The sequence below is a fragment of the Caloenas nicobarica genome, chromosome 3 (genome assembly GCF_036013445.1).
Source record: "Caloenas nicobarica isolate bCalNic1 chromosome 3, bCalNic1.hap1, whole genome shotgun sequence".
Lineage (NCBI taxonomy): Eukaryota > Metazoa > Chordata > Aves > Columbiformes > Columbidae > Caloenas > Caloenas nicobarica.
In genome coordinates this window covers 13,682-83,987 of record NC_088247.1, presented here as the reverse complement: position 1 = coordinate 83,987, position 70,306 = coordinate 13,682, and positions in this window count along the sequence as shown.

Below are 70,306 nucleotides of genomic sequence, written 5' to 3'. Positions count from 1 at the left end.
TGAGCATGCGCCTTTGTTTTAGCAGGCGCTACAGGCAAGCTCGGAGGGGCGAAGCCGCACGCCGACCAGCAGCCAAGAAGGTGAGGAGGTGGCTGGTGTTCAGGAGCACAGTATTGCCTGGTGACTCGGTTCAGCGTTTCTTTCTTGTTTTGCAGGGGCTTTGTGGACCCCTTTGGACTCAGAGGACCGTTTGCAGTGAGCAGGGGTAGGGGTGAGGAGGAGTGTGGGGCTGGGGACTTGTCCCAAGCACTAGAGCTGTTTTGTTTCCTGCTGTCCTAGGTGCCACGAGTGATGAGGGTTTCTGCCTGCGCCCATGGCACGAGAGGCTGAATGGAACGCCTGGGAACTTCGGGGGAGGTGGGTGCTGTGGATGTTGTCGGTGCTGATGCACATGATATTTAGTGCTGGCACTGCTTAGTGAGTGTGTGTTGTGTTGTTGCAGATGTTGAAGAGGAACCCAGCAATGGACGAAGATCCCCGTGAGCCCGTGTGGTGTTTTCCTCCGTGGATGGATTCAGTCCCTTGGCCCTCTGAAAGCTAAGTGGAGGCATGGGGGCTGGGGAGGGGCTGGGAACTGCAGGGGTGGGGGGCTAAAGGTCTCAGAGGGGAAAGGGCCGTCCAGGAACAGTCCCCTTTGGGTGGGTAAAGGGCGCAGGGAACCTCACAGTGCGATGCCAGCTTGGGCAGGGCAGCTCCAGCCTGTGTCTGCGTCGTTGTGCACTTCGGGAAGCCTGCCTTGCGCCGTTCAGACGATCCTGGGGTCTCGTCGTGCCCGAGGGGCACGACAGGCATCTCAGGCGCCGTCCCGGGGTCTGGAATGCCGGTGCCGATTGGCCTGTTGCCAATTGGGTGCCGGTTTTCTTGTATCAGCAGCTGAAAGCGTGGATGGTTTCTGCATCTCGGACATTTCTGGTCAGTTGTGTTTTATAGTGTAGTTCTGGGCTGTGTGGGCAGCTCTGCTCTCTACCCATCCAGTCTAAGGGACTGGCACTTCTTCCCAGCATCCTGAAGTCTCTAGGTTTTGCAGGAGTTACTTGCACTTGCGCCGTCTCTGTTTGTTTGTTGTGCCAGTGGCGCCGTCTCTGTTTGTTTGTTGTGCCAGTGGCGCCGTCTTGTAAGGAGCCGTGATGTTCGGCTCCTTTTTGTTTTGGGGTTGCAGTAGAGGCTCCTCGCCTCACCACTGCCTCCCTGTAGTTTGTTTTGGTGCCGTCTCTGTTGTTGTTCGCATTGTTGAACGTTTTTGGTGCTGTTGGAGTGGTGGTGTTTGTAGCGTTCTGTGGAGCGTCAGTCTGCACATGTGTGTGTTTGTCTTGGAGCTGCTCTGCCCGGAGGCACGGGGAGTCAGGTGTGGGTGGACCGAGCCCCAGGCGTCCATGGTTAATCTATTGACATATTCAAGTCTGTAGGCAAAATCTGTACCATCATCCAGGATAGAGTATCCATGGGCAGGGGGAGTGGACAGTCCCTTCACTTGTGTTTTACAGTTGATACCAAAGATCATTGTTGACTAGCGTGCTGTTATTTCACAGACAGTGTCTTAAATAATTTTTTTTCTTTGTAGGTGACCACGTTGTCAATATGAGTCTTTTTAGCTAAAGAAAATGCCTCTTAAGAGTATATCACTTGTCATTATGACCTTTGCTTCACAGCAACAAAAGCAGCTACAGACTACGATCGCCACGTGTGAGATCAGGCCCGCATCGCACTTCTTTGAACAAACGGGATTCATTCACAGAAAACACTACATTCAAGGCAGCATGAAGTGCCTATGGACCGTAAACCGTATCTACAGCTGCACAAAGCAAAGGCCTGTCTGAGGTCAGTGCAAAGGATCCACTAAGAAGCAAGAAGACTCCAGACTCAACTGTTGCTATTGGATTGAATCATGGTGTGAGGGGTGGGTAAATAGTGTGTAAGGGTATAAATACCCAGGAATTTCTACACTCGGGTGGGACTTCAGCAAAGGCAGCAGTTCGAGTCAGCCCTCCCGCCATACCACTTTGTTCGGCTACTTGTTTTCATGGACTTTGCCTGAGAGTTTGCCTCAAGAGACCAAGGATGCAGACGGCAATCCACCAGACCCCAGGCCCCTGGAGGGGAGGTAAGGACGTCGAGGTGCAGAATGATGAAACTCTGAAATCCCAGCTAAGTGATATAAGGGGTTGAGGGAGCACGCAATCCTTTGGCCACATATAAATATAATCCCTTAGGTGTTTCCCCTACGCTTTGTGTCTCTTAGACATGAGCTGTAGATCCATCTGGGGCTAAGTTTGGATCCAGCCGCACCTAGACTCTTCTCCGAGGAAGAGTTTAGAAAGCAAGGGGGTCCATTCCGAACCTCACGACAGACACAAAGTGTAGATCCAGCCTGGGGCTGTTTGGACCCTGCCGCACTTAGACTCCTCTCTGAGCAGGAGTTTAGTAAGCGAGGGGGTCCCATCTGAACTTCGACTCAACAGGAGCGCCCCCCTTTAGCTTTCGGCATTTCCCGTCCAGGTACAGATCACTCTGAATCGAATCTCACCTGAATATGCCCGGCATATTTTGTCAAAGCAGTAATAGTCCCTCTTGCCATCACTCTAACGTCGCACGGTAAGCGATCTAAAACTGCTCTCGGCCAGCGGCACCCCGAGTCACTCACCCAACACCAACCGATGGCGGCAGGATGGCAGGCGCCGTCCCCGATTACTGATGGAGGCACAGGGCGAGTTAGAGGTCCAGATTCTCGGAGGAATGAGCCTGTGGTAATTGCCACGATTGGAAAGCTGTGGAAGAAAAGCTCACTATGCTTAAGAGCCATAGGAATGATGGAAAGGGAATTAATAGCAAAGTGTACCTTGGGGAACCAAGACACGTTTTGGGGAGCCCTGCGGAGGAATGGGGAGCCCTGGGGAGGAATGGGGAACCCCGAGAAACCAAGACACGTTGTGGGGAGCCCTAGGGGAACTAAGACACGTATTGAGGAGCCCTGGGGAGGAATGGGGAGCCCCGAGGAACTAAGACACGTTTTGGGGAGCCCTGGGGAGGAATGCGGAGCTCTGAGGAAGCAAGACATGTTTTGGGGAACCCTGAGGAACCAAGACACGTTTTGGTGAGCCCTGGGGAGTAATGGGGATCCCGGAGGAAGCAAGACAGGTGTTGGGGAGCCCTGGGGAGGAATGGGGAGCCCTGGGGAACCAAGACACGTTTTGGGGAGCCCCGGGGAGGAATGGGGAGCTCTGAGGATCCAAGACAGGTGTTGGGGAGCTGTGGGGGGGGAATGGGGAGCCCTGAGGAACCAAGACACGTTTTGGGGAGCCCTGGGGAGGAATGGGGAGCCCTGAGGAACCAAGACACGTTTTGGGGAGCCCTGGGTAACCAAGATACGTTTTGGGGAGCCCTGGGGAGGAATGGGGAGGCCTGGGAAACCAAGACACGTTTTGGGGAGCCCTGGGTAACCAAGATACGTTTTGGGGAGCCCTGGGGAGGAATGGGGAGTCCTGAGGCAGCAAGACACGTTTTGGGGAGCCCTGAGGAACCAAGAAACGTCTTGGGGAGCCCTGGGGAGGAATGGGGAGCCCTGGGGAACCAAGACACGTTTTGGGGAGCCCCGGGGAGGAATGGGGAGCTCTGGGGAACCAAGACACGTTTTGGGGAGCCCTGGGGAGGAATGGGGAGCCCTGAGGCACCAAGACACGTTTTGGGGAGTCCCGAGGAACCAAGACACATTTCGGGGAGCTCTGGGGAGGAATGGGGAGCCCTCAGGAACGAAGACATGTTTTGGAGAGCCCTCGGGAGCAATGGGGAGCTCTGGGGAACCAAGACACGTTTTGGGGAGCCCTGGGGAGGAATGGGGAGCCCTGGGGAACCAAGACACATTTTGGGGAGCATGGGGGAACGAAGACATGTTTTGGGGAGCCCTGGGAACCAAGACCTGTTTTGGGGAGCCCTGGGGAGGAATATGAGCTCTGGGGAACCAAGACACGTTTTGGGGAGACCTGGGGAACCAAGACACATTTTGGGGAGCCCTGGGGAGGAATGGGGAGACCCGAGGAACCAAGACACGTTTTGAGGAGCCCTGGGGAACCAAGACACGTTTTGGGGAGCCCTGGGGAGGAATGGGGAGACCTGAGGAACCAAGACACGTTTTGGGGAGCCCTGGGGAGGAATGGGGAGCCCCGAGAAACCAAGACACGTTTTGGGGAGCCCTGGGGAACCAAGACACGTTTTGGGGAGCCCTGAGGAAGAATGGGGCACCCTGAACATGCAAGGCACATTTTGGGGAGCCCTGGGGAACCAAGACACGTTTTGGGGAGCCCTGAGGCGGAATGGGGAGCCCCAAGAAACCAAGACACGTTTTGGGGAGCCCTGGGGAACCAAGACACGTTTTGGGGAGCCCTGGGGAGGAATGAGGAGCCCTAAGGATCCAAGACACGTTTTTGGGAGCCCTGGGGAGGAATGGGGAGCCCCGAGATACCAAGACACGTTTTGGGGAGCCCTGAGGAACCAAGACACGTTCTGGGGAGCCCTGGGGAGGAATGGGGAGACCTGAGGAACCAAGACACGATTTGGGGAGCCCTGGGGAGGAATGGGGAGCCTTGGGGAACCAAGACACGTTTTGGGGAGCCCTGGGGAGGAATGGGGAGCCCCGAGAATCAAAGGCATGTTTTGGGGAGCCCTGGGGAGGAATGGGGAGCTCTGGGGAACCAAGACACGTTTTGGGGAGCCCTGAGGAATCAAGGCACGTTTTGGGGAGCCCTGGGGAGGAATGGGGAGCCCTGAGGAACCAAGACACGTTTTGGGGAGCCCTGAGGAATCAAGGCACGTTTTGGGGAGCCCTGGGGAGGAATGGGGAGACCCGAGGAACCAAGACACGTTTTGGGGAGCCCTGGGGAGGAATGGGGAGCCTTCAGGAAGCAAGACACGTTTTGGGGAGCCCTGGGGAGGAATGGGGAGTCCTGAGGCAGCAAGACACGTTTTGGGGAGCCCTGAGGAACCAAGAAACGTCTTGGGGAGCCCTGGGGAGGAATGGGGAGCCCTGGGGAACCAAGACACATTTTGGGGAGCCCCAGGGAGGAATGGGGAGCTCTGGGGAACCAAGACACGTTTTGAGGAGCCCTGGGGAGGAATGGGGAGCCCTGAGGCACCAAGACACGTTTTGGGGAGTCCCGAGGAACCAAGACACATTTCGGGGAGCTCTGGGGAGGAATGGGGAGCCCTCAGGAACGAAGACATGTTTTGGAGAGCCCTCGGGAGCAATGGGGAGCTCTGGGGAACCAAGACACGTTTTGGGGAGCCCTGGGTAGGAATGGGGAGCCCTGGGGAACCAAGACACGTTTTGGGGAGCCCTGAGGAACCAAGACACATTTTGGGGAGCATGGGGGAACGAAGACATGTTTTGGGGAGCCCTGGGAACCAAGACCTGTTTTGGGGAGCCCTGGGGAGGAATATGAGCTCTGGGGAACCAAGACACGTTTTGGGGAGACCTGGGGAACCAAGACACATTTTGGGGAGCCCTGGGGAGGAATGGGGAGACCCGAGGAACCAAGACACGTTTTGAGGAGCCCTGGGGAACCAAGACACGTTTTGGGGAGCCCTGGGGAGGAATGGGGAGACCTGAGGAACCAAGACACGTTTTGGGGAGCCCTGGGGAGGAATGGGGAGCCCTGGGGAACCAAGACACGTTTTGGGGAGCCCTGGGGAGGAATGGGGAGCCTTGGGGAACCAAGACACCTTTTGGGGAGCCCTGGGGAGGAATGGGGAGCCCTGAGGAAGAATGGGGCACCCTGAACATGCAAGGCACATTTTGGGGAGCCCTGGGGAACCAAGACACGTTTTGGGGAGCCCTGAGGCGGAATGGGGAGCCCCGAGAAACCAAGACACGTTTTGGGGAGCCCTGGGGAACCAAGACACGTTTTGGGGAGCCCTGGGGAGGAATGAGGAGCCCTAAGGATCCAAGACACGTTTTTGGGAGCCCTGGGGAGGAATGGGGAGCCCCGAGATACCAAGACACGTTTTGGGGAGCCCTGAGGAACCAAGACACGTTCTGGGGAGCCCTGGGGAGGAATGGGGAGACCTGAGGAACCAAGACACGTTTTGGGGAGGCCTGGGGAGGAATGGGGAGCCTTGGGGAACCAAGACACGTTTTGGGGAGCCCTGGGGAGGAATGGGGAGCCTTGGGGAACCAAGACACGTTTTGGGGAGACCTGGGGAACCAAGACACATTTTGGGGAGCCCTGGGGAGGAATGGGGAGACCCGAGGAACCAAGACACGTTTTGAGGAGTCCCGAGGAACCAAGACACGTTTTGGGGAGCCCTGGGGAACCAAGACACGTTCTGGGGAGCCCTGGGGAGGAATGGGGAGCCTTCAGGAAGTAAAACACGTTTTGGGGAGCCCTGGGGAGGAATGGGGAGCCCTGGGGAACCAAGACACGTTTTGGGGAGCCCTGGGGAGGAATGGGGAGCCCCGAGGAACCAAGACACGTTTTGGGGAGCCCTTGGGAACCAAGACACGTTCTGGGGAGCCCTGGGGAGGAATGGGGAGCCTTCAGGAAGTAAAACACTTTTTGGGGAGCCCTGGGGAGGAATGGGGAGCCCTGGGGAACCAAGACACGTTTTGGGGAGCCCTGGGGAGGAATGGGGAGCCCCGAGAATCAAAGGCACGTTTTGGGGAGCCCTGGGGAGGAATGAGGAGCTCTGGGGAACCAAGACACGTTTCGGGGAGCTCTGGGGAGAAATGGGGAGCCCCGAGAAACCAAGACACGTTTTGGGGAGCCCTGAGGAACCAAGACACATTTTGGGGAGCCCTGGGGAGGAATGGGGAGCCCTGAGGAACCAAGACACGTTTTGGGGAGCCCTGAGGAATCAAGACACGTTTTGGGGAGCCCTGGGGAGAAATGGGGAGCCCCAAGAAACCAAGACACATTTTGGGGAGCCCTGAGGAATCAAGGCACGTTTTGGGGAGCCCTGGGGAGGAATGGGGAGACCCGAGGAACCAAGACACGTTTTGGGGAGCCCTGGAGAGGAATGGGGAGCCTTCAGGAAGCAAGACACGTTTTGGGGAGCCCTGGGGAGGAATGGGGAGCCCTGAGGAACCAAGACACGTTTTGGGGAGCCCTGAGGAATCAAGACACATTTTGGGGAGCCCTGGGGAGGAATGGGGAGACCCGAGGAACCAAGACACGTTCTGGGGAGCCCTGGGGAGGAATGGGGAGCCTTCAGGAAGTAAAACACGTTTTGGGGAGCCCTGGGGAGGAATCGGGAGCTCTGGGGAACCAAGACATGTTTTGGGGAGCCCTGGGGAGGAATCGGGAGCCCTGAGGAACCAAGTCACGTTTTGGGGAGCCCTGGGGAGGAATGGGGAGCCCCAAGAAACAAAGACACGTTTTGGGGAGCCCTGGGGAGCAATGGGGAACCCCGAGAAAGCAAGACAAGTTTTGGGGAGCTCTGGGGAATCAAGATACGTTTTGAGGAGCCCTGGGGAGGAATGGGGAGCCCTGAGGAACCAAGGCACGTTTTGGGGAGCCCTGGGGAGGAATGGGGAGCCCTGAGGAAGGATGGGGCACCCTGAATATGCAAGGCACGTTTTGGGGAGCCCTGGGGAACCAAGACACGTTTTGGGGAGCCCTGAGGCGGAATGGGGAGCCCCGAGAAACCAAGACACGTTTTGGGGAGCCCTGGGGAACCAAGACATGTTTTGGGGAGCCCTGGGGAGGAATGAGGAGCCCTAAGGATCCAAGACACGTTTTGGGGAGCCCTGGGGAGGAATGGGGAGCCCTGGGGAACCAAGACACGTTTTGGGGAGCCCTGGGGAGGAATGGGGAGCCTTGGGGAACCAAGACACGTTTTGGGGAGCCCTGGGGAGGAATGGGGAGCCTCGAGAATCAAAGGCACGTTTTGGGGAGCCCTGGGGAGGAATGGGGAGCTCTGGGGAACCAAGACACGTTTTGGGGAGCCCTGAGGAATCAAGGCACGTTTTGGGGAGCCCTGAGGAATCAAGGCACATTTCGGGGAGCCCTGGGGAGGAATGGGGAGACCCGAGGAACCAAGACACGTTTTGGGGAGCCCTGGGTAGGAATGGGGAGCCCTGGGGAACCAAGACACGTTTTGGGGAGCCCCGAGGAACCAAGACACATTTTGGGGAGCCTGGGGGAACGAAGACATGTTTTGGGGAGCCCTGGGAACCAAGACCTGTTTTGGGGAACCCTGGGGAGGAATATGAGCTCTGGGGAACCAAGACACGTTTTGGGGAGACCTGGGGAACCAAGACACATTTTGGGGAGCCCTGGGGAGGAATGGGGAGACCCGAGGAACCAAGACACGTTTTGAGGAGCCCTGGGGAACCAAGACACGTTTTGGGGAGCCCTGGGGAGGAATGGGGAGACCTGAGGAACCAAGACACGTTTTGGGGAGCCCTGGGGAGGAATGGGGAGCCCTGGGGAACCAAGACACGTTTTGGGGAGCCCTGGGGAGGAATGGGGAGCCTTGGGGAACCAAGACACGTTTTGGGGAGCCCTGGGGAGGAATGGGGAGCCCTGAGGAAGAATGGGGCACCCTGAACATGCAAGGCACATTTTGGGGAGCCCTGGGGAACCAAGACACGTTTTGGGGAGCCCTGAGGCGGGATGGGTAGCCCCGAGAAACCAAGACACGTTTTGGGGAGCCCTGGGGAACCAAGACACGTTTTGGGGAGCCCTGGGGAGGAATGAGGAGCCCTAAGGATCCAAGACACGTTTTTGGGAGCCCTGGGGAGGAATGGGGAGCCCCGAGATACCAAGACACGTTTTGGGGAGCCCTGAGGAACCAAGACACGTTCTGGGGAGCCCTGGGGAGGAATGGGGAGACCTGAGGAACCAAGACATGTTTTGGGGAGCCCTGGGGAGGAATGGGGAGCCCTGGGGAACCAAGACACGTTTTGGGGAGCCCTGGGGAGGAATGGGGAGCCTTGGGGAACCAAGACACGTTTTGGGGAGCCCTGGGGAGGAATGGGGAGCCCCGAGAATCAAAGGCATCTTTTGGGGAGCCCTGGGGAGGAATGGGGAGCTCTGGGGAACCAAGACACGTTTTGGGGAGCCCTGAGGAATCAAGGCACGTTTTGGGGAGCCCTGGGGAGGAATGGGGAGCCCTGAGGAACCAAGACACGTTTTGGGGAGCCCTGAGGAATCAAGGCACGTTTTGGGGAGCCCTGGGGAGGAATGGGGAGACCCGAGGAACCAAGACACGTTTTGGGGAGCCCTGGAGAGGAATGGGGAGCCTTCAGGAAGCAAGACACGTTTTGGGGAGCCCTGGGGAGGAATGGGGAGCTCTGGGGAACCAAGACATGTTTTGGGGAGCCCTGGGGAGGAATGGGGAGTCCTGAGGAACCAAGACGCGTTTTGGGGAGCCCTGGGGAGGAATGGGGAGCTTTCAGGAACCAAGACACGTTTCGGGGAGCCCTGGGGAGGAATGGGGAGCTCTGGGGAACCAAGACACGTTTTGGGGAGACCTGGGGAGGAATGGGGAGCCTTCAGGAACCAAGACACGTTTTGAGGACCCCTGGGGAGGAATGGGGAGCTCTGGGGAACCAAGACACGTTTTGGGGAGACCTGGGGAACCAAGACACATTTTGGGGAGCCCTGAGGAGGAATGGGGAGACCCGAGGAACCAAGACACGTTTTGAGGAGCCCTGGGGAACCAAGACACGTTTTGGGGAGCCCTGGGGAGGAATGGGGAGACCTGAGGAACCAAGACACGTTTTGGGGAGCCCTGGGGAGGAATGGGGAGCCCTGGGGAACCAAGACACGTTTTGGGGAGCCCTGGGGAGGAATGGGGAGCCTTGGGGAACCAGACACGTTTTGGGGAGCCCTGGGGAGGAATGGGGAGCCTCGAGAATCAAAGGCACGTTTTGGGGAGCCCTGGGGAGGAATGGGGAGCTCTGGGGAACCAAGACACGTTTCGGGGAGCTCTGGGGAGAAATGGAGAGCCCCGAGAAACCAAGACACGTTTTGGGGAGCCCTGGGGAGGAACGGGGAGCCCCGAGGAACCAAGACACGTTTTGGGGAGCCCTGAGGAACCAAGACACGTTTTGGGGAGCCCTGGGGAGGTATGGGGAGCCCTGAGGAACCAAGACACGTTTTTGGGAGCCCTGAGGAATCAAGACACGTTTTGGGGAGCCTTGGGGAGGAATGGGGAGCTCTGGGGAACCAAGACACGTTTTGGGGAGACCTGGGGAACCAAGACACATTTTGGGGAGCCCTGGGGAGGAATGGGGAGACCCGAGGAACCAAGACACGTTTTGAGGAGCCCTGGGGAACCAAGACACGTTTTGGGGAGCCCTGGGGAGGAATGGGGAGACCTGAGGAACCAAGACACGTTTTGGGGAGCCCTGGGGAGGAATGGGGAGCCCTGGGGAACCAAGACACGTTTTGGGGAGCCCTGGGGAGGAATGGGGAGCCTTGGGGAACCATGACACGTTTTGGGGAGCCCTGGGGAGGAATGGGGAGCCCTGAGGAAGAATGGGGCACCCTGAACATGCAAGGCACATTTTGGGGAGCCCTGGGGAACGAAGACACGTTTTGGGGAGCCCTGAGGCAGGATGGGGAGCCCCGAGAAACCAAGACACGTTTTGGGGAGCCCTGGGGAACCAAGACACGTTTTGGGGAGCCCTGGGGAGGAATGAGGAGCCCTAAGGATCCAAGACACGTTTTTGGGAGCCCTGGGGAGGAATGGGGAGCCCCGAGATACCAAGACACGTTTTGAGGAGCCCTGAGGAACCAAGACACGTTCTGGGGAGCCCTGGGGAGGAATGGGGAGACCTGAGGAACCAAGACACGTTTTGGGGAGCCCTGGGGAGGAATGGGGAGCCCTGGGGAACCAAGACACGTTTTGGGGAGCCCTGGGGAGGAATGGGGAGCCTTGGGGAACCATGACACGTTTTGGGGAGCCCTGGGGAGGAATGGGGAGCCCTGAGGAAGAATGGGGCACCCTGAAAATGCAAGGCACATTTTGGGGAGCCCTGGGGAACCAAGACACGTTTTGGGGAGCCCTGAGGCAGGATGGGGAGCCCCGAGAAACCAAGACACGTTTTGGGGAGCCCTGGGGAACCAAGACACGTTTTGGGGAGCCCTGGGGAGGAATGAGGAGCCCTAAGGATCCAAGACACGTTTTTGGGAGCCCTGGGGAGGAATGGGGAGCCCCGAGATACCAAGACACGTTTTGAGGAGCCCTGAGGAACCAAGACACGTTCTGGGGAGCCCTGGGGAGGAATGGGGAGACCTGAGGAACCAAGACATGTTTTGGGGAGCCCTGGGGAGGAATGGGGAGCCCTGGGGAACCAAGACACGTTTTGGGGAGCCCTGGGGAGGAATGGGGAGCCTTGGGGAACCAAGACACGTTTTGGGGAGCCCTGGGGAGGAATGGGGAGCCCCGAGAATCAAAGGCATGTTTTGGGGAGCCCTGGGGAGGAATGGGGAGCTCTGGGGAACCAAGACACGTTTTGGGGAGCCCTGAGGAATCAAGGCACGTTTTGGGGAGCCCTGGGGAGGAATGGGGAGCCCTGAGGAACCAAGACACGTTTTGGGGAGCCCTGAGGAATCAAGGCACGTTTTGGGGAGCCCTGGGGAGGAATGGGGAGACCCGAGGAACCAAGACACGTTTTGGGGAGCCCTGGGGAGGAATGGGGAGCCTTCAGGAAGCAAGACACGTTTTGGGGAGCCCTGGGGAGGAATGGGGAGCTCTGGGGAACCAAGACATGTTTTGGGGAGCCCTGGGGAGGAATGGGGAGCCCTGAGGAACCAAGACACGTTTTGGGGAGCCCTGGGGAGGAATGGGGAGCTTTCAGGAACCAAGACACGTTTCGGGGAGCCCTGGGGAGGAATGGGGAGCTCTGGGGAACCAAGACACGTTTTGGGGAGACCTGGGGAGGAATGGGGAGCCTTCAGGAACCAAGACACGTTTTGAGGACCCCTGGGGAGGAATGGGGAGCTCTGGGGAACCAAGACACGTTTTGGGGAGACCTGGGGAACCAAGACACATTTTGGGGAGCCCTGGGGAGGAATGGGGAGACCCGAGGAACCAAGACACGTTTTGAGGAGCCCTGGGGAACCAAGACACGTTTTGGGGAGCCCTGGGGAGGAATGGGGAGACCTGAGGAACCAAGACACGTTTTGGGGAGCCCTGGGGAGGAATGGGGAGCCCTGGGGTACCAAGACACGTTTTGGGGAGCCCTGGGGAGGAATGGGGAGCCTTGGGGAACCAAGACACGTTTTGGGGAGCCCTGGGGAGGAATGGGAAGCCTTGGGGAACCATGACACGTTTTGGGGAGCCCTGGGGAGGAATGGGGAGCCCTGAGGAAGAATGGGGCACCCTGAACATGCAAGGCACATTTTGGGGAGCCCTGGGGAACCAAGACACGTTTTGGGGAGCCCTGAGGCGGGATGGGGAGCCCGGAGAAACCAAGACACGTTTTGGGGAGCCCTGGGGAGGAATGGGGAGCTCTGGGGAACCAAGACACGTTTTGGGGAGCCCTGAGGAATCAAGGCACATTTCGGGGAGCCCTGGGGAGGAATGGGGAGACCCGAGGAACCAAGACACGTTTTGGGGAGCCCTGGGTAGGAATGGGGAGCCCTGGGGAACCAAGACACGTTTTGGGGAGCCCCGAGGAACCAAGACACATTTTGGGGAGCCTGGGGGAACGAAGACATGTTTTGGGGAGCCCTGGGAACCAAGACCTGTTTTGGGGAACCCTGGGGAGGAATATGAGCTCTGGGGAACCAAGACACGTTTTGGGGAGACCTGGGGAACCAAGACACATTTTGGGGAGCCCTGGGGAGGAATGGGGAGACCCGAGGAACCAAGACACGTTTTGGGGAGCCCTGGGGAGGAATGGGGAGCCCTGGGGAACCAAGACACGTTTTGGGGAGCCCTGGGGAGGAATCGGGAGCCCTGAGGAAGAATGGGGCACCCTGAACATGCAAGGCACATTTTGGGGAGCCCTGGGGAACCAAGACACGTTTTGGGGAGCCCTGAGGCGGGATGGGGAGCCCCGAGAAACCAAGACACGTTTTGGGGAGCCCTGGGGAACCAAGACACGTTTTGGGGAGCCCTGGGGAGGAATGAGGAGCCCTAAGGATCCAAGACACGTTTTTGGGAGCCCTGGGGAGGAAATGGGAGCCCCGAGATACCAAGACACGTTTTGAGGAGCCCTGAGGAACCAAGACACGTTCTGGGGAGCCCTGGGGAGGAATGGGGAGACCTGAGGAACCAAGACACGTTTTGGGGAGCCCTGGGGAGGAATGGGGAGCCCTGGGGAACCAAGACACGTTTTGGGGAGCCCTGGGGAGGAATCGGGAGCCCTGAGGAAGAATGGGGCACCCTGAACATGCAAGGCACATTTTGGGGAGCCCTGGGGAACCAAGACACGTTTTGGGGAGCCCTGAGGCGGGATGGGGAGCCCCGAGAAACCAAGACACGTTTTGGGGAGCCCTGGGGAACCAAGACACGTTTTGGGGAGCCCTGGGGAGGAATGAGGAGCCCTAAGGATCCAAGACACGTTTTTGGGAGCCCTGGGGAGGAAATGGGAGCCCCGAGATACCAAGACACGTTTTGAGGAGCCCTGAGGAACCAAGACACGTTCTGGGGAGCCCTGGGGAGGAATGGGGAGACCTGAGGAACCAAGACATGTTTTGGGGAGCCCTGGGGAGGAATGGGGAGCCCTGGGGAACCAAGACACGTTTTGGGGAGCCCTGGGGAGGAATGGGGAGCCTTGGGGAACCAAGACACGTTTTGGGGAGCCCTGGGGAGGAATGGGGAGCCCCGAGAATCAAAGGCATGTTTTGGGGAGCCCTGGGGAGGAATGGGGAGCTCTGGGGAACCAAGACACGTTTTGGGGAGCCCTGAGGAATCAAGGCACGTTTTGGGGAGCCCTGGGGAGGAATGGGGAGCCCTGAGGAACCAAGACACGTTTTGGGGAGCCCTGAGGAATCAAGGCACGTTTTGGGGAGCCCTGGGGAGGAATGGGGAGACCCGAGGAACCAAGACACGTTTTGGGGAGCCCTGGGGAGGAATGGGGAGCTCTGGGGAACCAAGACACGTTTTGGGGAGCCCTGGGGAGGAATGGGGAGCTCTGGGGAACCAAGACATGTTTTGGGGAGCCCTGGGGAGGAATGGGGAGCCCTGAGGAACCAAGACACGTTTTGGGGAGCCCTGGGGAGGAATGGGGAGCTTTCAGGAACCAAGACACGTTTCGGGGAGCCCTGGGGAGGAATGGGGAGCTCTGGGGAACCAAGACACGTTTTGGGGAGACCTGGGGAGGAATGGGGAGCCTTCAGGAACCAAGACACGTTTTGAGGACCCCTGGGGAGGAATGGGGAGCTCTGGGGAACCAAGACACGTTTTGGGGAGACCTGGGGAACCAAGACACATTTTGGGGAGCCCTGGGGAGGAATGGGGAGACCCGAGGAACCAAGACACGTTTTGAGGAGCCCTGGGGAACCAAGACACGTTTTGGGGAGCCCTGAGGAATCAAGGCACATTTCGGGGAGCCCTGGGGAGGAATGGGGAGACCCGAGGAACCAAGACACGTTTTGGGGAGCCCTGGGTAGGAATGGGGAGCCCTGGGGAACCAAGACACGTTTTGGGGAGCCCCGAGGAACCAAGACACATTTTGGGGAGCCTGGGGGAACGAAGACATGTTTTGGGGAGCCCTGGGAACCAAGACCTGTTTTGGGGAACCCTGGGGAGGAATATGAGCTCTGGGGAACCAAGACACGTTTTGGGGAGACCTGGGGAACCAAGACACATTTTGGGGAGCCCTGGGGAGGAATGGGGAGACCCGAGGAACCAAGACACGTTTTGGGGAGCCCTGGGGAGGAATCGGGAGCCCTGAGGAAGAATGGGGCACCCTGAACATGCAAGGCACATTTTGGGGAGCCCTGGGGAACCAAGACACGTTTTGGGGAGCCCTGAGGCGGGATGGGGAGCCCCGAGAAACCAAGACACGTTTTGGGGAGCCCTGGGGAACCAAGACACGTTTTGGGGAGCCCTGGGGAGGAATGAGGAGCCCTAAGGATCCAAGACACGTTTTTGGGAGCCCTGGGGAGGAAATGGGAGCCCCGAGATACCAAGACACGTTTTGAGGAGCCCTGAGGAACCAAGACACGTTCTGGGGAGCCCTGGGGAGGAATGGGGAGACCTGAGGAACCAAGACATGTTTTGGGGAGCCCTGGGGAGGAATGGGGAGCCCTGGGGAACCAAGACACGTTTTGGGGAGCCCTGGGGAGGAATGGGGAGCCTTGGGGAACCAAGACACGTTTTGGGGAGCCCTGGGGAGGAATGGGGAGCCCCGAGAATCAAAGGCATGTTTTGGGGAGCCCTGGGGAGGAATGGGGAGCTCTGGGGAACCAAGACACGTTTTGGGGAGCCCTGAGGAATCAAGGCACGTTTTGGGGAGCCCTGGGGAGGAATGGGGAGCCCTGAGGAACCAAGACACGTTTTGGGGAGCCCTGAGGAATCAAGGCACGTTTTGGGGAGCCCTGGGGAGGAATGGGGAGACCCGAGGAACCAAGACACGTTTTGGGGAGCCCTGGGGAGGAATGGGGAGCTCTGGGGAACCAAGACACGTTTTGGGGAGCCCTGGGGAGGAATGGGGAGCTCTGGGGAACCAAGACATGTTTTGGGGAGCCCTGGGGAGGAATGGGGAGCCCTGAGGAACCAAGACACGTTTTGGGGAGCCCTGGGGAGGAATGGGGAGCTTTCAGGAACCAAGACACGTTTCGGGGAGCCCTGGGGAGGAATGGGGAGCTCTGGGGAACCAAGACACGTTTTGGGGAGACCTGGGGAGGAATGGGGAGCCTTCAGGAACCAAGACACGTTTTGAGGACCCCTGGGGAGGAATGGGGAGCTCTGGGGAACCAAGACACGTTTTGGGGAGACCTGGGGAACCAAGACACATTTTGGGGAGCCCTGGGGAGGAATGGGGAGACCCGAGGAACCAAGACACGTTTTGAGGAGCCCTGGGGAACCAAGACACGTTTTGGGGAGCCCTGGGGAGGAATGGGGAGACCTGAGGAACCAAGACACGTTTTGGGGAGCCCTGGGGAGGAATGGGGAGCCCTGGGGAACCAAGACACGTTTTGGGGAGCCCTGGGGAGGAATGGGGAGCCTTGGGGAACCAAGACACGTTTTGGGGAGCCCTGGGGAGGAATGGGGAGCCTCGAGAATCAAAGGCACGTTTTGGGGAGCCCTGGGGAGGAATGGGGAGCCCTGGGGAACCAAGTCACGTTTTGGGGAGCCCTGGGGAGAAATGGAGAGCCCCGAGAAACCAGACACGTTTTGGGGAGCCCTGGGGAGGAACGGGGAGCCCCGAGGAACCAAGACACGTTTTGGGGAGCCCTGAGGAACCAAGACACGTTTTGGGGAGCCCTGGGGAGGAATGGGGAGCCCTGAGGAACCAAGACACGTTTTGGGGAGCCCTGAGGAATCAAGACACGTTTTGGGGAGCCCTGGGGAGGAATGGGGAGCTCTGGGGAACCAAGACACGTTTTCGGGAGCCCTGAGGAATCAAGGCACGTTTTGGGGAGCCCTGGGGAGGAATGGGGAGCCCTGGGGAACCAAGACACGTTTTGGGGAGCCCTGGGGAGGAATGGGAAGCCTTGGGGAACCAAGACACGTTTTGGGGAGCCCTGGGGAGGAATGGGGAGCCTCGAGAATAAAAGGCACGTTTTGGGGAGCCCTGGGGAGGAATGGGGAGCTCTGGGGAACCAAGACACGTTTTGGGGAGCCCTGAGGAATCAAGGCACGTTTTGGGGAGCCCTGGGGAGGAATGGGGAGCCCTGAGGAACCAAGACACGTTTTGGGGAGCCCTGAGGAATCAAGGCACATTTCGGGGAGCCCTGGGGAGGAATGGGGAGCCCTGGGGAACCAAGACACGTTTTGGGGAGCCCTGGGGAGGAATGGGAAGCCTTGGGGAACCAAGACACGTTTTGGGGAGCCCTGGGGAGGAATGGAGAGCCTCGAGAATCAAAGGCACGTTTTGGGGAGCCCTGGGGAGGAATGGGGAGCTCTGGGGAACAAGACACGTTTTGGGGAGCCCTGAGGAATCAAGGCACGTTTTGGGGAGCCCTGGGGAGGAATGGGGAGCCCTGAGGAACCAAGACACGTTTTGGGGAGCCCTGAGGAATCAAGGCACATTTCGGGGAGCCCTGGGGAGGAATGGGGAGACCCGAGGAACCAAGACACGTTTTGGGGAGCCCTGGGTAGGAATGGGGAGCCCTGGGGAACCAAGACACGTTTTGGGGAGCCCCGAGGAACCAAGACACATTTTGGGGAGCCTGGGGGAACGAAGACATGTTTTGGGGAGCCCTGGGAACCAAGACCTGTTTTGGGGAGCCCTGGGGAGGAATATGAGCTCTGGGGAACCAAGACACGTTTTGGGGAGACCTGGGGAACCAAGACACATTTTGGGGAGCCCTGGGGAGGAATGGGGAGACCCGAGGAACCAAGACACGTTTTGAGGAGCCCTGGGGAACCAAGACACGTTTTGGGGAGCCCTGGGGAGGAATGGGGAGACCTGAGGAACCAAGACACGTTTTGGGGAGCCCTGGGGAGGAATGGGGAGCCCTGGGGAACCAAGACACGTTTTGGGGAGCCCTGGGGAGGAATGGGGAGCCTTGGGGAGCCCTGGGGAGGAATGGGGAGCCCTGAGGAAGAATGGGGCACCCTGAACATGCAAGGCACATTTTGGGGAGCCCTGGGGAACCAAGACACGTTTTGGGGAGCCCTGAGGCGGAATGGGGAGCCCCAAGAAACCAAGACACGTTTTGGGGAGCCCTGGGGAACCAAGACACGTTTTGGGGAGCCCTGGGGAGGAATGAGGAGCCCTAAGGATCCAGGACACGTTTTTGGGAGCCCTGGGGAGGAATGGGGAGCCCCGAGATACCAAGACACGTTTTGGGGAGCCCTGAGGAACCAAGACACGTTCTGGGGAGCCCTGGGGAGGAATGGGGAGACCTGAGGAACCAAGACACGTTTTGGGGAGCCCTGGGGAGGAATGGGGAGCCTTGGGGAACCAAGACACGTTTTGGGGAGCCCTGGGGAGGAATGGGGAGCCCCGAGAATCAAAGGCATGTTTTGGGGAGCCCTGGGGAGGAATGGGGAGCTCTGGGGAACCAAGACACGTTTTGGGGAGCCCTGAGGAATCAAGGCACGTTTTGGGGAGCCCTGGGGAGGAATGGGGAGCCCTGAGGAACCAAGACACGTTTTGGGGAGCCCTGAGGAATCAAGGCACGTTTTGGGGAGCCCTGGGGAGGAATGGGGAGACCCGAGGAACCAAGACACGTTTTGGGGAGCCCTGGGGAGGAATGGGGAGCCTTGGGGAACCAAGGCACGTTTTGGGGAGCCCTGGGGAGGAATGGGAAGTCCTGAGGCAGCAAGACACGTTTTGGGGAGCCCTGGGGAACCAAGACACGTTTTGGGGAGACCTGGGGAACCAAGACACATTTTGGGGAGCCCTGGGGAGGAATGGGGAGACCCGAGGAACCAAGACACGTTTTGAGGAGCCCTGGGGAACCAAGACACGTTTTGGGGAGCCCTGGGGAGGAATGGGGAGACCTGAGGAACCAAGACACGTTTTGGGGAGCCCTGGGGAGGAATGGGGAGCCCTGGGGAACCAAGACACGTTTTGGGGAGCCCTGGGGAGGAATGGGGAGCCTTGGGGAACCATGACACGTTTTGGGGAGCCCTGGGGAGGAATGGGGAGCCCTGAGGAAGAATGGGGCACCCTGAACATGCAAGGCACATTTTGGGGAGCCCTGGGGAACCAAGACACGTTTTGGGGAGCCCTGAGGCGGGATGGGGAGCCCCGAGAAACCAAGACACGTTTTGGGGAGCCCTGGGGAACCAAGACACGTTTTGGGGAGCCCTGGGGAGGAATGAGGAGCCCTAAGGATCCAAGACACGTTTTTGGGAGCCCTGGGGAGGAATGGGGAGCCCCGAGATACCAAGACACGTTTTGGGGAGCCCTGAGGAACCAAGACACGTTCTGGGGAGCCCTGGGGAGGAATGGGGAGACCTGAGGAACCAAGACATGTTTTGGGGGACCCTGGGGAGGAATGGGGAGCCCTGGGGAACCAAGACACGTTTTGGGGAGCCCTGGGGAGGAATGGGGAGCCTTGGGGAACCAAGACACGTTTTGGGGAGCCCTGGGGAGGAATGGGGAGCCCCGAGAATCAAAGGCATGTTTTGGGGAGCCCTGGGGAGGAATGGGGAGCTCTGGGGAACCAAGACACGTTTTGGGGAGCCCTGAGGAATCAAGGCACGTTTTGGGGAGCCCTGGGGAGGAATGGGGAGCCCTGAGGAACCAAGACACGTTTTGGGGAGCCCTGGGGAGGAATGGGGAGCTTTCAGGAACCAAGACACGTTTCGGGGAGCCCTGGGGAGGAATGGGGAGCCTTGGGGAACCAAGACACGTTTTGGGGAGACCTGGGGAGGAATGGGGAGCCTTCAGGAACCAAGACACGTTTTGAGGACCCCTGGGGAGGAATGGGGAGCTCTGGGGAACCAAGACACGTTTTGGGGAGACCTGGGGAACCAAGACACATTTTGGGGAACCCTGGGGAGGAATGGGGAGACCCGAGGAACCAAGACACGTTTTGAGGAGCCCTGGGGAACCAAGACACGTTTTGGGGAGCCCTGGGGAGGAATGGGGAGACCTGAGGAACCAAGACACGTTTCGGGGAGCCCTGGGGAGGAATGGGGAGCCCTGGGGAACCAAGACACGTTTTGGGGAGCCCTGGGGAGGAATGGGGAGCCTTGGGGAACCAAGACACGTTTTGGGGAGCCCTGGGGAGGAATGGGGAGCCTCGAGAATCAAAGGCACGTTTTGGGGAGCCCTGGGGAGGAATGGGGAGCTCTGGGGAACCAAGACACGTTTCGGGGAGCTCTGGGGAGAAATGGAGAGCCCCGAGAAACCAAGACACGTTTTGGGGAGCCCTGAGGAGGAACGGGGAGCCCCGAGGAACCAAGACACGTTTTGGGGAGCCCTGAGGAACCAAGACACGTTTTGGGGAGCCCTGGGGAGGAATGGGGAGCCCTGAGGAAACAAGACACGTTTTGGGGAGCCCTGAGGAATCAAGACACGTTTTGGGGAGCCCTGGGGAGGAATGGGGAGCTCTGGGGAACCAAGACACGTTTTGGGGAGCCCTGAGGAATCAAGGCACGTTTTGGGGAGCCCTGGGGAGGAATGGGGAGACCCGAGGAACCAAGACACGTTTTGGGGAGCCCTGGGGAACCAAGACACGTTCTGGGGAGCCCTGGGGAGGAATGGGGAGCCTTCAGGAAGTAAAACACGTTTTGGGGAGCCCTGGGGAGGAATGGGGAGCTCTGGGGAACCAAGACATGTTTTGGGGAGCCCTGGGGAGGAATCGGGAGCCCTGAGGAACCAAGACACGTTTTGGGGAGCCCTGGGGAGGAATGGGGAGCTTTCAGGAACCAAGACACGTTTCGGGGAGCCCTGGGGAGGAATGGGGAGCTCTGGGGAACCAAGACACGTTTTGGGGAGACCTGGGGAACCAAGACACATTTTGGGGAGCCCTGGGGAGGAATGGGGAGCCTTCAGGAACCAAGACACGTTTTGAGGACCCCTGGGGAGGAATGGGGAGACCCGAGGAACCAAGACACATTTTGAGGAGCCCTGGGGAACCAAGACACGTTTTGGCGAGCCCTGGGGAGGAATGGGGAGTCCTGGAGAACCAAGTCACGTTTTGGGGAGACCTGGGGAGGAATGGGGAGCCCCAAGAAACAAAGACACATTTTGGGGAGCCCTGGGGAGCAATGGGGAACCCCGAGAAAGCAAGACAAGTTTTGGGGAGCTCTGGGGAATCAAGGCACGTTTTGAGGAGCCCTGGGGAGGAATGGGGAGCCCTGAGGAACCAAGGCACGTTTTGGGGAGCCCTGGGGAGGAATGGGGAGCCCTGAGGAAGAATGGGGCACCCTGAACATGCAAGGCACGTTTTGGGGAGCCCTGGGGAACCAAGACACGTTTTGGGGAGCCCTGAGGCGGAATGGGGAGCCCCGAGAAACCAAGACACGTTTTGGGGAGCCCTGGGGAACCAAGACACGTTTTGGGGAGCCCTGGGGAGGAATGAGGAGCCCTAAGGATCCAAGACACGTTTTTGGGAGCCCTGGGGAGGAATGGGGAGCCCTGAGGAACCAAGACACGTTTTGGGGAGCCCTGAGGAATCAAGGCACATTTCGGGGAGCCCTGGGGAGGAATGGGGAGCCCTGGGGAACCAAGACACGTTTTGGGGAGCCCTGGGGAGGAATGGGAAGCCTTGGGGAACCAAGACACGTTTTGGGGAGCCCTGGGGAGGAATGGAGAGCCTCGAGAATCAAAGGCACGTTTTGGGGAGCCCTGGGGAGGAATGGGGAGCTCTGGGGAACAAGACACGTTTTGGGGAGCCCTGAGGAATCAAGGCACGTTTTGGGGAGCCCTGGGGAGGAATGGGGAGCCCTGAGGAACCAAGACACGTTTTGGGGAGCCCTGAGGAATCAAGGCACATTTCGGGGAGCCCTGGGGAGGAATGGGGAGACCCGAGGAACCAAGACACGTTTTGGGGAGCCCTGGGTAGGAATGGGGAGCCCTGGGGAACCAAGACACGTTTTGGGGAGCCCCGAGGAACCAAGACACATTTTGGGGAGCCTGGGGGAACGAAGACATGTTTTGGGGAGCCCTGGGAACCAAGACCTGTTTTGGGGAGCCCTGGGGAGGAATATGAGCTCTGGGGAACCAAGACACGTTTTGGGGAGACCTGGGGAACCAAGACACATTTTGGGGAGCCCTGGGGAGGAATGGGGAGACCCGAGGAACCAAGACACGTTTTGAGGAGCCCTGGGGAACCAAGACACGTTTTGGGGAGCCCTGGGGAGGAATGGGGAGACCTGAGGAACCAAGACACGTTTTGGGGAGCCCTGGGGAGGAATGGGGAGCCCTGGGGAACCAAGACACGTTTTGGGGAGCCCTGGGGAGGAATGGGGAGCCTTGGGGAACCATGACACGTTTTGGGGAGCCCTGGGGAGGAATGGGGAGCCCTGAGGAAGAATGGGGCACCCTGAACATGCAAGGCACATTTTGGGGAGCCCTGGGGAACCAAGACACGTTTTGGGGAGCCCTGAGGCGGGATGGGGAGCCCCGAGAAACCAAGACACGTTTTGGGGAGCCCTGGGGAACCAAGACACGTTTTGGGGAGCCCTGGGGAGGAATGAGGAGCCCTAAGGATCCAAGACACGTTTTTGGGAGCCCTGGGGAGGAATGGGGAGCCCCGAGATACCAAGACACGTTTTGGGGAGCCCTGAGGAACCAAGACACGTTCTGGGGAGCCCTGGGGAGGAATGGGGAGACCTGAGGAACCAAGACATGTTTTGGGGGACCCTGGGGAGGAATGGGGAGCCCTGGGGAACCAAGACACGTTTTGGGGAGCCCTGGGGAGGAATGGGGAGCCTTGGGGAACCAAGACACGTTTTGGGGAGCCCTGGGGAGGAATGGGGAGCCCCGAGAATCAAAGGCATGTTTTGGGGAGCCCTGGGGAGGAATGGGGAGCTCTGGGGAACCAAGACACGTTTTGGGGAGCCCTGAGGAATCAAGGCACGTTTTGGGGAGCCCTGGGGAGGAATGGGGAGCCCTGAGGAACCAAGACACGTTTTGGGGAGCCCTGGGGAGGAATGGGGAGCTTTCAGGAACCAAGACACGTTTCGGGGAGCCCTGGGGAGGAATGGGGAGCCTTGGGGAACCAAGACACGTTTTGGGGAGACCTGGGGAGGAATGGGGAGCCTTCAGGAACCAAGACACGTTTTGAGGACCCCTGGGGAGGAATGGGGAGCTCTGGGGAACCAAGACACGTTTTGGGGAGACCTGGGGAACCAAGACACATTTTGGGGAACCCTGGGGAGGAATGGGGAGACCCGAGGAACCAAGACACGTTTTGAGGAGCCCTGGGGAACCAAGACACGTTTTGGGGAGCCCTGGGGAGGAATGGGGAGACCTGAGGAACCAAGACACGTTTCGGGGAGCCCTGGGGAGGAATGGGGAGCCCTGGGGAACCAAGACACGTTTTGGGGAGCCCTGGGGAGGAATGGGGAGCCTTGGGGAACCAAGACACGTTTTGGGGAGCCCTGGGGAGGAATGGGGAGCCTCGAGAATCAAAGGCACGTTTTGGGGAGCCCTGGGGAGGAATGGGGAGCTCTGGGGAACCAAGACACGTTTCGGGGAGCTCTGGGGAGAAATGGAGAGCCCCGAGAAACCAAGACACGTTTTGGGGAGCCCTGAGGAGGAACGGGGAGCCCCGAGGAACCAAGACACGTTTTGGGGAGCCCTGAGGAACCAAGACACGTTTTGGGGAGCCCTGGGGAGGAATGGGGAGCCCTGAGGAAACAAGACACGTTTTGGGGAGCCCTGAGGAATCAAGACACGTTTTGGGGAGCCCTGGGGAGGAATGGGGAGCTCTGGGGAACCAAGACACGTTTTGGGGAGCCCTGAGGAATCAAGGCACGTTTTGGGGAGCCCTGGGGAGGAATGGGGAGACCCGAGGAACCAAGACACGTTTTGGGGAGCCCTGGGGAACCAAGACACGTTCTGGGGAGCCCTGGGGAGGAATGGGGAGCCTTCAGGAAGTAAAACACGTTTTGGGGAGCCCTGGGGAGGAATGGGGAGCTTTCAGGAACCAAGACACGTTTCGGGGAGCCCTGGGGAGGAATGGGGAGCTCTGGGGAACCAAGACACGTTTTGGGGAGACCTGGGGAACCAAGACACATTTTGGGGAGCCCTGGGGAGGAATGGGGAGCCTTCAGGAACCAAGACACGTTTTGAGGACCCCTGGGGAGGAATGGGGAGACCCGAGGAACCAAGACACATTTTGAGGAGCCCTGGGGAACCAAGACACGTTTTGGCGAGGCCTGGGGAGGAATGGGGAGCCCTGGAGAACCAAGTCACGTTTTGGGGAGACCTGGGGAGCAATGGGGAGCCCCAAGAAACAAAGACACATTTTGGGGAGTCCTGGGGAGCAATGGGGAACCCCGAGAAAGCAAGACAAGTTTTGGGGAGCTCTGGGGAATCAAGACACGTTTTGAGGAGCCCTGGGGAGGAATGGGGAGCCCTGAGGAACCAAGGCACGTTTTGGGGAGCCCTGGGGAGGAATGGGGAGCCCTGAGGAAGAATGGGGCACCCTGAACATGCAAGGCACGTTTTGGGGAGCCCTGGGGAACCAAGACACGTTTTGGGGAGCCCTGAGGCGGAATGGGGAGCCCCGAGAAACCAAGACACGTTTTGGGGAGCCCTGGGGAACCAAGACACGTTTTGGGGAGCCCTGGGGAGGAATGAGGAGCCCTAAGGATCCAAGACACGTTTTTGGGAGCCCTGGGGAGGAATGGGGAGCCCCGAGATACCAAGACACGTTTTGGGGAGCCCTGAGGAATCCAGGCACATTTCGGGGAGCCCTGGGGAGGAATGGGGAGCCCTGGGGATGCAAGACACGTTTTGGGGAGCCCTGGGGAGGAATGGAGAGCCTCGAGAATCAAAGGCACGTTTTGGGGAGCCCTGGGGAGGAATGGGGAGCTCTGGGGAACAAGACACGTTTTGGGGAGCCCTGAGGAATCAAGGCACGTTTTGGGGAGCCCTGGGGAGGAATGGGGAGCCCTGAGGAACCAAGACACGTTTTGGGGAGCCCTGAGGAATCAAGGCACATTTCGGGGAGCCCTGGGGAGGAATGGGGAGACCCGAGGAACCAAGACACGTTTTGGGGAGCCCTGGGTAGGAATGGGGAGCCCTGGGGAACCAAGACACGTTTTGGGGAGCCCCGAGGAACCAAGACACATTTTGGGGAGCCTGGGGGAACGAAGACATGTTTTGGGGAGCCCTGGGAACCAAGACCTGTTTTGGGGAGCCCTGGGGAGGAATATGAGCTCTGGGGAACCAAGACACGTTTTGGGGAGACCTGGGGAACCAAGACACATTTTGGGGAGCCCTGGGGAGGAATGGGGAGACCCGAGGAACCAAGACACGTTTTGAGGAGCCCTGGGGAACCAAGACACGTTTTGGGGAGCCCTGGGGAGGAATGGGGAGACCTGAGGAACCAAGACACGTTTTGGGGAGCCCTGGGGAGGAATGGGGAGCCCTGGGGAACCAAGACACGTTTTGGGGAGCCCTGGGGAGGAATGGGGAGCCTTGGGGAACCATGACACGTTTTGGGGAGCCCTGGGGAGGAATGGGGAGCCCTGAGGAAGAATGGGGCACACTGAACATGCAAGGCACATTTTGGGGAGCCCTGGGGAACCAAGACACGTTTTGGGGAGCCCTGAGGCGGGATGGGGAGCCCCGAGAAACCAAGACACGTTTTGGGGAGCCCTGGGGAACCAAGACACGTTTTGGGGAGCCCTGGGGAGGAATGAGGAGCCCTAAGGATCCAAGACACGTTTTTGGGAGCCCTGGGGAGGAATGGGGAGCCCCGAGATACCAAGACACGTTTTGGGGAGCCCTGAGGAACCAAGACACGTTCTGGGGAGCCCTGGGGAGGAATGGGGAGACCTGAGGAACCAAGACATGTTTTGGGGGACCCTGGGGAGGAATGGGGAGCCCTGAGGAACCAAGACACGTTTTGGGGAGCCCTGGGGAGGAATGGGGAGCCTTGGGGAACCAAGACACGTTTTGGGGAGCCCTGGGGAGGAATGGGGAGCCCCGAGAATCAAAGGCATGTTTTGGGGAGCCCTGGGGAGGAATGGGGAGCTCTGGGGAACCAAGACACGTTTTGGGGAGCCCTGAGGAATCAAGGCACGTTTTGGGGAGCCCTGGGGAGGAATGGGGAGCCCTGAGGAACCAAGACACGTTTTGGGGAGCCCTGGGGAGGAATGGGGAGCTTTCAGGAACCAAGACACGTTTCGGGGAGCCCTGGGGAGGAATGGGGAGCCTTGGGGAACCAAGACACGTTTTGGGGAGACCTGGGGAGGAATGGGGAGCCTTCAGGAACCGAGACACGTTTTGAGGACCCCTGGGGAGGAATGGGGAGCTCTGGGGAACCAAGACACGTTTTGGGGAGACCTGGGGAACCAAGACACATTTTGGGGAACCCTGGGGAGGAATGGGGAGACCCGAGGAACCAAGACACGTTTTGAGGAGCCCTGGGGAACCAAGACACGTTTTGGGGAGCCCTGGGGAGGAATGGGGAGACCTGAGGAACCAAGACACGTTTCGGGGAGCCCTGGGGAGGAATGGGGAGCCCTGGGGAACCAAGACACGTTTTGGGGAGCCCTGGTGAGGAATGGGGAGCCTTGGGGAACCAAGACACGTTTTGGGGAGCCCTGGGGAGGAATGGGGAGCCTCGAGAATCAAAGGCACGTTTTGGGGAGCCCTGGGGAGGAATGGGGAGCTCTGGGGAACCAAGACACGTTTCGGGGAGCTCTGGGGAGAAATGGAGAGCCCCGAGAAACCAAGACACGTTTTGGGGAGCCCTGAGGAGGAACGGGGAGCCCCGAGGAACCAAGACACGTTTTGGGGAGCCCTGAGGAACCAAGACACGTTTTGGGGAGCCCTGGGGAGGAATGGGGAGCCCTGAGGAAACAAGACACGTTTTGGGGAGCCCTGAGGAATCAAGACACGTTTTGGGGAGCCCTGGGGAGGAATGGGGAGCTCTGGGGAACCAAGACACGTTTTGGGGAGCCCTGAGGAATCAAGGCACGTTTTGGGGAGCCCTGGGGAGGAATGGGGAGACCCGAGGAACCAAGACACGTTTTGGGGAGCCCTGGGGAACCAAGACACGTTCTGGGGAGCCCTGGGGAGGAATGGGGAGCCTTCAGGAAGTAAAACACGTTTTGGGGAGCCCTGGGGAGGAATGGGGAGCCCTGAGGAACCAAGACACGTTTTGGGGAGCCCTGGGGAGGAATGGGGAGCTTTCAGGAACCAAGACACGTTTCGGGGAGCCCTGGGGAGGAATGGGGAGCTCTGGGGAACCAAGACACGTTTTGGGGAGACCTGGGGAACCAAGACACATTTTGGGGAGCCCTGGGGAGGAATGGGGAGCCTTCAGGAACCAAGACACGTTTTGAGGACCCCTGGGGAGGAATGGGGAGACCCGAGGAACCAAGACACATTTTGAGGAGCCCTGGGGAACCAAGACACGTTTTGGCGAGCCCTGGGGAGGAATGGGGAGCCCTGGAGAACCAAGTCACGTTTTGGGGAGACCTGGGGAGGAATGGGGAGCCCCAAGAAACAAAGACACATTTTGGGGAGCCCTGGGGAGCAATGGGGAACCCCGAGAAAGCAAGACAAGTTTTGGGGAGCTCTGGGGAATCAAGACACGTTTTGAGGAGCCCTGGGGAGGAATGGGGAGCCCTGAGGAACCAAGGCACGTTTTGGGGAGCCCTGGGGAGGAATGGGGAGCCCTGAGGAAGAATGGGGCACCCTGAACATGCAAGGCACGTTTTGGGGAGCCCTGGGGAACCAAGACACGTTTTGGGGAGCCCTGAGGCGGAATGGGGAGCCCCGAGAAACCAAGACACGTTTTGGGGAGCCCTGGGGAACCAAGACACGTTTTGGGGAGCCCTGGGGAGGAATGAGGAGCCCTAAGGATCCAAGACACGTTTTTGGGAGCCCTGGGGAGGAATGGGGAGCCCCGAGATACCAAGACACGTTTTGGGGAGCCCTGAGGAACCAAGACACGTTCTGGGGAGCCCTGGGGAGGAATGGGGAGACCTGAGGAACCAAGACACGTTTTGGGGAGCCCTGGGGAGGAATGGGGAGCCCTGGGGAACCAAGACACGTTTTGGGGAGCCCTGGGGAGGAATGGGGAGCCTTGGGGAACCAAGACACGTTTTGGGGAGCCCTGGGGAGGAATGGGGAGCCCTGGGGAACCAAGACACGTTTTGGGGAGCCCTGGGGAGGAATGGGGAGCCCTGGGGAACCAAGACACGTTTTGGGGAGCCCTGGGGAGGAATGGGGAGCCCTCAGGAACCAAGACACATTTTGGGGAGCCGTGACGAACCAAGACGAGCCCTGGGGAGAACTTGTCAGCCTCGGGGAATCGATGCGAACCCTGGGGAGGACGGTGGATCTCAGGGGAGCCCCAGGGAGACGAGGCGATAGCTGGGGAGGGTCCGGGGAGCCCTGCAAGAGGAGGGAGGTCCTGGGGAGACCTTTGGAGTCCTGCAGAGGCAAAGCAAGCCCTGGGTTACTTTTTAGAAGAGTTTCTCGTAGAATCTATTTATTACCATATTAATTATTGACCCCTCCCCTTCCCCAGGTGGTTTGGTCAGGGTGGTGGGCGGGGCCCGGGCTGATTGACCCCTCCCCTTCCCCAGGGGATTGTGGGAGGGGGGGTGGGCGGGGCCCAGGGTATTTGAGCTGCAGGCCCTGGGCAGGGAGCTCGTTCTGCTCCAGGGCTGCTTTGGTGCTGGTTCTCTGCTGCTCCTTCAGCAGTGGGCAGCTTTTGAGCTGTTTAGTCAGCTTGGACAGATGTGTTTGGAGAAGTGGAGGTGTCTGCTAGAGGTAAGAGCTTCAGGAGCAGCAAAGGTTCAACAGCAGCTGTAGCAGAAAGTATGTTTGTAACTATGTTTAATTTACTAAATCAATTTCAGGTGTTTCATGTTTTCCTAGAACTCCTGACTGCAATGAAAATGGAGCATTGTTTTTTTGGTTTTTACTGCTGTATACCAAGCTGCTGGTATAATCTTTTCTCCTAGGACTGATGCTCAGGTTATCTAGCAGGGGTTAGAGTGAGCGTCTTGTATCTGTAGATGGAGTTCTAGCACTTCTGAAGGAAGCAGCGGGGCCATAAGGCAGAGTGTCTTTCTGGCTCTGGGGTGGCTCATCGCCTCCCTGATCACCCACAGAACACGGTGTTGTCCCCAGAACCCTTGCAGCGGGCGGTGGCCCCTGGTGGATCATTCAAATGTCCTTCCCAGAACTCAGCCAAGGTGAGCAGTGGCTATTAGACTAGTACTGGTAAATATTACCCTGGTGCTCGGTAGTGTGTGTCTGTTTTCTTTTCTTATTGCAGGGGATGAAGGGGAAACTGGCAACTGCAGGAAGATCCCCATGAGCCCATGTGGTGTTTACCTCTCTTGGATGGATCCGGTCCCTCGGCTCTCTGAAAGCTAAGTGGAGGCATAGGGGCTGGGGAGGTGCTGGGAATTGCAGGGGGGCTAAAGTTCTCAGAGGGGAAAGGGCCGTCCAGGAACAGTCCCCTTTGGGTGGGTAAAGGGCGCAGGGAACCTCACAGTGCGATGCCAGCTTGGGCAGGGCAGCTCCAGCCTGTGTCTGCGTTGTCGTGTACTTCGGGAAGCCTGCCTTGCGCCGTTCAGATGATCCTGGGGTCTCGTCGTGCCCGAGGGGCACGACAGGCATCTCAGGCGCCGTCCCGGGGTCTGGAATGCCGGTGCCGATTGGCCTGTTGCCAATTGGGTGCCAGTTTTCTTGTATCGGCAGCCGAAAGCGTGGATGGTTCTTGCGCCTCGGACGTTTCTGGTCAGTTGTTTTATGGTGTAGTTCTGGGCTGCGTGGGCAGCTCTGCTCTCTACCCATCCAGTCTAAGGGACTGGCACTTCAGGATGCTGGGAAGAAGTTCTTGGGTCTTGCGGGAGCGTTTTGCCAGTGCCGCCGTCTCGGTTGGTTGGTTTGTTTGTGCCAGTGCCACCATCTCAGTTGGTTGGTTTGTTTGTGCCAGTGTCGCCATCTCGTAAGGGGCCGTGACGTTCGGCTCCTTTTTGTTTTCGGGTTGCAGTAGAGGCTTCTCGCCTCTCTTCTGCCTCCCCACAGGTTCTTTTGATTGATGCAGTCTCTGGTCTTGGAGTCATTCTCATTGTTGTGCGTTTTTGGTGCTGTTGCAGTCGTGCTGTTTGTAGCGTTCTGTGGAGCGTCAGTCTTTGCATGTGCGCGTTTGGCTTGGAGCTGCTCTGCCCGGAGGCGTAGAGTCATGGGTGGGTGCACTGAGCCCTAGGAGTCCATGGTTAATCTCTTGATGTATCTAATAGTGTGGGCAAAGGTTGTTCAGTCATCTAGGATGGAGCAGCTGTGGGCAGGGGCAGTGGGCAGTCCCTTCACCAGTAATTTAGGGGCTCGATTAGAGCTTCTGGTGTTATTTATGAATAGAAAGCAGACCTGTGGAATGGTCAAGCTGTTGATCAGCATCTGGGTGACCTGTTGAATACCTTGATTTCAGATGCAGAGGGAAAACTTGGCCTAAAAGAGCGACGGAAGAGGCAAGCCAAGCGCCGTGAGCAGGTGGGCCGGTGCGAGGTCTCAGAGGGAAGGTGTGCCGTGTGCCTCTAGGTAAGTTTGGTTGTTTCTCTATTTTATAGGTGCGAAGCGAGGAGGGAAGCCGGGTATCGGCACCGCAGCTCCTCGGTCGAGGTGAGCAAGGAGCGCTGGGCCGAAGCAGCGTCTCATTTCAGGTGTTGTGTTTCTGGTGCAGGTACGAGCATCCTTTGCTTGTGTTTTACAGGTGGTAGCTGAGCCTCAACGTGGTCAACAGCGTGGCAGGTGAAGGTGACGGAGGCCAGGTGGGCGAGCAGCCAAGGTAAAGGAGTGGGAGATGGGACCGTCTGCGGGCAGGCTGTGCTTCTGGGCAGTATCTGAGCATGCGCCTTTGTTTTAGCAGGCGCTACAGGCAAGCTCGGAGGGGCGAAGCCGCACGCCGACCAGCAGCCAAGAAGGTGAGGAGGTGGCTGGTGTTCAGGAGCACAGTATTGCCTGGTGACTCGGTTCAGCGTTTCTTTCTTGTTTTGCAGGGGCTTTGTGGACCCCTTTGGACTCAGAGGACCGTTTGCAGTGAGCAGGGGTAGGGGTGAGGAGGAGTGTGGGGCTGGGGACTTGTCCCAAGCACTAGAGCTGTTTTGTTTCCTGCTGTCCTAGGTGCCACGAGTGATGAGGGTTTCTGCCTGCGCCCATGGCACGAGAGGCTGAATGGAACGCCTGGGAACTTCGGGGGAGGTGGGTGCTGTGGATGTTGTCGGTGCTGATGCACATGATATTTAGTGCTGGCACTGCTTAGTGAGTGTGTGTTGTGTTGTTGCAGATGTTGAAGAGGAACCCAGCAATGGACGAAGATCCCCGTGAGCCCGTGTGGTGTTTTCCTCCGTGGATGGATTCAGTCCCTTGGCCCTCTGAAAGCTAAGTGGAGGCATGGGGGCTGGGGAGGGGCTGGGAACTGCAGGGGTGGGGGGCTAAAGGTCTCAGAGGGGAAAGGGCCGTCCAGGAACAGTCCCCTTTGGGTGGGTAAAGGGCGCAGGGAACCTCACAGTGCGATGCCAGCTTGGGCAGGGCAGCTCCAGCCTGTGTCTGCGTCGTTGTGCACTTCGGGAAGCCTGCCTTGCGCCGTTCAGACGATCCTGGGGTCTCGTCGTGCCCGAGGGGCACGACAGGCATCTCAGGCGCCGTCCCGGGGTCTGGAATGCCGGTGCCGATTGGCCTGTTGCCAATTGGGTGCCGGTTTTCTTGTATCAGCAGCTGAAAGCGTGGATGGTTTCTGCATCTCGGACATTTCTGGTCAGTTGTGTTTTATAGTGTAGTTCTGGGCTGTGTGGGCAGCTCTGCTCTCTACCCATCCAGTCTAAGGGACTGGCACTTCTTCCCAGCATCCTGAAGTCTCTAGGTTTTGCAGGAGTTACTTGCACTTGCGCCGTCTCTGTTTGTTTGTTGTGCCAGTGGCGCCGTCTCTGTTTGTTTGTTGTGCCAGTGGCGCCGTCTTGTAAGGAGCCGTGATGTTCGGCTCCTTTTTGTTTTGGGGTTGCAGTAGAGGCTCCTCGCCTCACCACTGCCTCCCTGTAGTTTGTTTTGGTGCCGTCTCTGTTGTTGTTCGCATTGTTGAACGTTTTTGGTGCTGTTGGAGTGGTGGTGTTTGTAGCGTTCTGTGGAGCGTCAGTCTGCACATGTGTGTGTTTGTCTTGGAGCTGCTCTGCCCGGAGGCACGGGGAGTCAGGTGTGGGTGGACCGAGCCCCAGGCGTCCATGGTTAATCTATTGACATATTCAAGTCTGTAGGCAAAATCTGTACCATCATCCAGGATAGAGTATCCATGGGCAGGGGGAGTGGACAGTCCCTTCACTTGTGTTTTACAGTTGATACCAAAGATCATTGTTGACTAGCGTGCTGTTATTTCACAGACAGTGTCTTAAATAATTTTTTTTCTTTGTAGGTGACCACGTTGTCAATATGAGTCTTTTTAGCTAAAGAAAATGCCTCTTAAGAGTATATCACTTGTCATTATGACCTTTGCTTCACAGCAACAAAAGCAGCTACAGACTACGATCGCCACGTGTGAGATCAGGCCCGCATCGCACTTCTTTGAACAAATGGGATTCATTCACAGAAAACACTACATTCAAGGCAGCATGAAGTGCCTATGGACCGTAAACCGTATCTACAGCTGCACAAAGCAAAGGCCTGTCTGAGGTCAGTGCAAAGGATCCACTAAGAAGCAAGAAGACTCCAGACTCAACTGTTGCTATTGGATTGAATCATGGTGTGAGGGGTGGGTAAATAGTGTGTAAGGGTATAAATACCCAGGAATTTCTACACTCGGGTGGGACTTCAGCAAAGGCAGCAGTTCGAGTCAGCCCTCCCGCCATACCACTTTGTTCGGCTACTTGTTTTCATGGACTTTGCCTGAGAGTTTGCCTCAAGAGACCAAGGATGCAGACGGCAATCCACCAGACCCCAGGCCCCTGGAGGGGAGGTAAGGACGTCGAGGTGCAGAATGATGAAACTCTGAAATCCCAGCTAAGTGATATAAGGGGTTGAGGGAGCACGCAATCCTTTGGCCACATATAAATATAATCCCTTAGGTGTTTCCCCTACGCTTTGTGTCTCTTAGACATGAGCTGTAGATCCATCTGGGGCTAAGTTTGGATCCAGCCGCACCTAGACTCTTCTCCGAGGAAGAGTTTAGAAAGCAAGGGGGTCCATTCCGAACCTCACGACAGACACAAAGTGTAGATCCAGCCTGGGGCTGTTTGGACCCTGCCGCACTTAGACTCCTCTCTGAGCAGGAGTTTAGTAAGCGAGGGGGTCCCATCTGAACGTCGACTCAACAGGAGCGCCCCCCTTTAGCTTTCGGCATTTCCCGTCCAGGTACAGATCACTCTGAATCGAATCTCACCTGAATATGCCCGGCATATTTTGTCAAAGCAGTAATAGTCCCTCTTGCCATCACTCTAACGTCGCACGGTAAGCGATCTAAAACTGCTCTCGGCCAGCGGCACCCCGAGTCACTCACCCAACACCAACCGATGGCGGCAGGATGGCAGGCGCCGTCCCCGATTACTGATGGAGGCACAGGGCGAGTTAGAGGTCCAGATTCTCGGAGGAATGAGCCTGTGGTAATTGCCACGATTGGAAAGCTGTGGAAGAAAAGCTCACTATGCTTAAGAGCCATAGGAATGATGGAAAGGGAATTAATAGCAAAGTGTACCTTGGGGAACCAAGACACGTTTTGGGGAGCCCTGCGGAGGAATGGGGAGCCCTGGGGAGGAATGGGGAACCCCGAGAAACCAAGACACGTTGTGGGGAGCCCTAGGGGAACTAAGACACGTATTGAGGAGCCCTGGGGAGGAATGGGGAGCCCCGAGGAACTAAGACACGTTTTGGGGAGCCCTGGGGAGGAATGCGGAGCTCTGAGGAAGCAAGACATGTTTTGGGGAACCCTGAGGAACCAAGACACGTTTTGGGGAGCCCTGGGGAGGAATGGGGAGCCCTGAGGAACCAAGACACGTTTTGGGGAGCCCTGAGGAATCAAGACACATTTTGGGGAGCCCTGGGGAGGAATGGGGAGACCCGAGGAACCAAGACACGTTCTGGGGAGCCCTGGGGAGGAATGGGGAGCCTTCAGGAAGTAAAACACGTTTTGGGGAGCCCTGGGGAGGAATCGGGAGCTCTGGGGAACCAAGACATGTTTTGGGGAGCCCTGGGGAGGAATGGGGAGCCCCGAGAAACAAAGACACGTTTTGGGGAGCCCTGGGGAGCAATGGGGAACCCCGAGAAAGCAAGACAAGTTTTGGGGAGCTCTGGGGAATCAAGATACGTTTTGAGGAGCCCTGGGGAGGAATGGGGAGCCCTGAGGAACCAAGGCACGTTTTGGGGAGCCCTGGGGAGGAATGGGGAGCCCTGAGGAAGAATGGGGCACCCTGAATATGCAAGGCACGTTTTGGGGAGCCCTGGGGAACCAAGACACGTTTTGGGGAGCCCTGAGGCGGAATGGGGAGCCCCGAGAAACCAAGACACGTTTTGGGGAGCCCTGGGGAACCAAGACATGTTTTGGGGAGCCCTGGGGAGGAATGAGGAGCCCTAAGGATCCAAGACACGTTTTGGGGAGCCCTGGGGAGGAATGGGGAGCCCTGGGGAACCAAGACACGTTTTGGGGAGCCCTGGGGAGGAATGGGGAGCCTTGGGGAACCAAGACACGTTTTGGGGAGCCCTGGGGAGGAATGGGGAGCCTCGAGAATCAAAGGCACGTTTTGGGGAGCCCTGGGGAGGAATGGGGAGCTCTGGGGAACCAAGACACGTTTTGGGGAGCCCTGAGGAATCAAGGCACGTTTTGGGGAGCCCTGAGGAATCAAGGCACATTTCGGGGAGCCCTGGGGAGGAATGGGGAGACCCGAGGAACCAAGACACGTTTTGGGGAGCCCTGGGTAGGAATGGGGAGCCCTGGGGAACCAAGACACGTTTTGGGGAGCCCCGAGGAACCAAGACACATTTTGGGGAGCCTGGGGGAACGAAGACATGTTTTGGGGAGCCCTGGGAACCAAGACCTGTTTTGGGGAACCCTGGGGAGGAATATGAGCTCTGGGGAACCAAGACACGTTTTGGGGAGACCTGGGGAACCAAGACACATTTTGGGGAGCCCTGGGGAGGAATGGGGAGACCCGAGGAACCAAGACACGTTTTGAGGAGCCCTGGGGAACCAAGACACGTTTTGGGGAGCCCTGGGGAGGAATGGGGAGACCTGAGGAACCAAGACACGTTTTGGGGAGCCCTGGGGAGGAATGGGGAGCCCTGGGGAACCAAGACACGTTTTGGGGAGCCCTGGGGAGGAATGGGGAGCCTTGGGGAACCAAGACACGTTTTGGGGAGCCCTGGGGAGGAATGGGGAGCCCTGAGGAAGAATGGGGCACCCTGAACATGCAAGGCACATTTTGGGGAGCCCTGGGGAACCAAGACACGTTTTGGGGAGCCCTGAGGCGGGATGGGGAGCCCCGAGAAACCAAGACACGTTTTGGGGAGCCCTGGGGAACCAAGACACGTTTTGGGGAGCCCTGGGGAGGAATGAGGAGCCCTAAGGATCCAAGACACGTTTTTGGGAGCCCTGGGGAGGAATGGGGAGCCCCGAGATACCAAGACACGTTTTGGGGAGCCCTGAGGAACCAAGACACGTTCTGGGGAGCCCTGGGGAGGAATGGGGAGACCTGAGGAACCAAGACATGTTTTGGGGAGCCCTGGGGAGGAATGGGGAGCCCTGGGGAACCAAGACACGTTTTGGGGAGCCCTGGGGAGGAATGGGGAGCCTTGGGGAACCAAGACACGTTTTGGGGAGCCCTGGGGAGGAATGGGGAGCCCCGAGAATCAAAGGCATCTTTTGGGGAGCCCTGGGGAGGAATGGGGAGCTCTGGGGAACCAAGACACGTTTTGGGGAGCCCTGAGGAATCAAGGCACGTTTTGGGGAGCCCTGGGGAGGAATGGGGAGCCCTGAGGAACCAAGACACGTTTTGGGGAGCCCTGAGGAATCAAGGCACGTTTTGGGGAGCCCTGGGGAGGAATGGGGAGACCCGAGGAACCAAGACACGTTTTGGGGAGCCCTGGAGAGGAATGGGGAGCCTTCAGGAAGCAAGACACGTTTTGGGGAGCCCTGGGGAGGAATGGGGAGCCCTGAGGAACCAAGACACGTTTTGGGGAGCCCTGAGGAATCAAGACACATTTTGGGGAGCCCTGGGGAGGAATGGGGAGACCCGAGGAACCAAGACACGTTCTGGGGAGCCCTGGGGAGGAATGGGGAGCCTTCAGGAAGTAAAACACGTTTTGGGGAGCCCTGGGGAGGAATGGGGAGCTCTGGGGAACCAAGACATGTTTTGGGGAGCCCTGGGGAGGAATCGGGAGCCCTGAGGAACCAAGTCACGTTTTGGGGAGCCCTGGGGAGGAATGGGGAGCCCCAAGAAACAAAGACACGTTTTGGGGAGCCCTGGGGAGCAATGGGGAACCCCGAGAAAGCAAGACAAGTTTTGGGGAGCTCTGGGGAATCAAGATACGTTTTGAGGAGCCCTGGGGAGGAATGGGGAGCCCTGAGGAACCAAGGCACGTTTTGGGGAGCCCTGGGGAGGAATGGGGAGCCCTGAGGAAGGATGGGGCACCCTGAATATGCAAGGCATGTTTTGGGGAGCCCTGGGGAACCAAGACATGTTTTGGGGAGCCCTGGGGAGGAATGAGGAGCCCTAAGGATCCAAGACACGTTTTGGGGAGCCCTGGGGAGGAATGGGGAGCCCTGGGGAACCAAGACACGTTTTGGGGAGCCCTGGGGAGGAATGGGGAGCCTTGGGGAACCAAGACACGTTTTGGGGAGCCCTGGGGAGGAATGGGGAGCCTCGAGAATCAAAGGCACGTTTTGGGGAGCCCTGGGGAGGAATGGGGAGCTCTGGGGAACCAAGACACGTTTTGGGGAGCCCTGAGGAATCAAGGCACGTTTTGGGGAGCCCTGAGGAATCAAGGCACATTTCGGGGAGCCCTGGGGAGGAATGGGGAGACCCGAGGAACCAAGACACGTTTTGGGGAGCCCTGGGTAGGAATGGGGAGCCCTGGGGAACCAAGACACGTTTTGGGGAGCCCCGAGGAACCAAGACACATTTTGGGGAGCCTGGGGGAACGAAGACATGTTTTGGGGAGCCCTGGGAACCAAGACCTGTTTTGGGGAACCCTGGGGAGGAATATGAGCTCTGGGGAACCAAGACACGTTTTGGGGAGACCTGGGGAACCAAGACACATTTTGGGGAGCCCTGGGGAGGAATGGGGAGACCCGAGGAACCAAGACACTTTTTGGGGAGCCCTGGGGAGGAATGGGGAGCTCTGGGGAACCAAGACACGTTTTGGGGAGCCCTGAGGAATCAAGGCACATTTCGGGGAGCCCTGGGGAGGAATGGGGAGACCCGAGGAACCAAGACACGTTTTGGGGAGCCCTGGGTAGGAATGGGGAGCCCTGGGGAACCAAGACACGTTTTGGGGAGCCCCGAGGAACCAAGACACATTTTGGGGAGCCTGGGGGAACGAAGACATGTTTTGGGGAGCCCTGGGAACCAAGACCTGTTTTGGGGAACCCTGGGGAGGAATATGAGCTCTGGGGAACCAAGACACGTTTTGGGGAGACCTGGGGAACCAAGACACATTTTGGGGAGCCCTGGGGAGGAATGGGGAGACCCGAGGAACCAAGACACGTTTTGAGGAGCCCTGGGGAACCAAGACACGTTTTGGGGAGCCCTGGGGAGGAATGGGGAGACCTGAGGAACCAAGACACGTTTTGGGGAGCCCTGGGGAGGAATGGGGAGCCCTGGGGAACCAAGACACGTTTTGGGGAGCCCTGGGGAGGAATCGGGAGCCCTGAGGAAGAATGGGGCACCCTGAACATGCAAGGCACATTTTGGGGAGCCCTGGGGAACCAAGACACGTTTTGGGGAGCCCTGAGGCGGGATGGGGAGCCCCGAGAAACCAAGACACGTTTTGGGGAGCCCTGGGGAACCAAGACACGTTTTGGGGAGCCCTGGGGAGGAATGAGGAGCCCTAAGGATCCAAGACACGTTTTGGGGAGCCCTGGGGAGGAATGGGGAGCCCTGGGGAACCAAGACACGTTTTGGGGAGCCCTGGGGAGGAATGGGGAGCCTTGGGGAACCAAGACACGTTTTGGGGAGCCCTGGGGAGGAATGGGGAGCCTCGAGAATCAAAGGCACGTTTTGGGGAGCCCTGGGGAGGAATGGGGAGCTCTGGGGAACCAAGACACGTTTTGGGGAGCCCTGAGGAATCAAGGCACGTTTTGGGGAGCCCTGAGGAATCAAGGCACATTTCGGGGAGCCCTGGGGAGGAATGGGGAGACCCGAGGAACCAAGACACGTTTTGGGGAGCCCTGGGTAGGAATGGGGAGCCCTGGGGAACCAAGACACGTTTTGGGGAGCCCCGAGGAACCAAGACACATTTTGGGGAGCCTGGGGGAACGAAGACATGTTTTGGGGAGCCCTGGGAACCAAGACCTGTTTTGGGGAACCCTGGGGAGGAATATGAGCTCTGGGGAACCAAGACACGTTTTGGGGAGACCTGGGGAACCAAGACACATTTTGGGGAGCCCTGGGGAGGAATGGGGAGACCCGAGGAACCAAGACACGTTTTGAGGAGCCCTGGGGAACCAAGACACGTTTTGGGGAGCCCTGGGGAGGAATGGGGAGACCTGAGGAACCAAGACACGTTTTGGGGAGCCCTGGGGAGGAATGGGGAGCCCTGGGGAACCAAGACACGTTTTGGGGAGCCCTGGGGAGGAATGGGGAGCCTTGGGGAACCAAGACACGTTTTGGGGAGCCCTGGGGAGGAATGGGGAGCCCTGAGGAAGAATGGGGCACCCTGAACATGCAAGGCACATTTTGGGGAGCCCTGGGGAACCAAGACACGTTTTGGGGAGCCCTGAGGCGGGATGGGGAGCCCCGAGAAACCAAGACACGTTTTGGGGAGCCCTGGGGAACCAAGACACGTTTTGGGGAGCCCTGGGGAGGAATGAGGAGCCCTAAGGATCCAAGACACGTTTTTGGGAGCCCTGGGGAGGAATGGGGAGCCCCGAGATACCAAGACACGTTTTGGGGAGCCCTGAGGAACCAAGACACGTTCTGGGGAGCCCTGGGGAGGAATGGGGAGACCTGAGGAACCAAGACATGTTTTGGGGAGCCCTGGGGAGGAATGGGGAGCCCTGGGGAACCAAGACACGTTTTGGGGAGCCCTGGGGAGGAATGGGGAGCCTTGGGGAACCAAGACACGTTTTGGGGAGCCCTGGGGAGGAATGGGGAGCCCCGAGAATCAAAGGCATCTTTTGGGGAGCCCTGGGGAGGAATGGGGAGCTCTGGGGAACCAAGACACGTTTTGGGGAGCCCTGAGGAATCAAGGCACGTTTTGGGGAGCCCTGGGGAGGAATGGGGAGCCCTGAGGAACCAAGACACGTTTTGGGGAGCCCTGAGGAATCAAGGCACGTTTTGGGGAGCCCTGGGGAGGAATGGGGAGACCCGAGGAACCAAGACACGTTTTGGGGAGCCCTGGAGAGGAATGGGGAGCCTTCAGGAAGCAAGACACGTTTTGGGGAGCCCTGGGGAGGAATGGGGAGCTCTGGGGAACCAAGACATGTTTTGGGGAGCCCTGGGGAGGAATGGGGAGTCCTGAGGAACCAAGACGCGTTTTGGGGAGCCCTGGGGAGGAATGGGGAGCTTTCAGGAACCAAGACACGTTTCGGGGAGCCCTGGGGAGGAATGGGGAGCTCTGGGGAACCAAGACACGTTTTGGGGAGACCTGGGGAGGAATGGGGAGCCTTCAGGAACCAAGACACGTTTTGAGGACCCCTGGGGAGGAATGGGGAGCTCTGGGGAACCAAGACACGTTTTGGGGAGACCTGGGGAACCAAGACACATTTTGGGGAGCCCTGGGGAGGAATGGGGAGACCCGAGGAACCAAGACACGTTTTGAGGAGCCCTGGGGAACCAAGACACGTTTTGGGGAGCCCTGGGGAGGAATGGGGACACCTGAGGAACCAAGACACGTTTTGGGGAGCCCTGGGGAGGAATGGGGAGCCCTGGGGAACCAAGACACGTTTTGGGGAGCCCTGGGGAGGAATGGGGAGCCTTGGGGAACCAAGACACGTTTTGGGGAGCCCTGGGGAGGAATGGGGAGCCTCGAGAATCAAAGGCACGTTTTGGGGAGCCCTGGGGAGGAATGGGGAGCTCTGGGGAACCAAGACACGTTTCGGGGAGCTCTGGGGAGAAATGGAGAGCCCCGAGAAACCAAGACACGTTTTGGGGAGCCCTGGGGAGGAACGGGGAGCCCCGAGGAACCAAGACACGTTTTGGGGAGCCCTGAGGAACCAAGACACGTTTTGGGGAGCCCTGGGGAGGTATGGGGAGCCCTGAGGAACCAAGACACGTTTTTGGGAGCCCTGAGGAATCAAGACACGTTTTGGGGAGCCCTGGGGAGGAATGGGGAGCTCTGGGGAACCAAGACACGTTTTGGGGAGACCTGGGGAACCAAGACACATTTTGGGGAGCCCTGGGGAGGAATGGGGAGACCCGAGGAACCAAGACACGTTTTGAGGAGCCCTGGGGAACCAAGACACGTTTTGGGGAGCCCTGGGGAGGAATGGGGAGACCTGAGGAACCAAGACACGTTTTGGGGAGCCCTGGGGAGGAATGGGGAGCCCTGGGGAACCAAGACACGTTTTGGGGAGCCCTGGGGAGGAATGGGGAGCCTTGGGGAACCATGACACGTTTTGGGGAGCCCTGGGGAGGAATGGGGAGCCCTGAGGAAGAATGGGGCACCCTGAACATGCAAGGCACATTTTGGGGAGCCCTGGGGAACCAAGACACGTTTTGGGGAGCCCTGAGGCAGGATGGGGAGCCCCGAGAAACCAAGACACGTTTTGGGGAGCCCTGGGGAACCAAGACACGTTTTGGGGAGCCCTGGGGAGGAATGAGGAGCCCTAAGGATCCAAGACACGTTTTTGGGAGCCCTGGGGAGGAATGGGGAGCCCCGAGATACCAAGACACGTTTTGAGGAGCCCTGAGGAACCAAGACACGTTCTGGGGAGCCCTGGGGAGGAATGGGGAGACCTGAGGAACCAAGACACGTTTTGGGGAGCCCTGGGGAGGAATGGGGAGCCCTGGGGAACCAAGACACGTTTTGGGGAGCCCTGGGGAGGAATGGGGAGCCTTGGGGAACCATGACACGTTTTGGGGAGCCCTGGGGAGGAATGGGGAGCCCTGAGGAAGAATGGGGCACCCTGAACATGCAAGGCACATTTTGGGGAGCCCTGGGGAACCAAGACACGTTTTGGGGAGCCCTGAGGCAGGATGGGGAGCCCCGAGAAACCAAGACACGTTTTGGGGAGCCCTGGGGAACCAAGACACGTTTTGGGGAGCCCTGGGGAGGAATGAGGAGCCCTAAGGATCCAAGACACGTTTTTGGGAGCCCTGGGGAGGAATGGGGAGCCCCGAGATACCAAGACACGTTTTGAGGAGCCCTGAGGAACCAAGACACGTTCTGGGGAGCCCTGGGGAGAAATGGGGAGACCTGAGGAACCAAGACATGTTTTGGGGAGCCCTGGGGAGGAATGGGGAGCCCTGGGGAACCAAGACACGTTTTGGGGAGCCCTGGGGAGGAATGAGGAGCCTTGGGGAACCAAGACACGTTTTGGGGAGCCCTGGGGAGGAATGGGGAGCCCCGAGAATCAAAGGCATGTTTTGGGGAGCCCTGGGGAGGAATGGGGAGCTCTGGGGAACCAAGACACGTTTTGGGGAGCCCTGAGGAATCAAGGCACGTTTTGGGGAGCCCTGGGGAGGAATGGGGAGCTCTGGGGAACCAAGACATGTTTTGGGGAGCCCTGGGGAGGAATGGGGAGCCCTGAGGAACCAAGACACGTTTTGGGGAGCCCTGGGGAGGAATGGGGAGCTTTCAGGAACCAAGACACGTTTCGGGGAGCCCTGGGGAGGAATGGGGAGCTCTGGGGAACCAAGACACGTTTTGGGGAGACCTGGGGAGGAATGGGGAGCCTTCAGGAACCAAGACACGTTTTGAGGACCCCTGGGGAGGAATGGGGAGCTCTGGGGAACCAAGACACGTTTTGTGGAGACCTGGGGAACCAAGACACATTTTGGGGAGCCCTGGGGAGGAATGGGGAGACCCGAGGAACCAAGACACGTTTTGAGGAGCCCTGGGGAACCAAGACACGTTTTGGGGAGCCCTGGGGAGGAATGGGGAGACCTGAGGAACCAAGACACGTTTTGGGGAGCCCTGGGGAGGAATGGGGAGCCCTGGGGAACCAAGACACGTTTTGGGGAGCCCTGGGGAGGAATGGGGAGCCTTGGGGAACCAAGACACGTTTTGGGGAGCCCTGGGGAGGAATGGGAAGCCTTGGGGAACCATGACACGTTTTGGGGAGCCCTGGGGAGGAATGGGGAGCCCTGAGGAAGAATGGGGCACCCTGAACATGCAAGGCACATTTTGGGGAGCCCTGGGGAACCAAGACACGTTTTGGGGAGCCCTGAGGCAGGATGGGGAGCCCCGAGAAACCAAGACACTTTTTGGGGAGCCCTGGGGAGGAATGGGGAGCTCTGGGGAACCAAGACACGTTTTGGGGAGCCCTGAGGAATCAAGGCACATTTCGGGGAGCCCTGGGGAGGAATGGGGAGACCCGAGGAACCAAGACACGTTTTGGGGAGCCCTGGGTAGGAATGGGGAGCCCTGGGGAACCAAGACACGTTTTGGGGAGCCCCGAGGAACCAAGACACATTTTGGGGAGCCTGGGGGAACGAAGACATGTTTTGGGGAGCCCTGGGAACCAAGACCTGTTTTGGGGAACCCTGGGGAGGAATATGAGCTCTGGGGAACCAAGACACGTTTTGGGGAGACCTGGGGAACCAAGACACATTTTGGGGAGCCCTGGGGAGGAATGGGGAGACCCGAGGAACCAAGACACGTTTTGAGGAGCCCTGGGGAACCAAGACACGTTTTGGGGAGCCCTGGGGAGGAATGGGGAGACCTGAGGAACCAAGACACGTTTTGGGGAGCCCTGGGGAGGAATGGGGAGCCCTGGGGAACCAAGACACGTTTTGGGGAGCCCTGGGGAGGAATCGGGAGCCCTGAGGAAGAATGGGGCACCCTGAACATGCAAGGCACATTTTGGGGAGCCCTGGGGAACCAAGACACGTTTTGGGGAGCCCTGAGGCGGGATGGGGAGCCCCGAGAAACCAAGACACGTTTTGGGGAGCCCTGGGGAACCAAGACACGTTTTGGGGAGCCCTGGGGAGGAATGAGGAGCCCTAAGGATCCAAGACACGTTTTTGGGAGCCCTGGGGAGGAAATGGGAGCCCCGAGATACCAAGACACGTTTTGAGGAGCCCTGAGGAACCAAGACACGTTCTGGGGAGCCCTGGGGAGGAATGGGGAGACCTGAGGAACCAAGACATGTTTTGGGGAGCCCTGGGGAGGAATGGGGAGCCCTGGGGAACCAAGACACGTTTTGGGGAGCCCTGGGGAGGAATGGAGAGCCTTGGGGAACCAAGACACGTTTTGGGGAGCCCTGGGGAGGAATGGGGAGCCCCGAGAATCAAAGGCATGTTTTGGGGAGCCCTGGGGAGGAATGGGGAGCTCTGGGGAACCAAGACACGTTTTGGGGAGCCCTGAGGAATCAAGGCACGTTTTGGGGAGCCCTGGGGAGGAATGGGGAGCCCTGAGGAACCAAGACACGTTTTGGGGAGCCCTGAGGAATCAAGGCACGTTTTGGGGAGCCCTGGGGAGGAATGGGGAGACCCGAGGAACCAAGACACGTTTTGGGGAGCCCTGGGGAGGAATGGGGAGCTCTGGGGAACCAAGACACGTTTTGGGGAGCCCTGGGGAGGAATGGGGAGCTCTGGGGAACCAAGACATGTTTTGGGGAGCCCTGGGGAGGAATGGGGAGCCCTGAGGAACCAAGACACGTTTTGGGGAGCCCTGGGGAGGAATGGGGAGCTTTCAGGAACCAAGACACGTTTCGGGGAGCCCTGGGGAGGAATGGGGAGCTCTGGGGAACCAAGACACGTTTTGGGGAGACCTGGGGAGGAATGGGGAGCCTTCAGGAACCAAGACACGTTTTGAGGACCCCTGGGGAGGAATGGGGAGCTCTGGGGAACCAAGACACGTTTTGGGGAGACCTGGAGAACCAAGACACATTTTGGGGAGCCCTGGGGAGGAATGGGGAGACCCGAGGAACCAAGACACGTTTTGAGGAGCCCTGGGGAACCAAGACACGTTTTGGGGAGCCCTGGGGAGGAATGGGGAGACCTGAGGAACCAAGACACGTTTTGGGGAGCCCTGGGGAGGAATGGGGAGCCCTGGGGAACCAAGACACGTTTTGGGGAGCCCTGGGGAGGAATGGGGAGCCTTGGGGAACCAAGACACGTTTTGGGGAGCCCTGGGGAGGAATGGGGAGCCTCGAGAATCAAAGGCACGTTTTGGGGAGCCCTGGGGAGGAATGGGGAGCCCTGGGGAACCAAGTCACGTTTTGGGGAGCCCTGGGGAGAAATGGAGAGCCCCGAGAAACCAGACACGTTTTGGGGAGCCCTGGGGAGGAACGGGGAGCCCCGAGGAACCAAGACACGTTTTGGGGAGCCCTGAGGAACCAAGACACGTTTTGGGGAGCCCTGGGGAGGAATGGGGAGCCCTGAGGAACCAAGACACGTTTTGGGGAGCCCTGAGGAATCAAGACACGTTTTGGGGAGCCCTGGGGAGGAATGGGGAGCTCTGGGGAACCAAGACACGTTTTCGGGAGCCCTGAGGAATCAAGGCACGTTTTGGGGAGCCCTGGGGAGGAATGGGGAGCCCTGGGGAACCAAGACACGTTTTGGGGAGCCCTGGGGAGGAATGGGAAGCCTTGGGGAACCAAGACACGTTTTGGGGAGCCCTGGGGAGGAATGGGGAGCCTCGAGAATAAAAGGCACGTTTTGGGGAGCCCTGGGGAGGAATGGGGAGCTCTGGGGAACCAAGACACGTTTTGGGGAGCCCTGAGGAATCAAGGCACGTTTTGGGGAGCCCTGGGGAGGAATGGGGAGCCCTGAGGAACCAAGACACGTTTTGGGGAGCCCTGAGGAATCAAGGCACATTTCGGGGAGCCCTGGGGAGGAATGGGGAGCCCTGGGGAACCAAGACACGTTTTGGGGAGCCCTGGGGAGGAATGGGAAGCCTTGGGGAACCAAGACACGTTTTGGGGAGCCCTGGGGAGGAATGGAGAGCCTCGAGAATCAAAGGCACGTTTTGGGGAGCCCTGGGGAGGAATGGGGAGCTCTGGGGAACAAGACACGTTTTGGGGAGCCCTGAGGAATCAAGGCACGTTTTGGGGAGCCCTGGGGAGGAATGGGGAGCCCTGAGGAACCAAGACACGTTTTGGGGAGCCCTGAGGAATCAAGGCACATTTCGGGGAGCCCTGGGGAGGAATGGGGAGACCCGAGGAGCCAAGACACGTTTTGGGGAGCCCTGGGTAGGAATGGGGAGCCCTGGGGAACCAAGACACGTTTTGGGGAGCCCCGAGGAACCAAGACACATTTTGGGGAGCCTGGGGGAACGAAGACATGTTTTGGGGAGCCCTGGGAACCAAGACCTGTTTTGGGGAGCCCTGGGGAGGAATATGAGCTCTGGGGAACCAAGACACGTTTTGGGGAGACCTGGGGAACCAAGACACATTTTGGGGAGCCCTGGGGAGGAATGGGGAGACCCGAGGAACCAAGACACGTTTTGAGGAGCCCTGGGGAACCAAGACACGTTTTGGGGAGCCCTGGGGAGGAATGGGGAGACCTGAGGAACCAAGACACGTTTTGGGGAGCCCTGGGGAGGAATGGAGAGCCTTGGGGAACCAAGACACGTTTTGGGGAGCCCTGGGGAGGAATGGGGAGCCCCGAGAATCAAAGGCATGTTTTGGGGAGCCCTGGGGAGGAATGGGGAGCTCTGGGGAACCAAGACACGTTTTGGGGAGCCCTGAGGAATCAAGGCACGTTTTGGGGAGCCCTGGGGAGGAATGGGGAGCCCTGAGGAACCAAGACACGTTTTGGGGAGCCCTGAGGAATCAAGGCACGTTTTGGGGAGCCCTGGGGAGGAATGGGGAGACCCGAGGAACCAAGACACGTTTTGGGGAGCCCTGGGGAGGAATGGGGAGCTCTGGGGAACCAAGACACGTTTTGGGGAGCCCTGGGGAGGAATGGGGAGCTCTGGGGAACCAAGACATGTTTTGGGGAGCCCTGGGGAGGAATGGGGAGCCCTGAGGAACCAAGACACGTTTTGGGGAGCCCTGGGGAGGAATGGGGAGCTTTCAGGAACCAAGACACGTTTCAGGGAGCCCTGGGGAGGAATGGGGAGCTCTGGGGAACCAAGACACGTTTTGGGGAGACCTGGGGAGGAATGGGGAGCCTTCAGGAACCAAGACACGTTTTGAGGACCCCTGGGGAGGAATGGGGAGCTCTGGGGAACCAAGACACGTTTTGGGGAGACCTGGAGAACCAAGACACATTTTGGGGAGCCCTGGGGAGGAATGGGGAGACCCGAGGAACCAAGACACGTTTTGAGGAGCCCTGGGGAACCAAGACACGTTTTGGGGAGCCCTGGGGAGGAATGGGGAGACCTGAGGAACCAAGACACGTTTTGGGGAGCCCTGGGGAGGAATGGGGAGCCCTGGGGAACCAAGACACGTTTTGGGGAGCCCTGGGGAGGAATGGGGAGCCTTGGGGAACCAAGACACGTTTTGGGGAGCCCTGGGGAGGAATGGGGAGCCTCGAGAATCAAAGGCACGTTTTGGGGAGCCCTGGGGAGGAATGGGGAGCCCTGGGGAACCAAGTCACGTTTTGGGGAGCCCTGGGGAGAAATGGAGAGCCCCGAGAAACCAGACACGTTTTGGGGAGCCCTGGGGAGGAACGGGGAGCCCCGAGGAACCAAGACACGTTTTGGGGAGCCCTGAGGAACCAAGACACGTTTTGGGGAGCCCTGGGGAGGAATGGGGAGCCCTGAGGAACCAAGACACGTTTTGGGGAGCCCTGAGGAATCAAGACACGTTTTGGGGAGCCCTGGGGAGGAATGGGGAGCTCTGGGGAACCAAGACACGTTTTCGGGAGCCCTGAGGAATCAAGGCACGTTTTGGGGAGCCCTGGGGAGGAATGGGGAGCCCTGGGGAACCAAGACACGTTTTGGGGAGCCCTGGGGAGGAATGGGAAGCCTTGGGGAACCAAGACACGTTTTGGGGAGCCCTGGGGAGGAATGGGGAGCCTCGAGAATAAAAGGCACGTTTTGGGGAGCCCTGGGGAGGAATGGGGAGCTCTGGGGAACCAAGACACGTTTTGGGGAGCCCTGAGGAATCAAGGCACGTTTTGGGGAGCCCTGGGGAGGAATGGGGAGCCCTGAGGAACCAAGACACGTTTTGGGGAGCCCTGAGGAATCAAGGCACATTTCGGGGAGCCCTGGGGAGGAATGGGGAGCCCTGGGGAACCAAGACACGTTTTGGGGAGCCCTGGGGAGGAATGGGAAGCCTTGGGGAACCAAGACACGTTTTGGGGAGCCCTGGGGAGGAATGGAGAGCCTCGAGAATCAAAGGCACGTTTTGGGGAGCCCTGGGGAGGAATGGGGAGCTCTGGGGAACAAGACACGTTTTGGGGAGCCCTGAGGAATCAAGGCACGTTTTGGGGAGCCCTGGGGAGGAATGGGGAGCCCTGAGGAACCAAGACACGTTTTGGGGAGCCCTGAGGAATCAAGGCACATTTCGGGGAGCCCTGGGGAGGAATGGGGAGACCCGAGGAGCCAAGACACGTTTTGGGGAGCCCTGGGTAGGAATGGGGAGCCCTGGGGAACCAAGACACGTTTTGGGGAGCCCCGAGGAACCAAGACACATTTTGGGGAGCCTGGGGGAACGAAGACATGTTTTGGGGAGCCCTGGGAACCAAGACCTGTTTTGGGGAGCCCTGGGGAGGAATATGAGCTCTGGGGAACCAAGACACGTTTTGGGGAGACCTGGGGAACCAAGACACATTTTGGGGAGCCCTGGGGAGGAATGGGGAGACCCGAGGAACCAAGACACGTTTTGAGGAGCCCTGGGGAACCAAGACACGTTTTGGGGAGCCCTGGGGAGGAATGGGGAGACCTGAGGAACCAAGACACGTTTTGGGGAGCCCTGGGGAGGAATGGGGAGCCCTGGGGAACCAAGACACGTTTTGGGGAGCCCTGGGGAGGAATGGGGAGCCTTGGGGAACCATGACACGTTTTGGGGAGCCCTGGTGAGGAATGGGGAGCCCTGAGGAAGAATGGGGCACCCTGAACATGCAAGGCACATTTTGGGGAGCCCTGGGGAACCAAGACACGTTTTGGGGAGCCCTGAGGCGGGATGGGGAGCCCCGAGAAACCAAGACACGTTTTGGGGAGCCCTGGGGAACCAAGACACGTTTTGGGGAGCCCTGGGGAGGAATGAGGAGCCCTAAGGATCCAAGACACGTTTTTGGGAGCCCTGGGGAGGAATGGGGAGCCCCGAGATACCAAGACACGTTTTGGGGAGCCCTGAGGAACCAAGACACGTTCTGGGGAGCCCTGGGGAGGAATGGGGAGACCTGAGGAACCAAGACATGTTTTGGGGGACCCTGGGGAGGAATGGGGAGCCCTGGGGAACCAAGACACGTTTTGGGGAGCCCTGGGGAGGAATGGGGAGCCTTGGGGAACCAAGACACGTTTTGGGGAGCCCTGGGGAGGAATGGGGAGCCCCGAGAATCAAAGGCATGTTTTGGGGAGCCCTGGGGAGGAATGGGGAGCTCTGGGGAACCAAGACACGTTTTGGGGAGCCCTGAGGAATCAAGGCACGTTTTGGGGAGCCCTGGGGAGGAATGGGGAGCCCTGAGGAACCAAGACACGTTTTGGGGAGCCCTGGGGAGGAATGGGGAGCTTTCAGGAACCAAGACACGTTTCGGGGAGCCCTGGGGAGGAATGGGGAGCCTTGGGGAACCAAGACACGTTTTGGGGAGACCTGGGGAGGAATGGGGAGCCTTCAGGAACCAAGACACGTTTTGAGGACCCCTGGGGAGGAATGGGGAGCTCTGGGGAACCAAGACACGTTTTGGGGAGACCTGGGGAACCAAGACACATTTTGGGGAACCCTGGGGAGGAATGGGGAGACCCGAGGAACCAAGACACGTTTTGAGGAGCCCTGGGGAACCAAGACACGTTTTGGGGAGCCCTGGGGAGGAATGGGGAGACCTGAGGAACCAAGACACGTTTCGGGGAGCCCTGGGGAGGAATGGGGAGCCCTGGGGAACCAAGACACGTTTTGGGGAGCCCTGGGGAGGAATGGGGAGCCTTGGGGAACCAAGACACGTTTTGGGGAGCCCTGGGGAGGAATGGGGAGCCTCGAGAATCAAAGGCACGTTTTGGGGAGCCCTGGGGAGGAATGGGGAGCTCTGGGGAACCAAGACACGTTTCGGGGAGCTCTGGGGAGAAATGGAGAGCCCCGAGAAACCAAGACACGTTTTGGGGAGCCCTGAGGAGGAACGGGGAGCCCCGAGGAACCAAGACACGTTTTGGGGAGCCCTGAGGAACCAAGACACGTTTTGGGGAGCCCTGGGGAGGAATGGGGAGCCCTGAGGAAACAAGACACGTTTTGGGGAGCCCTGAGGAATCAAGACACGTTTTGGGGAGCCCTGGGGAGGAATGGGGAGCTCTGGGGAACCAAGACACGTTTTGGGGAGCCCTGAGGAATCAAGGCACGTTTTGGGGAGCCCTGGGGAGGAATGGGGAGACCCGAGGAACCAAGACACGTTTTGGGGAGCCCTGGGGAACCAAGACACGTTCTGGGGAGCCCTGGGGAGGAATGGGGAGCCTTCAGGAAGTAAAACACGTTTTGGGGAGCCCTGGGGAGGAATGGGGAGCTCTGGGGAACCAAGACATGTTTTGGGGAGCCCTGGGGAGGAATCGGGAGCCCTGAGGAACCAAGACACGTTTTGGGGAGCCCTGGGGAGGAATGGGGAGCTTTCAGGAACCAAGACACGTTTCGGGGAGCCCTGGGGAGGAATGGGGAGCTCTGGGGAACCAAGACACGTTTTGGGGAGACCTGGGGAACCAAGACACATTTTGGGGAGCCCTGGGGAGGAATGGGGAGCCTTCAGGAACCAAGACACGTTTTGAGGACCCCTGGGGAGGAATGGGGAGACCCGAGGAACCAAGACACATTTTGAGGAGCCCTGGGGAACCAAGACACGTTTTGGCGAGCCCTGGGGAGGAATGGGGAGCCCTGGAGAACCAAGTCACGTTTTGGGGAGACCTGGGGACGAATGGGGAGCCCCAAGAAACAAAGACACATTTTGGGGAGCCCTGGGGAGCAATGGGGAACCCCGAGAAAGCAAGACAAGTTTTGGGGAGCTCTGGGGAATCAAGACACGTTTTGAGGAGCCCTGGGGAGGAATGGGGAGCCCTGAGGAACCAAGGCACGTTTTGGGGAGCCCTGGGGAGGAATGGGGAGCCCTGAGGAAGAATGGGGCACCCTGAACATGCAAGGCACGTTTTGGGGAGCCCTGGGGAACCAAGACACGTTTTGGGGAGCCCTGAGGCGGAATGGGGAGCCCCGAGAAACCAAGACACGTTTTGGGGAGCCCTGGGGAACCAAGACACGTTTTGGGGAGCCCTGGGGAGGAATGAGGAGCCCTAAGGATCCAAGACACGTTTTTGGGAGCCCTGGGGAGGAATGGGGAGCCCCGAGATACCAAGACACGTTTTGGGGAGCCCTGAGGAACCAAGACACGTTCTGGGGAGCCCTGGGGAGGAATGGGGAGACCTGAGGAACCAAGACACGTTTTGGGGAGCCCTGGGGAGGAATGGGGAGCCCTGGGGAACCAAGACACGTTTTGGGGAGCCCTGGGGAGGAATGGAGAGCCTTGGGGAACCAAGACACGTTTTGGGGAGCCCTGGGGAGGAATGGGGAGCCCCGAGAATCAAAGGCACGTTTTGGGGAGCCTTGGGGAGGAATGGGGAGCTCTGGGGAACCAAGACACGTTTTGGGGAGCCCTGAGGAATCAAGGCACGTTTTGGGGAGCCCTGGGGAGGAATGGGGAGACCCGAGGAACCAAGACACGTTTTGGGGAGCCCTGGGGAACCAAGACATGTTTTGGGGAGCCCTGGGGAGGAATGGGGAGCCTTCAGGAAGCAAGACACGTTTTGGGGAGCCCTGGGGAGGAATGGGGAGCTCTGGGGAACCAAGACATGTTTTGGGGAGCCCTGGGGAGGAATGGGGAGCCCTGAGGAACCAAGATACGTTTTGGGGAGCCCTGGGGAGGAATGGGGAGCTTTCAGGAACCAAGACACGTTTTGGGGAGACCTGGGGAGGAATGGGGAGCTCTGGGGAACCAAGACACGTTTTGGGGAGACCTGGGGAGGAATGGGGAGCCTTCAGGAACCAAGACACGTTTTGAGGACCCCTGGGGAGGAATGGGGAGCTCTGGGGAACCAAGACACGTTTTGGGGAGACCTGGGGAACCAAGACACATTTTGGGGAGCCCTGGGGAGGAATGGGGAGCCCTCAGGAACCAAGACACGTTTTGGGGAGCCCTGGGGAGGATTGGGGAGCCCTGGGAAACCAGACACATTTTGGGGAGCCCTCAGGAACCAAGACACGTTTTGGGGAGCCGTGACGAACCAAGACGAGCCCTGGGGAGAACTTGTCAGCCTCGGGGAATCGATGCGAACCCTGGGGAGGACGGTGGATCTCAGGGGAGCCCCAGGGAGACGAGGCGATAGCTGGGGAGGGTCCGGGGAGCCCTGCAAGAGGAGGGAGGTCCTGGGGAGACCTTTGGAGTCCTGCAGAGGCAAAGCAAGCCCTGGGTTACTTTTTAGAAGAGTTTCTCGTAGAATCTATTTATTACCATATTAATTATTGACCCCTCCCCTTCCCCAGGTGGTTTGGTCAGGGTGGTGGGCGGGGCCCGGGCTGATTGACCCCTCCCCTTCCCCAGGGGATTGTGGGAGGGGGGGTGGGCGGGGCCCAGGGTATTTGAGCTGCAGGCCCTGGGCAGGGAGCTCGTTCTGCTCCAGGGCTGCTTTGGTGCTGGTTCTCTGCTGCTCCTTCAGCAGTGGGCAGCTTTTGAGCTGTTTAGTCAGCTTGGACAGATGTGTTTGGAGAAGTGGAGGTGTCTGCTAGAGGTAAGAGCTTCAGGAGCAGCAAAGGTTCAACAGCAGCTGTAGCAGAAAGTATGTTTGTAACTATGTTTAATTTACTAAATCAATTTCAGGTGTTTCATGTTTTCCTAGAACTCCTGACTGCAATGAAAATGGAGCATTGTTTTTTTGGTTTTTACTGCTGTATACCAAGCTGCTGGTATAATCTTTTCTCCTAGGACTGATGCTCAGGTTATCTAGCAGGGGTTAGAGTGAGCGTCTTGTATCTGTAGATGGAGTTCTAGCACTTCTGAAGGAAGCAGCGGGGCCATAAGGCAGAGTGTCTTTCTGGCTCTGGGGTGGCTCATCGCCTCCCTGATCACCCACAGAACACGGTGTTGTCCCCAGAACCCTTGCAGCGGGCGGTGGCCCCTGGTGGATCATTCAAATGTCCTTCCCAGAACTCAGCCAAGGTGAGCAGTGGCTATTAGACTAGTACTGGTAAATATTACCCTGGTGCTCGGTAGTGTGTGTCTGTTTTCTTTTCTTATTGCAGGGGATGAAGGGGAAACTGGCAACTGCAGGAAGATCCCCATGAGCCCATGTGGTGTTTACCTCTCTTGGATGGATCCGGTCCCTCGGCTCTCTGAAAGCTAAGTGGAGGCATAGGGGCTGGGGAGGTGCTGGGAATTGCAGGGGGGCTAAAGTTCTCAGAGGGGAAAGGGCCGTCCAGGAACAGTCCCCTTTGGGTGGGTAAAGGGCGCAGGGAACCTCACAGTGCGATGCCAGCTTGGGCAGGGCAGCTCCAGCCTGTGTCTGCGTTGTCGTGTACTTCGGGAAGCCTGCCTTGCGCCGTTCAGATGATCCTGGGGTCTCGTCGTGCCCGAGGGGCACGACAGGCATCTCAGGCGCCGTCCCGGGGTCTGGAATGCCGGTGCCGATTGGCCTGTTGCCAATTGGGTGCCAGTTTTCTTGTATCGGCAGCCGAAAGCGTGGATGGTTCTTGCGCCTCGGACGTTTCTGGTCAGTTGTTTTATGGTGTAGTTCTGGGCTGCGTGGGCAGCTCTGCTCTCTACCCATCCAGTCTAAGGGACTGGCACTTCAGGATGCTGGGAAGAAGTTCTTGGGTCTTGCGGGAGCGTTTTGCCAGTGCCGCCGTCTCGGTTGGTTGGTTTGTTTGTGCCAGTGCCACCATCTCAGTTGGTTGGTTTGTTTGTGCCAGTGTCGCCATCTCGTAAGGGGCCGTGACGTTCGGCTCCTTTTTGTTTTCGGGTTGCAGTAGAGGCTTCTCGCCTCTCTTCTGCCTCCCCACAGGTTCTTTTGATTGATGCAGTCTCTGGTCTTGGAGTCATTCTCATTGTTGTGCGTTTTTGGTGCTGTTGCAGTCGTGCTGTTTGTAGCGTTCTGTGGAGCGTCAGTCTTTGCATGTGCGCGTTTGGCTTGGAGCTGCTCTGCCCGGAGGCGTAGAGTCATGGGTGGGTGCACTGAGCCCTAGGAGTCCATGGTTAATCTCTTGATGTATCTAATAGTGTGGGCAAAGGTTGTTCAGTCATCTAGGATGGAGCAGCTGTGGGCAGGGGCAGTGGGCAGTCCCTTCACCAGTAATTTAGGGGCTCGATTAGAGCTTCTGGTGTTATTTATGAATAGAAAGCAGACCTGTGGAATGGTCAAGCTGTTGATCAGCATCTGGGTGACCTGTTGAATACCTTGATTTCAGATGCAGAGGGAAAACTTGGCCTAAAAGAGCGACGGAAGAGGCAAGCCAAGCGCCGTGAGCAGGTGGGCCGGTGCGAGGTCTCAGAGGGAAGGTGTGCCGTGTGCCTCTAGGTAAGTTTGGTTGTTTCTCTATTTTATAGGTGCGAAGCGAGGAGGGAAGCCGGGTATCGGCACCGCAGCTCCTCGGTCGAGGTGAGCAAGGAGCGCTGGGCCGAAGCAGCGTCTCATTTCAGGTGTTGTGTTTCTGGTGCAGGTACGAGCATCCTTTGCTTGTGTTTTACAGGTGGTAGCTGAGCCTCAACGTGGTCAACAGCGTGGCAGGTGAAGGTGACGGAGGCCAGGTGGGCGAGCAGCCAAGGTAAAGGAGTGGGAGATGGGACCGTCTGCGGGCAGGCTGTGCTTCTGGGCAGTATCTGAGCATGCGCCTTTGTTTTAGCAGGCGCTACAGGCAAGCTCGGAGGGGCGAAGCCGCACGCCGACCAGCAGCCAAGAAGGTGAGGAGGTGGCTGGTGTTCAGGAGCACAGTATTGCCTGGTGACTCGGTTCAGCGTTTCTTTCTTGTTTTGCAGGGGCTTTGTGGACCCCTTTGGACTCAGAGGACCGTTTGCAGTGAGCAGGGGTAGGGGTGAGGAGGAGTGTGGGGCTGGGGACTTGTCCCAAGCACTAGAGCTGTTTTGTTTCCTGCTGTCCTAGGTGCCACGAGTGATGAGGGTTTCTGCCTGCGCCCATGGCACGAGAGGCTGAATGGAACGCCTGGGAACTTCGGGGGAGGTGGGTGCTGTGGATGTTGTCGGTGCTGATGCACATGATATTTAGTGCTGGCACTGCTTAGTGAGTGTGTGTTGTGTTGTTGCAGATGTTGAAGAGGAACCCAGCAATGGACGAAGATCCCCGTGAGCCCGTGTGGTGTTTTCCTCCGTGGATGGATTCAGTCCCTTGGCCCTCTGAAAGCTAAGTGGAGGCATGGGGGCTGGGGAGGGGCTGGGAACTGCAGGGGTGGGGGGCTAAAGGTCTCAGAGGGGAAAGGGCCGTCCAGGAACAGTCCCCTTTGGGTGGGTAAAGGGCGCAGGGAACCTCACAGTGCGATGCCAGCTTGGGCAGGGCAGCTCCAGCCTGTGTCTGCGTCGTTGTGCACTTCGGGAAGCCTGCCTTGCGCCGTTCAGACGATCCTGGGGTCTCGTCGTGCCCGAGGGGCACGACAGGCATCTCAGGCGCCGTCCCGGGGTCTGGAATGCCGGTGCCGATTGGCCTGTTGCCAATTGGGTGCCGGTTTTCTTGTATCAGCAGCTGAAAGCGTGGATGGTTTCTGCATCTCGGACATTTCTGGTCAGTTGTGTTTTATAGTGTAGTTCTGGGCTGTGTGGGCAGCTCTGCTCTCTACCCATCCAGTCTAAGGGACTGGCACTTCTTCCCAGCATCCTGAAGTCTCTAGGTTTTGCAGGAGTTACTTGCACTTGCGCCGTCTCTGTTTGTTTGTTGTGCCAGTGGCGCCGTCTCTGTTTGTTTGTTGTGCCAGTGGCGCCGTCTTGTAAGGAGCCGTGATGTTCGGCTCCTTTTTGTTTTGGGGTTGCAGTAGAGGCTCCTCGCCTCACCACTGCCTCCCTGTAGTTTGTTTTGGTGCCGTCTCTGTTGTTGTTCGCATTGTTGAACGTTTTTGGTGCTGTTGGAGTGGTGGTGTTTGTAGCGTTCTGTGGAGCGTCAGTCTGCACATGTGTGTGTTTGTCTTGGAGCTGCTCTGCCCGGAGGCACGGGGAGTCAGGTGTGGGTGGACCGAGCCCCAGGCGTCCATGGTTAATCTATTGACATATTCAAGTCTGTAGGCAAAATCTGTACCATCATCCAGGATAGAGTATCCATGGGCAGGGGGAGTGGACAGTCCCTTCACTTGTGTTTTACAGTTGATACCAAAGATCATTGTTGACTAGCGTGCTGTTATTTCACAGACAGTGTCTTAAATAATTTTTTTTCTTTGTAGGTGACCACGTTGTCAATATGAGTCTTTTTAGCTAAAGAAAATGCCTCTTAAGAGTATATCACTTGTCATTATGACCTTTGCTTCACAGCAACAAAAGCAGCTACAGACTACGATCGCCACGTGTGAGATCAGGCCCGCATCGCACTTCTTTGAACAAATGGGATTCATTCACAGAAAACACTACATTCAAGGCAGCATGAAGTGCCTATGGACCGTAAACCGTATCTACAGCTGCACAAAGCAAAGGCCTGTCTGAGGTCAGTGCAAAGGATCCACTAAGAAGCAAGAAGACTCCAGACTCAACTGTTGCTATTGGATTGAATCATGGTGTGAGGGGTGGGTAAATAGTGTGTAAGGGTATAAATACCCAGGAATTTCTACACTCGGGTGGGACTTCAGCAAAGGCAGCAGTTCGAGTCAGCCCTCCCGCCATACCACTTTGTTCGGCTACTTGTTTTCATGGACTTTGCCTGAGAGTTTGCCTCAAGAGACCAAGGATGCAGACGGCAATCCACCAGACCCCAGGCCCCTGGAGGGGAGGTAAGGACGTCGAGGTGCAGAATGATGAAACTCTGAAATCCCAGCTAAGTGATATAAGGGGTTGAGGGAGCACGCAATCCTTTGGCCACATATAAATATAATCCCTTAGGTGTTTCCCCTACGCTTTGTGTCTCTTAGACATGAGCTGTAGATCCATCTGGGGCTAAGTTTGGATCCAGCCGCACCTAGACTCTTCTCCGAGGAAGAGTTTAGAAAGCAAGGGGGTCCATTCCGAACCTCACGACAGACACAAAGTGTAGATCCAGCCTGGGGCTGTTTGGACCCTGCCGCACTTAGACTCCTCTCTGAGCAGGAGTTTAGTAAGCGAGGGGGTCCCATCTGAACGTCGACTCAACAGGAGCGCCCCCCTTTAGCTTTCGGCATTTCCCGTCCAGGTACAGATCACTCTGAATCGAATCTCACCTGAATATGCCCGGCATATTTTGTCAAAGCAGTAATAGTCCCTCTTGCCATCACTCTAACGTCGCACGGTAAGCGATCTAAAACTGCTCTCGGCCAGCGGCACCCCGAGTCACTCACCCAACACCAACCGATGGCGGCAGGATGGCAGGCGCCGTCCCCGATTACTGATGGAGGCACAGGGCGAGTTAGAGGTCCAGATTCTCGGAGGAATGAGCCTGTGGTAATTGCCACGATTGGAAAGCTGTGGAAGAAAAGCTCACTATGCTTAAGAGCCATAGGAATGATGGAAAGGGAATTAATAGCAAAGTGTACCTTGGGGAACCAAGACACGTTTTGGGGAGCCCTGCGGAGGAATGGGGAGCCCTGGGGAGGAATGGGGAACCCCGAGAAACCAAGACACGTTGTGGGGAGCCCTAGGGGAACTAAGACACGTATTGAGGAGCCCTGGGGAGGAATGGGGAGCCCCGAGGAACTAAGACACGTTTTGGGGAGCCCTGGGGAGGAATGCGGAGCTCTGAGGAAGCAAGACATGTTTTGGGGAACCCTGAGGAACCAAGACACGTTTTGGTGAGCCCTGGGGAGTAATGGGGATCCCGGAGGAAGCAAGACAGGTGTTGGGGAGCCCTGGGGAGGAATGGGGAGCCCTGGGGAACCAAGACACGTTTTGGGGAGCCCCGGGGAGGAATGGGGAGCTCTGAGGATCCAAGACAGGTGTTGGGGAGCTGTGGGGGGGGAATGGGGAGCCCTGAGGAACCAAGACACGTTTTGGGGAGCCCTGGGGAGGAATGGGGAGCCCTGAGGAACCAAGACACGTTTTGGGGAGCCCTGGGTAACCAAGATACGTTTTGGGGAGCCCTGGGGAGGAATGGGGAGGCCTGGGAAACCAAGACACGTTTTGGGGAGCCCTGGGTAACCAAGATATGTTTTGGGGAGCCCTGGGGAGGAATGGGGAGTCCTGAGGCAGCAAGACACGTTTTGGGGAGCCCTGAGGAACCAAGAAACGTTTTGGGGAGCCCTGGGGAGGAATGGGGAGCCCTGGGGAACCAAGACACGTTTTGGGGAGCCCCGGGGAGGAATGGGGAGCTCTGGGGAACCAAGACACGTTTTGGGGAGCCCCGGGGAGGAATGGGGAGCCCTGAGGCACCAAGACACGTTTTGGGGAGTCCCGAGGAACCAAGACACATTTCGGGGAGCTCTGGGGAGGAATGGGGAGCCCTCAGGAACGAAGACATGTTTTGGAGAGCCCTCGGGAGCAATGGGGAGCTCTGGGGAACCAAGACACGTTTTGGGGAGCCCTGGGGAGGAATGGGGAGCCCTGGGGAACCAAGACACGTTTTGGGGAGCCCTGAGGAACCAAGACACATTTTGGGGAGCATGGGGGAACGAAGACATGTTTTGGGGAGCCCTGGGAACCAAGACCTGTTTTGGGGAGCCCTGGGGAGGAATATGAGCTCTGGGGAACCAAGACACGTTTTGGGGAGCCCTGGGGAACCAAGACACATTTTGGGGAGCCCTGGGGAGGAATGGGGAGACCCGAGGAACCAAGACACGTTTTGAGGAGCCCTGGGGAACCAAGACACGTTTTGGGGAGCCCTGGGGGGAATGGGGAGACCTGAGGAACCAAGACACGTTTTGGGGAGCCCTGGGGAGGAATGGGGAGCCCTGGGGAACCAAGACACGTTTTGGGGAGCCCTGGGGAGGAATGGGGAGCCTTGGGGAGCCCTGGGGAGGAATGGGGAGCCCTGAGGAAGAATGGGGCACCCTGAACATGCAAGGCACATTTTGGGGAGCCCTGGGGAACCAAGACACGTTTTGGGGAGCCCTGAGGCGGAATGGGGAGCCCCAAGAAACCAAGACACGTTTTGGGGAGCCCTGGGGAACCAAGACACGTTTTGGGGAGCCCTGGGGAGGAATGAGGAGCCCTAAGGATCCAAGACACGTTTTTGGGAGCCCTGGGGAGGAATGGGGAGCCCCGAGATACCAAGACACGTTTTGGGGAGCCCTGAGGAACCAAGACACGTTCTGGGGAGCCCTGGGGAGGAATGGGGAGACCTGAGGAACCAAGACACGTTTTGGGGAGCCCTGGGGAGGAATGGGGAGCCTTGGGGAACCAAGACATGTTTTGGGGAGACCTGGGGAGGAATGGGGAGCCCCGAGAATCAAAGGCATGTTTTGGGGAGCCCTGGGGAGGAATGGGGAGCTCTGGGGAACCAAGACACGTTTTGGGGAGCCCTGAGGAATCAAGGCACGTTTTGGGGAGCCCTGGGGAGGAATGGGGAGCCCTGAGGAACCAAGACACGTTTTGGGGAGCCCTGAGGAATCAAGGCACGTTTTGGGGAGCCCTGGGGAGGAATGGGGAGACCCGAGGAACCAAGACACGTTTTGGGGAGCCCTGGGGAGGAATGGGGAGCCTTCAGGAAGCAAGACACGTTTTGGGGAGCCCTGGGGAGGAATGGGAAGTCCTGAGGCAGCAAGACACGTTTTGGGGAGCCCTGGGGAACCAAGACACGTTTTGGGGAGACCTGGGGAACCAAGACACATTTTGGGGAGCCCTGGGGAGGAATGGGGAGACCCGAGGAACCAAGACACGTTTTGAGGAGCCCTGGGGAACCAAGACACGTTTTGGGGAGCCCTGGGGAGGAATGGGGAGACCTGAGGAACCAAGACAAGTTTTGGGGAGCCCTGGGGAGGAATGGGGAGCCCTGGGGAACCAAGACACGTTTTGGGGAGCCCTGGGGAGGAATGGGGAGCCTTGGGGAACCAAGACACGTTTTGGGGAGCCCTGGGGAGGAATGGGGAGCCCTGAGGAAGAATGGGGCACCCTGAACATGCAAGGCACATTTTGGGGAGCCCTGGGGAACCAAGACACGTTTTGGGGAGCCCTGAGGCGGGATGGGGAGCCCCGAGAAACCAAGACACGTTTTGGGGAGCCCTGGGGAACCAAGACACGTTTTGGGGAGCCCTGGGGAGGAATGAGGAGCCCTAAGGATCCAAGACACGTTTTTGGGAGCCCTGGGGAGGAATGGGGAGCCCCGAGATACCAAGACACGTTTTGGGGAGCCCTGAGGAACCAAGACACGTTCTGGGGAGCCCTGGGGAGGAATGGGGAGACCTGAGGAACCAAGACATGTTTTGGGGAGCCCTGGGGAGGAATGGGGAGACCTGAGGAACCAAGACACGTTTTGGGGAGCCCTAGGGAGGAATGGGGAGCCTTGGGGAACCAAGACACGTTTTGGGGAGCCCTGGGGAGGAATGGGGAGCCCTGAGAATCAAAGGCATGTTTTGGGGAGCCCTGGGGAGGAATGGGGAGCTCTGGGGAACCAAGACACGTTTTGGGGAGCCCTGAGGAATCAAGGCACGTTTTGGGGAGCCCTGGGGAGGAATGGGGAGCCCTGAGGAACCAAGACACGTTTTGGGGAGCCCTGAGGAATCAAGGCACGTTTTGGGGAGCCCTGGGGAGGAATGGGGAGACCCGAGGAACCAAGACACGTTTTGGGGAGCCCTGGGGAGGAATGGGGAGCTCTGGGGAACCAAGACACGTTTTGGGGAGCCCTGGGGAGGAATGGGGAGCCCTGAGGCACCAAGACACGTTTTGGGGAGTCCCGAGGAACCAAGACACATTTCGGGGAGCTCTGGGGAGGAATGGGGAGCCCTGAGGAACCAAGACATGTTTTGGTGAGCCCCGGGGAGGAATGGGGAGCTCTGGGGAACCAAGACACGTTTTGGGGAGCCCTGGGTAGGAATGGGGAGCCCTGGGGAACCAAGACACGTTTTGGGGAGCCCCGAGGAACCAAGACACATTTTGGGGAGCCTGGGGGAATGAAGACATGTTTTGGGGAGCCCTGGGAACCAAGACCTGTTTTGGGGAGCCCTGGGGAGGAATATGAGCTCTGGGGAACCAAAACACGTTTTGGGGAGACCTGGGGAGGAATGGGGAGCCCTGGGGAACCAAGACACGTTTTGGGGAGCCCTGGGGAGGAATGGGGAGACCTGAGGAACCAAGACACGTTTTGGGGAGCCCTGGGGAGGAATGGGGAGCCCTGGGGAAGCAAGACACGTTTTGGGGAGCCCTGGGGAGGAATGGGGAGCCTTGGGAAACCAAGACACGTTTTGGGGAGCCCTGGGGAGGAATGGGGAGCCCCGAGAATCAAAGGCACGTTTTGGGGAGCCCTGGGGAGGAATGGGGAGCCCCGAGAAACCAAGACACGTTTTGGGGAGCCCTGAGGAATCAAGACACGTTTTGGGGAGCCCTGGGGAGGAATGGGGAGCCCCGAGAAACCAAGACACGTTTTGGGGAGCCCTGAGGAATCAAGGCACGTTTTGGGGAGCCCTGGGGAGGAATGGGGAGCCCTGAGGAACCAAGATACGTTTTGGGGAGCCCTGGGGAGGAATGGGGAGACCCGAGGAACCAAGACACGTTTTGGGGAGCCCTGGGGAACCAAGACACGTTCTGGGGAGCCCTGGGGAGGAATGGGGAGCCTTCAGGAAGTAAAACACGTTTTGGGGAGCCCTGGGGAGGAATGGGGAGCTCTGGGGAACCAAGACATGTTTTGGGGAGCCCTGGGGAGGAATCGGGAGCCCTGAGGAACCAAGACACGTTTTGGGGAGCCCTGGGGAGGAATGGGGAGCTTTCAGGAACCAAGACACGTTTCGGGGAGCCCTGGGGAGGAATGGGGAGCTCTGGGGAACCAAGACACGTTTTGGGGAGACCTGGGGAACCAAGACACATTTTGGGGAGCCCTGGGGAGGAATAGGGAGCCTTCAGGAACCAAGACACGTTTTGAGGACCCCTGGGGAGGAATGGGGAGACCCGAGGAACCAAGACACATTTTGAGGAGCCCTGGGGAACCAAGACATGTTTTGGCGAGCCCTGGGGAGGAATGGGAAGCCCTGGGGAACCAAGTCACGTTTTGGGGAGCCCTGGGGAGGAATGGGGAGCCCCAAGAAACAAAGACACATTTTGGGGAGCCCTGGGGAGCAATGGGGAACCCCGAGAAAGCAAGACAAGTTTTGGGGAGCTCTGGGGAATCAAGACACGTTTTGAGGAGCCCTGGGGAGGAATGGGGAGCCCTGAGGAACCAAGGCACGTTTTGGGGAGCCCTGGGGAGGAATGGGGAGACCTGAGGAACCAAGACACGTTTTGGGGAGCCCTGGGGAGGAATGGGGAGCTCTGGGGAACCAAGACACGTTTTGGGGAGCCCTGGGGAGGAATGGGGAGCCTTGGGGAACCAAGACACGTTTTGGGGAGCCCTGGGGAGGAATGGGGAGCCCCGAGAATCAAAGGCACGTTTTGGGGAGCCCTGGGGAGGAATGGGGAGCTCTGGGAAACCAAGACACGTTTTGGGGAGCCCTGAGGAATCAAGGCACGTTTTGGGGAGCCCTGGGGAGGAATGGGGAGACCTGAGGAACCAAGACACGTTTTGGGGAGCCCTGAGGAATCAAGGCACGTTTTGGGGAGCCCTGGGGAGGAATGGGGAGACCCGAGGAACCAAGACACGTTTTGGGGAGCCCTGGGGAGGAATGGGGAGCCCTGAGGAAGAATGGGGCACCCTGAACATGCAAGGCACATTTTGGGGAGCCCTGGGGAACCAAGACACGTTTTGGGGAGCCCTGAGGCGGAATGGGGAGCCCCAAGAAACCAAGACACGTTTTGGGGAGCCCTGGGGAACCAAGACACGTTTTGGGGAGCCCTGGGGAGGAATGAGGAGCCCTAAGGATCCAAGACACGTTTTTGGGAGCCCTGGGGAGGAATGGGGAGCCCCGAGATACCAAGACACGTTTTGGGGAGCCCTGAGGAACCAAGACACGTTCTGGGGAGCCCTGGGGAGGAATGGGGAGACCTGAGGAACCAAGACACGTTTTGGGGAGCCCTGGGGAGGAATGGGGAGCCTTGGGGAACCAAGACATGTTTTGGGGAGACCTGGGGAGGAATGGGGAGCCCCGAGAATCAAAGGCATGTTTTGGGGAGCCCTGGGGAGGAATGGGGAGCTCTGGGGAACCAAGACACGTTTTGGGGAGCCCTGAGGAATCAAGGCACGTTTTGGGGAGCCCTGGGGAGGAATGGGGAGCCCTGAGGAACCAAGACACGTTTTGGGGAGCCCTGAGGAATCAAGGCACGTTTTGGGGAGCCCTGGGGAGGAATGGGGAGACCCGAGGAACCAAGACACGTTTTGGGGAGCCCTGGGGAGGAATGGGGAGCCTTCAGGAAGCAAGACACGTTTTGGGGAGCCCTGGGGAGGAATGGGAAGTCCTGAGGCAGCAAGACACGTTTTGGGGAGCCCTGGGGAGGAATGGGGAGCTTTCAGGAACCAAGACACGTTTCGGGGAGCCCTGGGGAGGAATGGGGAGCTCTGGGGAACCAAGACACGTTTTGGGGAGACCTGGGGAACCAAGACACATTTTGGGGAGCCCTGGGGAGGAATAGGGAGCCTTCAGGAACCAAGACACGTTTTGAGGACCCCTGGGGAGGAATGGGGAGACCCGAGGAACCAAGACACATTTTGAGGAGCCCTGGGGAACCAAGACATGTTTTGGCGAGCCCTGGGGAGGAATGGGAAGCCCTGGGGAACCAAGTCACGTTTTGGGGAGCCCTGGGGAGGAATGGGGAGCCCCAAGAAACAAAGACACATTTTGGGGAGCCCTGGGGAGCAATGGGGAACCCCGAGAAAGCAAGACAAGTTTTGGGGAGCTCTGGGGAATCAAGACACGTTTTGAGGAGCCCTGGGGAGGAATGGGGAGCCCTGAGGAACCAAGGCACGTTTTGGGGAGCCCTGGGGAGGAATGGGGAGACCTGAGGAACCAAGACACGTTTTGGGGAGCCCTGGGGAGGAATGGGGAGCTCTGGGGAACCAAGACACGTTTTGGGGAGCCCTGGGGAGGAATGGGGAGCCTTGGGGAACCAAGACACGTTTTGGGGAGCCCTGGGGAGGAATGGGGAGCCCCGAGAATCAAAGGCACGTTTTGGGGAGCCCTGGGGAGGAATGGGGAGCTCTGGGAAACCAAGACACGTTTTGGGGAGCCCTGAGGAATCAAGGCACGTTTTGGGGAGCCCTGGGGAGGAATGGGGAGACCTGAGGAACCAAGACACGTTTTGGGGAGCCCTGAGGAATCAAGGCACGTTTTGGGGAGCCCTGGGGAGGAATGGGGAGACCCGAGGAACCAAGACACGTTTTGGGGAGCCCTGGGGAGGAATGGGGAGCCCCGAGAATCAAAGGCACGTTTTGGGGAGCCCTGGGGAGGAATGGGGAGCTCTGGGGAACCAAGACATGTTTTGGGGAGCCCTGGGGAGGAATGGGGAGCCCTGGGGAGGAATGGGGAGCTTTCAGGAACCAAGACACGTTTCGGGGAGACCTGGGGAGGAATGGGGAGCTCTGGGGAACCAAGACACGTTTTGGGGAGACCTGGGGAGGAATGGGGAGCCTTCAGGAACCAAGACACGTTTTGAGGACCCCTGGGGAGGAATGGGGAGCTCTGGAGAACCAAGACACGTTTTGGGGAGACCTGGGGAACCAAGACACATTTTGGGGAGCCCTGGGGAGGAATGGGGAGCCCTCAGGAACCAAGACACGTTTTGGGGAGCCCTGGGGAGGATTGGGGAGCCCTGGGAAACCAGACACATTTTGGGGAGCCCTCAGGAACCAAGACACGTTTTGGGGAGCCGTGAAGAACCAAGACGAGCCCTGGGGAGAACTTGTCAGCCTCGGGGAATCGATGCGAACCCTGGGGAGGACGGTGGATCTCAGGGGAGCCCCAGGGAGACGAGGCGATAGCTGGGGAGGGTCCGGGGAGCCCTGCAAGAGGAGGGAGGTCCTGGGGAGACCTTTGGAGTCCTGCAGAGGCAAAGCAAGCCCTGCGTTGCTTTTTAGAAGAGTTTCTCGTAGAATCTATTTATTACCATATTAATTATTGACCCCTCCCCTTCCCCAGGTGGTTTGGTCAGGGTGGTGGGCGGGGCCTGGGCCAATTGACCCCTCCCCTTCCCCAGGGGATTGTGGGAAGGGGGTGGGCAGGGCCCGGGGTATTTGAGCTGCAGCCCCTGGGCAGGGAGCTCAATCTGCTCCAGGGCTGCTTTGGTGCTGGTTCTCTGCTGCTCCTTCAGCAGTGGGCAGCTTTTGAGCTGTTTAGTCAGCTTGGACAGATGTGTTTGGAGAAGTGGAGGTGTCTGCTAGAGGTAAGAGCTTCTGGAGCAGCAAAGGTTCAACAACAGCTGTAGCAGAAAGTGTGTTTGTAACTATGTTTAATTTACTAAATCAATTTCAGGTGCTTCCTGTTATCCTAGAACTCCTGACTGCAATGAAAATGGAGCATTGTTTTTTTGGTTTTTACTGCTGTATACCAAGCTGCTGATGTAATCTCTCCTCTTAGGACTGACGCTCAGTTTATCTAGCGGGGGTTAGAGTGAGCGTCTTGTATCTGTAGTTGGTGTCCTGGCATTTTTGAGGGAGGCAGCGGGGCCATAAGGCAGAGTGTCTTTCTGGCTCTGGGGTGGCTCATCGCCTTCCTGATCACCCACAGAACACGGTGTTGTCCCCAGAACCCTTGCAGCGGGCGGTGGCCCCTGGTGGATCATTCAAATGTCCTTCCCAGAACTCAGCCAAGGTGAGCAGTGGCTATTAGACTAGTACTGGTAAATATTACCCTGGTGCTCGGTAGTGTGCGTCTGTTTTCTTTTCTTATTGCAGGGGATGAAGGGGAAACTGGCAACTGCAGGAAGATCCTTGTGAGCCCCTGTGGTGTTTTTCTACGTTCAGGATGGATCCAGTCCCTCGGCCCTCTGAAAGATAAGTGGAGGCACGGGGGCTGGGGAGGGGCTGGGAATTGCAGGGGGGGGGTTTAAAGTTCTCAGAGGGGAAAGGGCCGTCCAGGAACAGTCCCCTTTGGGTGGGTAAAGGGCGCAGGGAACCTCACAGTGCGATGCCAGCTAGGGCGGGGCAGCTCCAGCCTGTGTCTGCGTCGTTGTGCACTTCGGGAAGCCTGCCTTGCGCCGTTCAGACGATCCTGGGGTCTTGTTGTGCCCAAGGGGCACGACAGGCATCTCAGTGCCAACCCAGGGTCTGGAATGCCAGTGCCGATTGGCCTAGTGCCAATTGGGTGCCGGTTTTCCTGTATCAGCAGCCGAAAGCGTGGATGGTTCTTGCGCCTCGGACATTTCTGGTCAGTTGTTTTATGGTGTAGTTCTGGGCTGCGTGGGCAGCTCTGCTCTCTACCCATCCAGTCTAAGGGACTGGCACTTCAGGATGCTGGGAAGAAGTTATTAAGTCTTGCGGGAGCGTTTTGCCAGTGCCGCCGTCTCGGTTGGTTGGTTTGTTTGTGCCAGTGCGGCCGTCTCGTAAGGGGCCGTGACGTTCGGCTCCTTTTTGTTTTCGGGTTGCAGTAGAGGCTTCTCGCCTCTCTTCTGCCTCCCCACAGGTTCTTTTGATTGATGCAGTCTCTGGTCTTGGAGTCATTCTCATTGTTGTGCGTTTTTGGTGCTGTTGCAGTTGTGTTGTTTGTAGCGTTCTGTGGAGCGTCAGTCTTCGCATGTGCGCGTTTGGCTTGGAGCTGCTCTGCCTGGAGGCGTAGAGTCATGGGTGGGTGCACTGAGCCCTAGGAGTCCATGGTTAATCTCTTGATGTATCTAATAGTGTGGGCAAAAGTTGTACAGTCATCTAGGATGGAGCAGCTGTGGGCAGGGGCAGTGGGCAGTCCCTTCACCAGTGTTTTAGGGACTCAATTAGAGCTTCTGGTGTTATTTGTGAATAGAAAGCAGACCTGTGGAATGGTCAAGCTGTTGATCAGCATCTGGGTGACCTGTTGAATACCTTGGTTTCAGATGCAGAGGGAAAACTTGGCCCAAAAGAGCGACGGAAGAGGCAAGCCAAGCGCCATAAGCAGGTGGGCCGGTGTGAGGTCTCGGAGGGATGGTGTGCCGTGTGCCTCTATGTACGTTTGGTTGTTTCTCTATTTTATAGGTGTGAAGCGAAGAGGAAAGCCAGGTGGGCGAGCAGCCAAGGTAAAGGGGCGGGACATGGGACCGTCTGCGGGCAGGCTGTGCTTCTGGGCAGTATCTGAGCATGCGCCTTTGTTTTAGCAGGTGCTACAGGCAAGCTCAGAGGGGCGAAGCCGCATGCCTACCAGCAGCCAAGAAGGTGAGGAGGTGGTTGGTGTTCAGGAGCACAGTATTGCCTGGTGACTCGGTTCAGCATTTCCTTCTTGTTTTGCAGGGGCTTTGTGGACCCCTTTGGACTCAGAGGACCGTTTGCAGTGAGCAGGGGTAGGGGTGAGGAGGAGTGTGGGGCTGGGGACTTGTCCCAAGCACTAGAGCTGTTTTCCTGCTGTCTTAGGTGCCACGAGTGGTGAGGGTTTCTGCCTGCGCCCATGGCACGAGAGGCTGAATGGAACGCCTGGGAACTTCGGGGGAGGTGGGTGCTGTGGATGTCGTCGGTGTTGATGCACATGATATTTAGTGCTGGCACTGTTTAGTGAGCGTGTGGTAACTTGTGTTGTTGTAGATGTTGAAGAGGAACCCGGTAATGGACGAAGATCCCCGTGAGCCCATGTGGTGTTTTCCTCTGTGGATGGATCCAGTCCCTCGGCCCTCTGAAAGCTAAGTGGAGGCACGGGGCCTGGGGAGGGCCTGGGAATTGCGGGGTGGGGGGGGCTAAAGGTCTCAGAGGGGAAAGGGCCGTCCAGGAACAGTCCCCTTTGGGTGGGTAAAGGGCGCAGGGAACCTTACAGTGCGATGCCAGCTCGGGCAGGGCAGCTCCGGCCTGTGTCTGCGTTGTCGTGTACTTCGGGAAGCCTGCCTTGTGCTGTTCAGATGATCCTGGGGTCTCGTGGTGCCCGAGGGGCACCACAGGCATCTCAGGCGCCATCCCGGGGTCTGGAACGCTGGTGCCGATTGGCCTAGTGCCAATTGGGTGCCGCTTTTCTTGTATCAGCAGCCGAAAGCGTGGATGGTTCTTGCGCCTCGGACGTTTCTGGTCAGTTGTTTTATGGTGTAGTTCTGGGCTGCGTGGGCAGCTCTGCTCTCTACCCATCCAGTCTAAGGGACTGGCACTTCAGGATGCTGGGAAGAAGTTATTAAGTCTTGTGGGAGCGTTTTGCCAGTGCCGCCGTCTCTGTTTGCCATGCCACTGCCGCCACCTCGTAAGGGGCCGTGATGTTTGGCTCCTTTTTGTTTTGGGGTTGCAGTAGAGGCTCCTCGCCTCATCACTGCCTCCCCCCGGGTTCTTTTGATTGATGCAGTCTCTGTTGGAGTCGTTTTCATTGCTGAGCGTTTTTGGTGCTGTTGCAGGCGTGCTGTTTGTAGTGTTCTGTGGAACATCAGTGTGCGCGTTTGGCTCAGAGCTGCTCTGCCCGCAGGTGAAGAGTCATGGGTGGGTGGACTGAGCTCTAGGAATCCGCGGTTAATCTGTTGAGATGTTAAATAGTGTAGGCAAAGGTTGTACAGTCATCTGGGACTGAGTAGCTGTGGGCAGGGGAATGGGCAGTCCCTCAACCAGTGTTTTAGGGACTCGATTAGAGCTTCTGGTGTTGTTTGTAAATAGAAAGCAGTTCTGTGGAATGGTCAAGCTGTTGATCAGCATCTGGGTGACTTGTCGAATAACTCAATTTCAGATGCAGAGGGACACCTTGGCCCACAAGATTGATGGAAGAGGCAAGCGGGGAGCCGTGAGCAGGTGGGCCGGTGTGAGGTCTCGGAGGGATGGTGTGCCGTGTGCCTCTATGTAAGTTTGGTTGTTTCTCTATTTTATAGGTGTGAAGCGAAGAGGAAAGCCGGGTATCGGCACCGCAGCTCCTCGGGCAAGGTGAGCAAGGAGCGCTGGGCTGAAGCAGCGTCTCATTTCAGGTCTTGTGTTTCTGGTGTGGGTACGAGCATCCTTTGCTTGTGTTTTACAGGTGGTAGCTGGGCCTCAACGTGGTCAACAGCGTGGCAGGTGAAGGTGACAGAGGCCAGGTGGGCGAGCAGCCAAGGTAAAGGGGTGGGACATGGGACCGTCTGCGGGCAGGCTGTGCTTCTGGGCAGCCTCTCAGCACGCGCATTTGTTTTAGCAGGCGCTACAGGCAAGCTCGGAGGGGCGAAGCCGCACACCGACCAGCAGCCAAGCAGGTGAGGCGGTGGCTGGTGTTCAGGAGCACAGTATTGCCCAGTGACCCGGTTCAGCGTTTCCTTCTTGTTTTGCAGGCGTTTTGTGGACCCCATGGCACAAGCAGCTGAATGGAATGCCTGGGAACCTAAGAGGAGGTGGGTGTTGTGGAAGAGGTCAGCGTTGACCTCGCAATACTTCGTGCAGGCACTGCTTAGTGAGCGTGTGTTTACTTCTGTTGTTGCAGATATTGAAGAGGAACCCGGCAATGCAAGAAGATCCCCGTGAGCCCATGTGGTGTTTTCCTCCGTGGATGGATCTAGTCCCTTGGCTCTCTGAAAGCTAAGTGGAGGCACGGGGCCCGGGGAGGGGCTGGGAACTGCAGGAGCCGGGGGGCTAAAGGTCTCAGAGGGGAAATTACCATCCAGGAACAGTCCCCTTTGGGTGGGTAAAGGGCGTAGGGAACCTCACAGTGCGATGCCAGCTTGGGCAGGGCAGCTCCAGCCTGTGTCTGCGTTGTCATGTACTTTGGGAAGCCTGCCTTGCGCCGTTCAGACGATCCCGGGGTCTCGTCGTGCACGAGGGGCACGACAGGCATCTCAGGTGCCATCCCGGGGTCTGGAATGCCGGTGCCGATTGGCCTAGTGCCAATTGGATGCCGCTCTTCTTGTATCAGCAGCCGAAAGCGTGGATGGTTCTTGCGCCTCGGACGTTTCTGGTCAGTTGTGTTTTATGGTGTTGTTCATGGCTGCGTGGGCAGCTCTGCTCCCTACCCATCCAGTCTAAGGGACTGGCACTTCCCAGCATCCTGAAGTCTTTGGGTTTAGCAGGAGCTACTTGCACTTGCGCCGTCTGTTTGTTTGTGCCAGTGCCGCCGTCTCGTAAGGAGCCGTGATGTTCGGCTCCTTTTTGTTTTGGGGTTGCAGTAGAGGCTCCTCGCCTCACCACTGCCTCCCTGTAGTTTGTTTTGGTGCCATCTCTGTAGTTGGAGTTCTTTGCATTGTTGAACGTTTTTGGTGCTGTTGGAGTGGTGGTGTTTGTAGCGTTCTGTGCAGCATCAGTCTGCACATGTGCGTGTTTGTCTTGGAGCTGCTCTGCCCGGAGGCACGGAGTCTGGTGTGAGTGGACCGAGCCCCAGGCGTCCATGGTTAATCTATTGACACATTCAAGTCTGTAGGCAAAATTTGTACCATCATGTAGGATACAGCATCCATGGGCAGGGGGAGTGGACAGTCCCTTCACTTGTGTTTTACAGTTGATACCAAAGATCATTGTTGACTAGCGTGCTGTTATTTCACAGACAGTGTCTTAAATAATTTTTTTTTTCTTTGTAGGTGACCACGTTGTCATTATGAGTCTTTTTAGCTAAAGAAAATGCCTCTTAAGAGTGTATCACTTGTCATTAAAACCTTTGCTTCATGGCAACAAAAGCAGCTATAGACTACGATCGCTACCTGTGAGATCAGGCCCGCATTGCACTTCTTTGAACAAATAGGATTCAATCAGAGAAAACAATACATTCAAGGCAGCATGAAGTACCTATGGACCATAAACCGTATCTACAGCTGCACAAAGCAAAGGCCTGTCTGAGGTCAGTGCAAAGGATCCACTAAGAAGCAAGAAGACTCCAGACTCAACTGTTGCTATGGGATTGAATCATGGTGTGAGGGGTGGGTAAATAGTGTGTAAGGGTATAAATACCCAGGAATTTCTACACTCGGGTGGGAGCTCAGCAAAGGTGGC